This window comes from Polistes dominula, unplaced genomic scaffold (assembly GCF_049000335.1).
Source record: "Polistes dominula isolate Pdom_NZ unplaced genomic scaffold, Pdom_raw_medaka contig_31, whole genome shotgun sequence".
NCBI classification, from domain to species: Eukaryota; Metazoa; Arthropoda; class Insecta; order Hymenoptera; family Vespidae; genus Polistes; species Polistes dominula.
Window position 1 is genome coordinate 1,899,925 of NW_028300925.1, and position 60,948 is coordinate 1,960,872.

Below are 60,948 nucleotides of genomic sequence, written 5' to 3' on the forward strand. Positions count from 1 at the left end.
AGCTTCTAATTTTCAAACACTTTCTACCTAATACCTACGAGACCGCATGCATAACCCGCAACGAAATTTTATCGCTAAAAATAGTCTCACATAATCCTTACCCCAACCGAAATAAGTGTGAAAGATCAGTAGCTAGTTTTCCTAGTCACTTTACTCCAATTTACTTGAATTTATTTAACTATATCATGCTTTATACTTTTTTTTTATTTTACTTTATCTTACGTATTATATTTTTGTATCGTACAAATTTGTATAGAAAAAGTTTGAAAATGTTATCTAAGAAAATTAAAGAAACAAATAAAAAGGATGATCGTGTTGGATAAATCCTACTTTTTATTTTGTACTTGTTGTTATTATTATTTAGTACAATAAGAAGTTGGGGGATCGTAACGTTTGATGATCCGACGAATTCACTACTCGAAATATGCTGCTACCTCCCATAACATTATACGAATAGGGCAAGAAAGTGGCATGAGAGAAAGGGAATTGGTGGAACGCGAGAATCGTCGAGGAAACTTGATACGCATTATCGAAATTGGATCGTTCTCGTAAGATTCTTCGATAGAAAGGCATCCAACAAGGTAACATTGAAGGAGGGTAACTTTCCAATTGCTGTCTCTCTCCCTCTTTATGCCGAACTATAGGGTTGTTAGACCAAAGAGAATGGGGGAGTAGAAGAGATCGACTTCCTCTATATAACGCAGCTTTCGTTGTTTTCATGAATCGCGCTAAGCACGCGGACTGCGAATTCCGTTGGATCCTTGTTGCTAGCTATCCCGAACGATTATGGTCGAGCGTGTATACCCTACGGTGGTTTACTTACGCCACGAATTTGCTACATGTATATTTCCCTTCGGGTGTATACGCGTTTCCATTCTCTCTCTATCTCTGTCTCTTTCTACTCCCACGACTGGTAACATTTGTACAGGCCGATTCATCTAATAATCCAATAAATCTTTTTATATTTCGAACTAATTCAAATATCTTTACATTTTCAATAAAATTAAATATCAAATGTCAACAACAAAATAATCTTCGTATGTGAATTTATTTGTCTAATATGTTTACATTAATTTTAATTATTATATATTTTGACTATTATTTAACTATAATCAGGTACACTATTATCACAATGATACTATTTATAAATAATAATAAAACAAAAAATTTATTTTATCATATATTTCTAGAAGTAATTTTTCAAGTTATTACTGAATCAACCTGTACATACGTACGTGCGTATGCATAAGTATATGTATAGGTACATATAATGGATCGGTTTACGTATGTACTTTGAATGTTGCTACGTATGCACGTTGAAAGAAAGAGAGAGAGAAAGAGAGAGAAGGAAGGAAAGCTATCGCATATTCGAAACGCAATGTAATACACTCTCGTTTGGTAGAGATGACAAAAATAGAAAAATATCTTCGAGAAAAGAAAGAAAAATAAAGAAAATGGCACGTTTTGTCGTGACGACCAACCGTGTCACGTTTTACCTTTACTTCTTCTTCTTCTTCTTCTTTCGTACGAGAACATACGAAAAATGTTGAAATCCAAAGATATACGAATGATCCTTTGAAATATTGCACGTGAAACTATATTTTCTTTACTCAAAAAAAATCCTCTTCCACCTTTTTTTTTCCTCGTATCATAAAAAACCACGTTTTTGGTTACCTCAGATTTCAAATTGTTCGTAGGTAACTGTTGAAACGCACATAAATTGGAATTTTGTATCTATGTGTTTTTATTATTATTATTATTTAATTCACGTGGAAAAAGTTTATTCATTTTTTCCATGTAAAAATAAAAAAAAAACAATAAAAACTCAACTTAGTATTCAGTTTTTTTTTTTTTTTTCCAAACAATTTCAAAATGTTTAATTTCTCATCGATTTCGTCGATTGTGCCGATTGATCTCATCGATCTTGTTCAAACTTTTTATCCACGATTTTAGTCAATTTTTTTCCCCCTACGATTGATCGACCAAAGCAATATCCAAATATTTAGATTGAATACACCTGAATCAGCTTTATGTCACGCGTATCGCCGACACATTACATCATATCCAGCAATATCATAGAAACTTTTTTTTGTTTTTTTTTTTCACTTGCCTACCTGTGCACAGGAAAAATACGAAAGCTCATTTTCTTTTCCACGGGAATCAATTTTTTTTCTTTAACAAAAATCAATTCTATTCATTTTGTAAGATCTTTTATTTTCAAAGAAGACAGAACAAAAGTAGAGAAGAGGGGTAAAGGGAGAAGTATGATTAAGTGCAAGTGAGTGACGTGTTTGAGATGGGAAGCATGGATTAAAAGTTTCCTTCGTGTGGAATCAAGAAACTTGAACGTTCACTACGAGAACTTTAACTAGATTCAGAATATGGAAAGCGAATCGAATAATAGATATGTGTATGTTCTATATGTGTATGTGCGTGTGTGTGTGTGTGTGTATTAGTTGACAAGAACGCGTTAAGAAATTCAAGCGAGATTGAACAGAAGTGTATAATAGTCACAGAAAATCCCCCATAGCTATAGGTTACTGTATAATACGTGTGTGTATATATGTTTTTGTGTGTATGTGTGTATGTATTATCGTTAATATTTGTCGGTTCACGAGTCCGGGCCATTAGCGTTCTCACACGTGTATCGTTTTACGATGTAATTAGGAGTATTATCGGTGAATCTAGTAACCTGTGCACGACGTATCATTTCTCTGATCGATAATGAGCCTCGACACGTTTCGTAATTAGGTCGGAATACTATTTTCATTAAATGTCCTAACTGATGATCTTCGTTTAATGAGCAATAAGCGTGAAACATGTTTCAATTGTAAAATTACTAACCAATTTCATTTGTTGAATAAAATAATACGGTATAAAATGAAGAAAATAAAAAAGTCAACCCGCATGAATAAGTTTTAATTTAAAATTTGCAAAACCAATTTTCCGTTTTTTTTTTTTTTTTTTTTTTTTTTTAATAAAATAGAACAACACTGCGAAGAGGCAAATAAACGATACAACAATTACAAAATTAATTTTAATTAATACGAATAATAATGTTTAATAAAATGAGATTAACAATTTATAAATGTGTACATCAATAACTAATCAAATAAATATTACTAATTTTCACATATTTGTTATAGTTATATAGTTATACGTTATATATTTTACATGTATATTAAAAATATATATATACAAATAACGTATAACATTTTAACTTGTTTTTGTTCCATTAAAAACCAACAAAAATGAAATTCTTATGAAAAAAAAAAAACAAAAACAAATTTTTATAATTTATCTAAAAACAATTAAGTATTTATATTATGTATATAAATATATATATATATATATATATATATATATATGGACCATTAAGTTAGCCACCATCTTTCGAATTTAATTACAAAAATCGAAGCGAGTTTGGTACACTTACCGACCATTAATGCCGTCACTTGCGCGGCTTCAGCCATTAATTCTGCTAAAGCTGAAGGTCCCGGTTACGAGCCAGTTAAAACGTGGCGACCGTCTGTTTCTCTCTCTCTCTCTCTCTCTCTCTCTCTCTCTCTCTCTCTCTCTCTCTCATTTACTCACCCACTCTCACTCACTCACTCACTCACTCTCGCTTATCTCGTTTCATCCTCCCTTCGTGATCTCCGAAAACCCTCGGAGCTCAAGCTGCGTTCTCCGCAATTTGTTACCAAATTTATTATACTCATGAAGGAAGAGAAGAGTCAAGAGAACATGGAAGAATGAATAAGGGGTACGGGGGAGAGTAGGAGAATGTTAGAAATAAAAAAAAAAAACAAGAAGAAAGAAAAGAAAGAAACAAAAAATTAGACGAAAGATCGAAAAACGGAAAACAACAGGATTACGAATGACGTATCGTTTCGACGATACATTTCTTTCTTTCTATTCTTTTATACTCACCCCTACACCCCACCCCCTCCTTCTATCACCACCTCAAATCCACCCCCTTTTTTCTTTCTCTTAAACTTCTCTACTTCTTCTTCTTCTTCTTCTTTTTCTTCTTCTTCTTCTTCATTTTACCACGTTTCTCTTCGCTTATTGCCGGAACATCCGACTACTAGTAACATTTACTCGTATCTACCGATATCTTAAACTGAAATTCTTTCTCCCCTTTTACTTTTACTTCATTTCTTCCTTCCTTCCTTCCTTTCTTCCTTTCTTTCTCCAAACGAGTTCATTTATCTTCAGAAACAACAACTAACGACGACCGGGGCCTTTAGCTTTTCACTTTTAACAATTTCAACGATAGTAAGAAAGAGATAGAGAGAGAGAGAACGAATATACTCGTGCAAGATCCTTTTACTTGAACATTTTTTTTTTATTTTTTTATTTTTTTTTTTTATTTCCTTGAATACACCTTCCGTTCGATCGAGTATAGCTTGTTGTTTCGTGCAAAGCGTTTCTAACTCACCTAAGTTCTCTTTCTCTCTCTAACTCTCTTGTTCTACCTCGTTCGTTCTATCTCTCTCATTCTCTCTCGTTTTATCGTAGGATCGTTCTCTCTCTCTTTCTCTCTCTCTCTATCCGTTTCTCATTCCATCCTTCTCCTCCTCCTCCTGTTCTTTCTTCCTCACCCTTACCCGGGTGCATTTATCTGCAGCATCCGTGCGGAATACTCTCTAATCCGCTCATTACCGCCAAGCTTCCGCCTTCCCGTTCGGAAAGTCGTCGTTTATCGTGGCAGTGGATTAAATGGAAACTTTACGTCTATTAAGAGCTTAATTATCAACGTCATCGTTGACTCGAGATTGTTTCCTTCTTCATCGAGAGAAGAACGCCTACTTCACATTTATCCCTCTCTCTCTCTCTCTCTCTCTCTTTCTCTTTCTATCTTTACCTTTACCTTTTACTTAAGGATTATCTAACGATTCTTAGTTGTTCATTTAACTAAATAAGTAAGAGAAGAAAATCTCTCTCTCTCTCTCTCTCTCTCTCTCTTTCTCTTTTTAAAGTTTAAAACTAATTCGTAAGGAAAGATAATATAATAAGATTAAAATTGTAAATAAGGGTAATTTAATTAAAATCAGTCATTTTTATCGATATATGTGTAATTATTATTAATATTTAAATTGTTATGATAATGATAATAAATACAACGATACTATTAACCCTTATAGGTCGTCAATTTTTTATATTCTCATATGATTTTCATTATAAGTTATAAGTGGTTTCGTTAAATATTGTTCAACACACAAATAAGTAATATTATTCAGTATTATAAAAATAACTAATATTATTTATTAGAAATTATTTATTTTTTTTTTTTAAAGAGTACTAGAAATATATGAAATTATTAATTATTTAATTATATTTTATTATAATTATTTATTTAATATTTAATTATAATGTTTATTTATAATTATATTAATATAATTCTGTATTAATAATATACGACATATTTAATTAAATAATTAATAATTTCTTTTCATGTATTATCTAATAATGAATATTAATTATTTTTAACATATTTTTATTACTTGTAAGTTACTTATCATGTAACTTACAACCGACAAGAGTTAATTACTCATTTATTATCAAAACAATCATGCAAAGTATTTTTCTTTAACTAATTCGTACAAAAGAGAAAGAAATATGATAATTAATGAGAGAGAGAATGATTTTATAATGTATTATAAATAATAATCATAATAATAATAATAAAATGAAGGAACAGTCTAAACTCGTATAACGTCATTAACGTTGGTGCATTTGGTCAATACGAAGATTCATCGCGTATTACAGACTATTACAGTATAACCCACCACGTAGTGTACTATTCATCAATTACGAAGCTCTAATTGGAAGCGTCTAATTGACATAGTGCAACGGATGCATGGTCACTAACTATCGAGTATATCCTCACAATGAGACTCGTAGGATCGCCTAACGTCCAAATACATTTACAAATTAATCAAATAATTAATCATTCTCACGTTATGTTGCACGTACTTTTCAAACCGTGAATGAATATCATTTTGTGGAATTGTTATTACTTTTACTATTACCTATGATATTTTCATTGATATCTCATTCGTAATATAAACTCGTTATTACGTTAATAACTTCAAACAAAAATAATATTATATTACGATATCAAATATAATGATCTAATCGATATATTTATTACCTGATATAATGTTCGTGTTGATTTGTATAAAAAAAAAATTGTGCCGATGGAAATCATGGATTGTCGTTGTTTCTTCCAGTATATCAAATGATTCTAGAGACCCATTTTGAAAAAAAAGAAATATTCTAGAAGCTAGAAGGGATTCGTAGTTTCTCTTTCTCTTTCTCTCTCTCTCTCTCTGGGTTCTCATTTTCTTCTCTCCACCGGTTTCCTCCTTGTTCGCTTCGGGGCATTGTTAACTCGTACACGCTACTACTGCGTTCGTATTCAGCATTCTTTTATCGCGAGAGGAGTAGTCGCAAAAGAGGCTCTAGCCATTTTTTTTTTCTTCTCTTCTTTTTTTTTTTTTTTTTTTACTTCTTTCCCTTGCTCTTTATTCCTATACCTCGTGCAACAAACAACACAACGACGAGGAGAACCACCTTCCTGCATCTACCCGTTGTTTCCGCGAACGTTATTAGTGAAACGGGAGAACACCGAGAGCATTTTTTTGCATTCGATTTCCATTTCCGTTTGGCCTCTAGTCCAAGTAAAAAGGATTGTGTCTAATTTCTTTTATTTTTTTTTTTTTTTTTTTTTTTTGTTACTTTAGAATCAAACGCAAAAATCTTTATATAAAAGTATTATTTTGTTATAATAATAATAATAATATGATATTCCGTTTAGCAGTCATGAATAGAACTTATTTTTATAATCCTCCTATTAACAATATAACAAATTTTTTATTTTCTTATTCAGACACATAATGAAAATAATTTTGAAATATTAATTAAATAAAATTGTAAAAAAATTCATCTTTGTAGTATTATTTTTGATAAAATAATTGAAAGAATATCATGGATAAAATGTTGAAATGTATCATATAGGAAAATTGAATGATATATTTTTACAAAAGAGATTTATACACACGTGTGCATCTACACGCATTCATAGAAACTCTGAAATATATTGTATAATTATTATAAAGAAGAAGCAAAAAAAAAAAAGTTGACAGGTATAGAAAAATTTTAGTTTCATTTAACGCGAAAACGCCAGGTACAAAAAAAAGAAAATATTTCAATCGTAGAAATAGTAATAGTAGTAGTAGTATTAAGAATAATTCTTTCACAAAATGTCAGTAGTATGGCAGCCCTTCGAAAGGATTTATCTTTGCGAGCGTGTTATTATGAACGGTTAAAGGATAATAGTAGAGTACATAAGATGTCTTGCGATCTTGCCTTCCAAAAGGATTTTATTCCCGTATCTTCTTCGTTCCGGGTCCTTAAAAACGTCAAAAGAAAGAAAATAGGTAGACAGACAGTTAGACAGACAAACAGACAGACATAGAAACGAGGATGAGTTTTCTTTCAAAAGGGGAACGATGAACCCTACCGACTCCGCAGGTGGTTTGAAAACCCTTCATTGTCCAAGGATAACTACGACATTTTCTTTTTCTTTTTTTTTTGATACTAATCGCGAGATATTTTTCTTCTTTCTTTCGATTTGATTTTTCAAAGATAAATCATATTACACCACGTGTAAAGGGTTGCTTCATCTTCGTTTTATTTTTCTTATTTTTTTTTGTTAGATGAAACTTATCTGTAGTTACAATCAATTAAAATTGTTTAAGTTAGCTGGGTAATTATTCGAGTTATAAAAAGAAAAGCAACGTATTCTTATTTAGTTATGAATTCGAGTAACATAAATCATGAAAATGGTAGCAAAAGCAAAAAGTCAAAATAAGAGTGTCTAGGATACGGCCGCTTGTTTCTACTCGTCATCATAGTAGTAGTAGTAGTAGTAGTAGTAGTAGTAGTTGTGTTGTAATAGTAGAGACGGGATTACAAAGCAGCAAAGCAGCATCGACTGCCGGAGATTGTAGCTTGTTTTCAGTCCTCTGAGAGATGAGAGAAAGAGAGAGAGAGAGAGAAAACTTTGTATCGTCCTGCGGTATAGAAAAATGAAACGCACTTCATACATTATTCAATACCCTCTTATACCAAAGCTCCTACTACTACTACTACTACTACTACTACTACATACAACTCACTGCTACCACCACCACCACCACCATCACACAATCCTCCCTTTTCGCGTCCAAAGATAATATGCACTTCGCGAAACAGTCTCTCTGTGTTGTTATGCAACTGCTATTTATTTTTATGTTTATTTCAATCTCCATTTATCCATCTCTAACTACTACTAGTCAGAACAAAAAAAAAAACATATTGTCTGTCAAGTTAATTCTTTTCTTTTTACACAAGTCTTCGATTATTAATTTTTCTATAAACTACAATTTTTGTACAATTTTGAAATGAATTGATTTTAACGATAACATTTTGATGTTTGATTTTTATTTATTTTATATTATCAAATGCAACTCTGTTTAAGTTCATTCTCTCATACACATATTTATTAACAATGCAACTCTACCAGAACAATGTGAATTTATTTTGGTAATTAATTTATATTTTGTACGAATGATTTTTATAAATATTCCGTCGAGAGAAAAAGAATTTCAAACATTTTTATTTTAACAGACCGATTTAATCAAATTAAACGAATTACGAAAAGTGATTCTCCTATTTTCAAAGAAATATAATATTTTTTCCAACCTTTTCATTTGATAACACGTGATATTTTTCGAGCGTACTTTTTGACGTATTAAATAAAAAAAATTTGTTAATCCTTTCTTTTATAATTTGGCATATCATTTTGCCATGAAAATTTCATTCGAATTGTATTATACATCATTACGAATACTTCTTTGTACTTTCTCATACAAGTGTATATTTTTCTATTTTTTTTTTGAAAATTAATTCAAACGAACGACACAAAGTGTAACAGATAGGATATTTTATATTATAATAGGGGAACCCCATAAAGATATATGTGATAGCCACTGAACATGCTAACCGACATTCTTTTAACATGAGCAATGGACATTATTAAGTTTAACGTGTCTGACTCATCAACGTCCGACCGAACTAATTTGAAGATGGTACGAGATCTCTAACATAATTCTAAAATAAAACATTCTGTGGTTTTGTTTTTTATTTTTATTATTTTTTACGGTCAGTCACGTATACCACAGAAGAAGACGCGTAAGGAAAAAAAGGGAATTAAAAGAAAAAAAAAAAAAGAAACAAAATGCCATTACTCGCGTATCCGGGAAATATTTCAACGTCTACATTTTTTTACACTTGAAAATGTTCGACTACCATAACACAAGGATTAGGGTCATTAGAAAGGAACCACAATTACCACCATCATCACCACCATCGAATGATGCCACGAAATTAATTAAGAAGAACGCGAACAGTGTTCTATTTCTATCCTCTTGAACTATTTTACGTTCATTTTTTCCGTCTTACCTTCCTCTTCTTCTTCTTCTTAATATATTAATGTACTTAAATTTTTAAATAGGTATTTTTCTTTTTCTTTTTTACTAGAGCACCAACGTCCAGACACCGGTATTATCTGTTCGCATGAAAATTTTCCTTATAAAGTAAGTCTCGTTGTTTACTTTACGAGTTATTTAAGATTTAACACAAAATGCTTTCATCCACTTACCATTAGATTCGCGATAATATATGGGAAGATTAAAATACGCAAACCAAACAAAAAAATTAAACTTTCTTTTTTATTTTAGCTATAGTATTACGTAAAATAAGAATTAATGTTACTCTCTCGGTTGTGTTGTAACTAATAACATATATACGAGTTGAGATAAATCATTTTATTCTAAATTCTGATCTACAAAGAAGAAGAAGAAGAAGAAAAAAAAGAAAATTATAATGTGACATACATATATATGTAAAAAAAAAAAAAAGTATGATAATAAAAAATTGAGATTATAATTTAAATATCACGAAACGTGTAATTTAAAGATACGTAATCTTAAAACCTTCCGAATGAATGTTTAAAAAAAAAAAGAAGAGAAAACCATATGTCAGATGATGTCAAATGATGTCATCTGTCCTAACAACAATAAAACTACTTTCTATCTCTTTCTCTCTCTCTCTCTTTCTCTTTTTATCTTTCCTACCTGAACACAATTATCTACACATAGATTGTGAAACATAGAAAGAGAGAGAGAGAGAGAGAGAGAGAGAGAGAGAGATAGAAGATCTGTAGATATATCCGTGCAAACGGTTAGTTTGACGATGGTGTCCCCATGATAAAACCCCTACACGTCCCTTTAAGCCCTTCTAAGACTAATCAGATGAGATCTAATCGTCGATAAGTTCCTGCCCGATATATTTGTGCCAGCTTTATACTAGACCGTCGTCATCGTCATCCTTTTCTTTTCAACCGAATTGAAAAGGTGTTCTCTTCGATCGTAAGAAAGAAAGAAATAAAAAGAAAGAAGAACGAATAAATGTAAGAAGGAAAGAAAATGAAAAAAGAAGAAAACAAGTATGTATGTATGTGTATGCATGTGTATATATATGGGTACCCAGGAAAGAGGATCGTGAGAGGAGAATCTAAAGGAAAAAGAAAACGAAAAGATGGACAAAGAGATATACAGATAGGGCTGTAAGGTAGGTAGATAGGTAGGTAGGTAGGTAAGTTGGGTTGGGTGGAGAAGAAGAAGAAGAAGAAGAGGTAGAGGGGGATGAAGGGCGGAGAGGGGGGAGAAAAGGTAGGATTAGAGCTTAACTCGCCGACAATGTCACATAGCTTGGTTGCTTGCTTCTGTTGGTGGTGGTAGTAGAACGGGGTAAAAGATATAAAGATAGAAAGAGAAAGAGAGAAAGAGTAGCATGGGTTGGTTCTTCTCCCTTAGTCTGAAGATTTCTTTGGCTTATTTAATAGACCGTAGTAGGACGCTCCTGAATCGCCATTGTGACGAACACGGGCTTATATACGCTCGTGTATTCCTCTCTAGAGAAAAACACAGAAGAAGAAGAAGAAGAAGAAGAAGAATCGGATAGGACGCGAAAAGAGTTCAAGTTAGATAAAGACGGAAAGTAAAGAAAAAAGGGGTAGTGAGGGGGTTGCTTGAAATCGTGCCACATTCTTATACAAGTCCTACACACCCTTCTTACAGACAGTCTCTCTATCTTTTTCTCGGGAAAGTAAAAGAGAAATCATCAAAATCGCTTTTGTGTTTCATTTTTTCAAATCACCCCTATTCTTAAAAGAAGTTTTCACATAAAAAATAGAAAAGAAAAACTAGACACTAGGAGAATAAGAGAAAATGTAGCAGAGACAAAAAAGAGATGAGAGATTTGTTTGGAATTATATGAGCATGTAGACGACACACACGTTGCTAAGTTAAGTAGTGTATGAGTGTGTGTGTGTGTGTGCATGTGTGTGTAAGCAGATCGATCCCAACATAGGGCCTGGAGCAGCCCTTTAGCTAAAGAATGCGACAGATAAAATCGTGCAACCGCTGCATTAGCGATCCCTCGACGGAGGGTCCGGACGCGTTGCTTTTGTCGCGTCCGTCCACGAGTTAGTTCGTAGATTTATTTGTGTGTGTGTGTGTGTTCATATATATATATATATGGGTTAAGAATGAACATGATAGTTATACATGCAAAAGAGGTAAAAGGGAGAACGAAGGGTGATCGTACTTGTATAATACTTAGCAAAGAGTCGTGCAAACACACACGCACTTCTATGCGAACTTTTGGGGAACGTTTTCTCCTCTTATTCTCTGACGTGTTTTCCATCTCTCTTTTCTTTTTTCCTCTACAACCTTCCTTCTTACATTTGAAAAACTCGTGCAAGCGAGTATGCAAGCGTGGCAAGAACGCTTTTACGGCTATCTGCATCTTTTTCTACTTGCATGGAGATGACACTCCGCGTCATTTGCAAAATATCTTTCAACGTTGTCTGCCTTAACAACACACAAGGGAAAAAAAAAATGTCTAAACGTACGCGTGTCACACTGTGTAAATATATATTTTGATTTGTGTGTATGTGTATGTATGTATGTATGTACGTGTCAATACACAAGGATGAAATACACACGCACCCACACATACTAAGATTTTAGTGCTATAGTACTTTTTAAACTCCGACTAAACGTTCTAACTTCTCTTTTTCACTTTCTCTTTGATAAAAATCTTTAGATTCATATTTATTTTTTTTTTTTCGTCGATAAATATCTATTATCTTTTATTAGTATTTTATAATCTTACAACAAGAGAGTTCAACGTTAAAACATTTAATGTATACTTATCTGTTACTCAATTATTTTCATTTGGATGATACTAATATATCATAGTATGCTATTTTCATGATTTTGAAGAATTATGAATGTATATTGTACGTGCAATATTCGAATTATTCACAAATAGAATCGTTCATGGTTTAAAAAAAAAAAAAAGATTCATTACATACTTTTTGCATTTTCTATACTCGTTATTATTTACATTGCGTCAAAAATATGCTAATTATGCGAAATGTATTTTTTTTTTGTAAAAAAAAAAAAAAATAGTTCAAAAAGACTCTACTACAAATAAGATAATATTTTTGTTCTTATTTTGTTTTCGTCATTTTTATTAAGATAAAAAATAAAAATAGATCACAGTGCATATATGCACACGTAGGTAGGTAGTAGACTGTTGCGTTTAGAAATCCGTTTTATGAATATCGTTTCTTGATATGGAATCAAATATTTGCTAAAGAATCATCGTCACAGAAATGTACACACTAGCGGACCAATATCCTCTTTCATTCTTTTAGTTTCCGGCACTCGTTTATAGTATGAAAGATTAAAAAGACTTTTAGCTAGGATTTTGAAAAAAAAAAAAATAAATAAAAGAAAAAAAAATATTTCGCTCCCAAAAAAGCTTTCCATAGGTACATATATATATATATCTGTGCATACATATGATAGATCGAGAAAAAATTTTCTTCGTATTTTAATTCAAAAATGAAAAAAAAAACTAGTTTATTTTTCATATTTTCTATTCAACCCTTATTGAAAATATATTCTAATTATTTTTATATGCACACGATCTTTAATTTCTAAATTTTTTAATATTTCAAACATTCAAATCAATTTTTTGAGATTAATTTGAATGATTATAAATAATCGTAATAATTGAATTAAAAATGAATAAAAATTTGTATTGAGATATAATTCATAATTTTGTTTATTAAAGTAATGTATCATCTTTATTCAATTGTAAATCATCCTATACCGATAATTCAATCGATATCGTTAGTAAGTAATAATCGATATCGCATAAACTGTGAAGAACTAACACGATTTTGTTGGAATCTATCGTAACTTCCATATACCATAAGAGCTATCATCATGCTGTATTGAACATGCGTTTCATATCGGAAACTCTAGGATCTCCCGGTTGGTTATTGATATAGCCTCCAAAACCGAGGACACGTTTCACGTTTACGTTTACGATTATTTCACGATATCTGTTAATGCGATTGTGTCCTACTAATCGTACGATAGCACTTAATGCACTAATTGTACTTTGAAGTATTTGAGTGTTCGCGAACCGATAACAAGCATTTATTATTCTCAACTTCATTACATAAATCTTACAATTTCGCTTATGAATAACGTCACGATAATTTTCTCCTACGTCAATCAAATGAAACTAGATATAAATATATATATATATATATATATTTGTAAGTAAAAAAAATTATTTATTCGAAAGCTAATTTATTCTAAAAAGAAAAAAAATAAACAAGATTCGAAATAAAATATTGGGTACTTACGTAATAAATTGTTGCGACAAATCATAGAATAAAAAACTTTATTTAAAATCAAAACACTTTCAAAATTGAAACCATTTTATTTATAAAAAGTAGTCACACAATCGGATTTCGGTGGAAAATGGGCCAATATAGAATTTAACATAGATTCAAAACAATCTCTATTTTCTTTCACCTGATGCTGTCGCCATAACCCTGACGCAACACTGACGAAACCCTGAAGATTGGCGCATTAGCGAAATTTTTGCTGCGGTAGCGTTAATACGTAAACACCAAATATTGTATAATATTGATATTAAAATAAAATAATATTCAAATAAAATATTATCATTTAGCACGAATAAAAAATAATCATTATGGAAGATTAATATTGTAAATATTAAATAACACGTTTAGTTCACCTTATTAAATTTCCATTGGAAAAATGTCTTCTTTCTTGGATAATGCAGTTCAAGAGTCTGGAAAATTCGTCCATCTATCGAACGTCACTTTGACGTATTTTTCCTTCGTTTATTTGGATTAAACTATGTCGTCAATGTCTTTGTTCTATGTAGTTGATAAAAGATCACGAAATATCTTACGGAAACAACAGGTACATATATAATAGCAATATTCAATTTGCCTTCAACGATTTATCCCAATTTCCTGTCTAATGCTTGGGTGTGCATTAACACCAACATGGAACTAACTGGATTCGAATATCTCTAAATGCATTGGCTGCATGTGTTGTAATTCGATGTGATTAACAGCGCCACGTGTTGGTAACTGTACGAGCAAGTTGGCAATATTACCCATCTGGCCAGTTTAATCCCTCTCACTTTACTCGAGATATCATGGGATATTACGGGCAATGCGCATTGAGAAATTTAATAAAGGACGAAACTTGATTTTCATCCAGAAAGAGATCCTCCTCGATCGTCGCGTATCGATCCCTATTGTCTAACCACACCTGCATATTTCCACCTATCAATACAAATTCTCTTGGAAACCAACTATTAATATAACACAAGCGTTTTCCTATCAACTGATATCATTAGATTTTAAAATGGTTTTAAAACACGTGCAAAATGATATATCACACACATGAGCTTTAGCAATGAATGATTAAACAAAAGTGTACGATATTTCAGTTGTCCGATTAACTCGTACTATAATTTATCAATTTATTTATATTATATATGAACAAGAAAAATATAAAAATTATTTCTACGGTTAGATCGAACACAACAACAAAAAATTGTTCGATCAAACTCGCGAACGATTTTGTTCATCCAACAAAATTGACAAAAACTTTTTCGAGCACACCCCGATAGTTTAGGGATATATATATATATATATATATATATATATATATATATATATATATATATATATTTTTTTTTGTTGATAGATTTCGAATTGTGTACATTTTACCGAATGGAATTCGTCAACGAACCGTGTATATATATCTTCCATACTAGCCCTTTTCTTTCCTTTTCAATTTATGTATACTTAATATAGTAGAAATGTAGGTAACATTATCTCTGTCATTTTATTTCTCTTCTCTTCTATTTCTCTTCTCTATCTTTATTTTGATGGAAGACGAAGGAAACATTTCAACGTCGATCTTGATAGAACAAGTTGAGAGCGCATCTCGAAATAAATAAAAAGAAATTCACAAGAAAGAAAACTCCGAAATATCATCGTTATAAAATATTAGCTATCCTCCTACCAACCAAATAAGAACACACAGTCTATTTGAAATATCTAGAGCGTGAATTCAACACTCTAGTAGTTTCTTTTTCCTCTTTTTTTTTTTCTTCTTTTTCCATTTCTCCCTCTCTTTCTTTTTCTTATTCTTCATCTTCTTTTTTCTCATAATTACAATGTATACTGCATAATATAAAATACAACGTATAACCAAAGGTTGTACGAAAGTTTGCACTAATAAAAAAAGAAAAAAATCTTTTAAAAAATTAATTCCAAATAAAAAGCAATTAATAATCAAAATACCTCCCAAATAAAAATAAAAAAAAAAGAAGAAGAAAATAAAAAAGACTCTATAAAAAATCAATTTGGTTCGACGAACGTTTAATGCAGTGTTATTAATTTTTGCCTATAGGAACAAATAAATTACAGTATAAAAAGAAAAAGAAAAAGAGAAAGGAAAAAAGATAGATCAATGTGAATTTATTTTATACATCGTTTGTAAAATTCGAACAAAATTTATTTCCTCTAATTTACGATCCATTTTCTTTCTCTCTCTTTCTCATTTTACATCCCATAGTCATTCAACGAACATACGTAAGAATATATATATATATATAGTTCAAACGTAGGTAGGAAAACGGTGTATGCTTTAATATACCTCGACGATTGTTTTCAACCCCCTCGTAAAATCGTCCAACCCCTTCACAGGGGGTTTAAAACAAGCATACTACATTTACCTCTGAATTTTCTTTCTCTCTCATTCGTTGGTTCTTTCTATACATACAAGTATACAAGTATACGTGCATATCTATATATATATATATATATATATATATATATATCGTTTATTGTTTATACATCGTACAATCGGTCGTTTGTATACCGAACGAATTTACGAGACCTCGTTGGAAACGGTTTATTCTGGACGCCTACACGTTTTCTCTGGTCATCTCATTGATGCCCAAGGCACGTTAATACCAACAGCAGCACGCTTGTTGCAGGGGCAACAACTTTACGGTAATGTTGTCGATAAGCCGCGGATTTACAGATCGTCGAGAAACTTGCCATACCGGAATACCGATGAACTATTTCTATACGACTTAGATCTAACATCGGCGTGTGCCGATTTATTTTATTCCCCATACGTTTTTTTATTCCAATAAAAATCACCAAATCGAAACCTCTTTACCTCCTCAACCCCCTTACTCCCACGTTAATACTCCTATCCTTCTACGAAATTCTAATAATAAGCTTATCTTAGTCTTTTGACCAAAGCTGCGATAAATGAACAACATGACTCGTATTATTTACGAGATTTGATATCTTTGAAGAAAAAAAAAAAAAAAAAAAAAAAGAAAAATAAGAATGAGAATGAGGTCTTCTTCTTTTACTTCTCTTTCTCTTTCTCTTTTTACTTTTTATTTTTTTTCTTTTTTTTACCTTGCAAGGTCTATTTCATTTAATCAAGAAAAAGATGAGAGTAGAAACAAACGCGACACATATATGACATATATTGTAAGATAAATATCAAAGATAATTCAGTACGCGTGAGTTAGTGTGTGCAATCTAATTGAACGTTCAATTATTTGATATTAACGAGATACCAAAGTTTGATTAATTATTAAGAGATATATTATTTTTCTATTGTAGTCGATTAGAATAATCTTGTTACTAAGTAACGAAATATGTGACTTAATGTATGATTAAATTCCTTTTACTTTAATTTTTTTAAAAAGACATAAAGATGTTGATCTTAAAATGTTGTGTTACTCGATCTAACATAAGAGAAAATACGGAAGGAAATAAAAGAGAAAGAGGAATAAATAGTTTGGTATGCGTTACCACCTTTCATTCCTGACTCATGGTCACACACACACATTTACACATATACATACAGTCTATAGATTGGAATTTTTTTTAATTTCCCAAGAGAATATAAGGAAAGGAATATAGGAAAAAGGGAATATGAGATCTCCTTGTGTATAACCAATCGAAATAATAAGAAAAAAACGTTCTTCTTTAGTATCGGTTCAATTCGAATAAATCGAACGGATCATTTAGATTCGACCAACAAAATTCATTCATATTTTCATGTTACAGTTGGATAAAATTTATGGTCAAGTTATATCGATATTATTAAATATTCAAGAATATCGGCTGGTACGTGATATTTTTCCCCGAACAATTTTCATTTTACATGGAAAAAAATATGAGAATGAATTAAAAATGTTGTTCAACTTCGACAAAGTGAAAAAAAAAAAAAAAAAAAGAAAACGAGTTAGGTTCAATATTTTTTAAACACGATCATTTATTTTCCTAACTCGTGCGACTTCTAATTTCATCAATATCTCGTCAAAATGATAAAAAAAAAAAATAATTCCAAAAATTAAACAATATCATTTGCAATTTCCTTTAGAATTGTAAAAATAGAAAAATAATGAAATTGTTTTATTTATCATTGAAAAGAATAAAATATTACATTTCTCATAAAGTAACAATATTTTTGTTGAAATTTTTATAATAATTATAGAAATAATACAAAACACATATATATATATATATATATAAGTTAATAGAACACAGATCAATGTATTGAATAAATTCTATAAAAATTCTTTTTCACGATTGGACACAAATGTGTTCGATTATTTTCTCATTGTATTTGTTCTCTCTCTCTCTCTCTTTCTCTTTTTCAGTCTTTCACTCTCTTATTCGTCGATAAAAAAAAAAAAATTTTCTCGTTAGCGGAAAGCCGATAAATCCGCGAGCGTATCCGTAGGGCACTCGAATCGTATCTCTACTATATAATACATATATATATATATATATATATATATATATAAACCTTATTTCTTTTCAACGTTCTCAACCGAGAACCTTTGGTTAGATACACGGGACGACGTTCGTCTCGTCCTCGAAATCTGTTCGTGAACAAGTAGATGTATATGAAAGAGTGAGTACTAAATCGGGAAAGGTTTTGATCGATCGATCTACAACCCTGTTGGGTTTCTACCTTCGAAAGAGCCACTGATATATAACTAAAAACTTCTATATACATATATATATATATATACATATACAAGAAAGCAAGAAGAACAAGAAAAGATAAAAAAAATAACAAAAGAGAAAAAGAGAAAAAGAGAGAGAGAGAGAAGCCCTTTTCCCTTTCGGGTTAGTTTGTCATCGGTACCAGGGAATCGGTGTCACGATGGTAATTTATAAAGAAGCCCACGCTCCTGCGTGCTGTGATCATCCGTGAGACGATTGCAAAGAAACAAAAGAGAAAGAAAAGCAACCTTATAGTAGTAGTAGTAGTAGTAGTAGTGAAAGAAAAATAAGAAAAATAAGAAGAATAAGAAGAAGAAGAAGAAGAAGAAGAAGAAGGAGAAGAAGAAAAAAAAGGGAGAGCAACAGAAACGTTTACCAATAGCATGTTTCACGAGGCGGTAATGATACCATGAATATGTATACCCAGAACGGGCTGGGATAAGGCCGAGAACGAGCTCTCCTTCTACACGGTGTTCCTTTTTTACTCACCACAAGTAGTCTCATCTAAAGAGAGAAAGAAAGAGAGAGAGAGAGAGAGAGAGAGAGAAGGGTTCTCGTTGAACCACTTGCTCGAGAAGAAGCTTGTCTTCTCGAGCAAGGTCGTTCGATAATTCTCTTTCTCTCTCTCTCTCTCCTTCTCTTTCTTATTCGCTATCAAACGATGACTGAAATCAAAGAGAAAAGTTCAAATAATCGATAAACTAAAATTAACATGAACAACGCCTACATATACAAAGAAACACACATAGATAAATAAATAAATAAATGGACAGAAAAGAGAATAAAATCCATGATTTGGTCATTTATATTTAACAAGCTATTAACGCGTAGACAAAAAAGGGGGACAAAGAGTATGTTGATGATGATGAGTAAAAAAAAAAAAACAAAAAAAAACAAAGAGTAGAGAAAGAATAATAATAATAAGTAATATATAGGGAGAGATCAAAAGTAGCAGTCTCTTTCGGTATGGTAGAACCAAAAGAGGATGACGGCAAGATGGGCGTGTCCTTTCTACACTGTAAAACAAACAAGACTTGTTAATGATGCTAGGCTGCTAGTTAGAAGAAGGGACCAACGGCATCTTTCTCTGTTCTTCTTTTTCTTCTTGTACGTTTTTACTCTTCTATCCCCTCATCATGCTTTGCATAGGAATTCGTTTCACGTCATTCACGTTGCATTCTTTATACCACCGCCCGTGGCTGCTAAGGGTGCTTACCATCTCTCTCTTTCTCCTTTTATATTCAAGTCCTCGAAACTTCTCCTTCTCCTTGTCGTCGTACGACACGACACGACGAAGATGAAGAAGAAGAAGAAGAAGAAGAAAAAGAAGAGGAAGACAACGAAGAACCAACAGACGACGATGTATTTCGTAGTCTGCTTGCACGACGCGACCAAACTCATCCTTCTTTTTCCATCAGCTCCAAAACTCATTTATTATATGAACGAAGAGAAGAAGAAGAAGGAGACGAAGAAGGAGACGAAGAGTGAACCTTTGGAACTAGACCATCGAACTAATCGTCCCGTCAAAAATAACCGAACCAAATCCAGCCCTGGACCGCATCCTTCCGAGAAATCGCGTTAATTTTCGTGAACCATAGTGGATGCCGATAATTTCGATGCTAATGGTAACGACGCGATCCCACCAACCAACCTTCCAACCGACCGACCGACCGACCGACCTTTTCTAGAGACAAAAAGAACACGATGCCCAAGAGAACGAACAGAAATAGGAAGAGAGAAAAAAAAGGTAGGAGGAGGGTTGGTTGACTAGCCTAAAACCTGAGGAAGAAGGTGTATTTGGTATGGCTGCTGCCTCTAGTAGAAAAGACCCCCCTCCCTTCCCCCCTATCCCCCCGTACCCTTCCGACTAGCATGGTGAAAATAACGTCGTAGAAAACGGCTCATTGTCCGTGTTAACTCATTTACCTTCGGTACGCTTAAATGAATTTCGAGGCAAGAACCAAGAGAGTAGGTTGCTTCGTTACTATACTTTTAGTCTATATACACTAACAGCTAAAAGTTACAAATTCGTCAATGATTTTCACATTAAAATCAATTTTTATAATAATTTATCGTTGTTATTTGAAAAATAATTTGAATTACATTATTACTTTGGTAATAAAAACAAATAAACCCAATGTAAGATTGAATGCATCAAAATGACGTCTTTGACAACCATAGGAAAAAATATTCAATTAAAAATACTCAGGAAAATTGATAGCTAACGAACCTATTACATTTATTTTTTTTGGATGAAACAACCATTTGTAGAAATATACTTGTTCTTTGATAAAAAGAAGTAATAAAAAAGAATAAAATATATATATATTTTTTTTTTTTCATTAAAAAATATCCTTAAATTTGCCTAACGATTCGGAACTTTTGACTGGTAGTGTAGAAACGGAATGTAAGTTCAGGTACAGGTATAGGGTACACCAGGCTGGCAGGCAATCTACTCGATCGAAAACACACCTACGTTCGTGGCGTTTAAACTAATTCAAGACTCTCTTCTCTCTCTCTCACTCTCACTCATGTTCCTACTCAAACTCATACACCCATACCATACGTTCACTCTTGCTATTTCGTTAAATACGGAACTCTAATGAACACTCGTTCTCAAGTGCTTTCATAAGAGAATCTCGTACGAAAATTGTTGAATAATGTTCTACCACCTGGTCGTGTGGAATAAAGCGAATGGTCGGTGGGTCAATGAATATCACTACCAACTCAACCACGAATTTCATTTAAATCATTTTTCCCGTATATTCCCATTTTTTGGGGCTTTTTTCTGGATTTATTTCTTTTTGTTTTTTTTTCTTTTGTGAGGATTCTACTCTCATTCCTTCCTACCTTCCTTCGTCGAGCAAACCGGAGATACAGTTTATCCACCTTTCAATGGACAACCCTGCATGAGCATTGGTATAATATGTGATGGAAGGGGGAAAAGGGGGAAGAACCGTGTGCCTGTACGGCCGAGTGTATTCATGGGGTGGGTTATATTAATGAAAACGTAGAAAACTCGTCGACGATCGGCGAAAAAAATGAAAAATTAAAAAGAAAAAGTGCCAGGCACAGACGAAACGAAATAAAAACGTGGCCGAAAAAGGGTAAAAAAAGAAATGGAAAAAAAATGGACAGCAGTTTTAGCAATATTAGGTGAGTAAACAACCGTTGGCGTGTCGAAACGTAAAACGAAATGGATTTGGATATTTCGAATACGATTTTACGATGGTTTTGTGAATGTTTTATTTTCATAATACCGCAATGGGAAAATTCTTCACCCTACCAGCCCTTATTTCATCCTTCTTTTTTATTTCTTTTTATTTTTCATTTTTCTTTTCGTTTTCTTCCTCGCGGTGCCTTTATATTTACAATAAATGCATATATGTACATATGTATATGTATTTGTATATTTGCAGGACACAAACATTGAAACGTTCGTTCGTATTATTAGATAAAACGAAAACAAGGGGCTAAAGAAAAAAATGTATTGTGTGTCCACAAAATAAAAATAGAAAAAAACATTCGAAGAAAAATCTAATCAATTTTCATGGAAAATCTTAACAATAATATGATATCCAATACGAGTATTGTAAAATTTAATATATCAAACGAAGAAACGAAGATAAGAGGAACACGTATTGATGATAAAGTCGCCATTGAGCAAACTAGATACATAGATAGAATAGATAGATAGAAAAAGATAGAAATAGAGAAAAAAATTCACGGAAGGAAAACATCTTGAACGCATTTTCCTTACTTGGAAATTCTCTATCGTGTTCTTTTTCAGCGTGGAAACATCTTTTGCGAATAAATGAATCATAGTAAGCGGCACACGAGTTGCACGATACTATGTGATGCAATGATGTTGGTTGGTGTTTGTCGGCCAAGAAGAAAGTCGCAAGAGATACGAAATACGCTAGTTTGTGTACCTTTCTCATTCCCTTAACCACCCATCCACCCTCCACCACCCCCCTTCCTCCTGTTCCTCCTTCCCCACGACTTGTTTTTCTTCCTACTCTTCCTTCTTTGCGTGTAAGCGCGATAAACAAAAAAAAGAAAAAAAAAATTCCTTCGTGCTTGCTCACTTGTGCCATTCGTGTCTTATTTATGGCCCTACGAAAGTATTTCTTATTTCCCCTTTTTTTTCTCCCTTTTTTCTCTATCTATCTTCTTTCTAGTTTCTAGAAATGAAAAAATATAAGAAGAAACTCTATCATTGATTGGATCGGCTGACAAAATATTTGTCTCGATCAAGAAATTGTATCCTACTGAAACGCGATATGAAAAATGGTTTTAAATCGTTAATGAAAGTAAAAAAGAAAGAAAAAATAAATGGTAGAATTAACAGGGATGTGATTAACTGTAGCGATCAAACTGAGATACGAGATTGGAATAATAAATTGAGGGTATGAAGCCTCCTCCTCTTCCGTTCAAATCGATCTTCGATGATCAGTAATTACTCGAGACATTGATAGAATAAGAAAGTAAGAAGTAGAGACAGAGAGAAAAAGATGGAGAGAATGAAATAAACGTTCATCAAAGAAGGTAAAGGGGAATAGGTAGTTCAATATAACATTAAATTGAAGAATGGTGTCTCGACTGTGGTCGCGAATCAAATTAAGACTCATTAGTAACAGATCGGAAAGTAGATGATTAGAACGGTAATTGTCTTGTCAGATATCTTCCTTCTATCTTGGGGCCGGATCTACAAATGTACCAAGAGAATGAGAGAGATGAGAGAAGATTGTTAGTTCTGGGCAACCTCGGTCAGAGAAATTTATGGAACAAAGGGCTACGGAGTATGGTGTGTTCGTAATCTGAGCTATGAGTTTCGTTTGGCTACTATCTTGTAAATTCGACGAACTGGGTTGCCCACCACCACCACCACGAGGAAGAGTAGTCATGGTTAGTCGATCGTTATTGCAATTTCCGAAAATCTGATCTATCCATTTGTCCTACGATAGCATTAGAATTCTACATCAATTGTGTCTATATGTAGAGACTTGCATACACATATATACATTCACACACATGGATATAGATACACCAGCCCAGGGGCAAATTTGTGTATACGTATTTGTAAGAGAAACAGAGAAACAATGAAAGAGAGAAAGATAGATAGAGAGAGAGAGATCAAGTGTGACCCAAATCGATATTGGTTAAGCCAATAAGTCAAGCGTCTCGTTAATGGAACGCAAGATTTAATTGAAAACTAATTAATCGGTGATCGATCGTATGCCGATTTCCATTAGTCTACCTCGGATCCTTTATATAATTTATATATGCTTCTCAAAATGAATTCGAAAGGAGATCGAATTACACTTTCTTCCTTTCTTCCTTCTCTACTCTCGTTCTCTCTCTTTCTTTCTTTTTCATTTCTGAATCAAGTGTCGAGGAACGAAAGATTTTCTACTAATCGGAATAAAAGTATCTATTTCTATTCGTAAAGTTGAATAAATGCTTTTGGCATAATTAAATAAGCAACTAGACAAATTAAGTTCGCATGTTAGTAAAAATATAAAAAAAAAAAAAGAGAGAGAGATAAGAAAACAACACAGAGTTATTTTTTCTATTAAAAGATACAAGGTTTGTTAATTCGTGTACAGTACTGGCATATGGGACCAACCAACTTTAACCGTACATTTAATAAAAATAATATAAGCGTACTAATTAACCGAAGGGCATAAAAATAAGAAAAAGAAGATAGAAGAAAAGTCCCCCTTAAAAATTCCATAAAGTAAAAGGGAAAAAATCCCATGTAAAAGAAAAATGTTCCACACACGTGTCCGAATTACACCTGGTTGATATTAATTATTACCATTTGCATAAAAAAAGAAACCCCTGAGAAGGAAGTCAAATTAGTTCCTCTCTTTCTCTTTCGTTACACCAAAAAAGAAAATGACATAAGGCAACTACTATAAAAACTACTTGAGGGGTAAAAATAGTGAAAGAGGAAAGGGAAAGTATTGATGGTAGTGGTGGTGAGTAAAAGTCAAGCCTTGAGATGGGTCAAAGGTGGAACCGAGAGTGCACAGATGGTCGTTAATACTTGAAGGGAAGGAAGAATCAGTGTGTTACACATCTCACCGTCTATTCGAAGCTCACCTCAGTCTCGTTTGTTACGCGTGTGTTACTAGAAAGACCGCGAAAAATTACGGTTCAGTTTGCTTCTTATTCGTCTTCTTCTTCTTCTTCTTCTTCTTTTGGTCGTCCTGTCGGAAATAATCGACGGAGAAATCGATTTATCGAAAATACAAGAAAACCGTTCAATAAAAGACTCCCTCTTACCTTCTTTCTTTTATTCGGTTAGAATTCGACGCTATTTAACCGAACGCCTTTTCTCATTTATCACGATTGATAGAAATGTTCCATTCTTTTTTCTTTTTCTTCTTTTTCTATTCTCCCTCTCTCTCTCTCTCTCTCTCTCTCTCTTTCTTAAAAAATTAAATTTTCTTTTTTATTTCGATATATGGTAAAATTTACGCTTATAATATTTCGTAACATTTATTCGGTTGTAAAATTTAGTTGGACGGAATTTGGTATTTACTCGAAATTCAATATTTTCTAATATCATTTCCAATTCTCTCTATCTCTCTCTCTCTCTCTTTCTTTTTTATTCAGTAAACGACGAAGTCCCACAATAATCTTCTCTCTTTCTTTTCATTCCCTACGAACTATCGTGGAAAATAGAGATTGCATCGTCCTGAGGGGTTTGTTTAAGCGAATCTACTTTCGATACGAGCTTACTTTTTTATTTCTTCGTCTAGTAACAATACTCTCTCTCTCTCTCTCTATCTCTCTCTCTCTCTCTCTCTCTCTCTTTCTCTTTCTTTCATTCTTCTTTATCCGAGTTTTTTTCTCCGTTGCACTCGTGTTTTCTCAATCGAGTTGAAGCCGTGCTAAGGTAGACGCTAGGGAAAAGTTTTACATCGGTCGGCTTGGAATTCACGACAATTTGCTTTGAAAGTTTCGTAGCCGACTTGTCAACAGCCTGGCCCGCAAACCATTTTCATTATCTAGTCTTTCATGGTAGCGCACATGCGCCGTTTAAAGCCTGATGAGGATCGATGTCGATGTGTACGCACGTTCGCCCGTTACTTTACCAGAGACCCGTTTTGCCAAACTTTCGGAGCCATTAATCGTTAAAAGGGACGATTGTTCCTTCCCTACGACAATTCGTATTAAATTTCACCTGCCCTTTTAGATCTTACTCGCTTAATCAAACTTCCCACACAATTTATATACATAAATAATATATATATATATATGTATATTTTCTCGAAACTTTGCTTTATTAATCATCATACTTCATGGTTTTAAATAATTACTCTTTAATTGTCACTAATGAGAAAATTATTTACACGTATTTTCTTCGTATTTTAATAACCAAGTTAAAAATAAATTGTCTTTTATATATTATAATTATCCAACCTTTTCCAATTGATTTCAAATTCAAAATATTATGACTGCTAATATGCGAGGGTCTCGTTCAACTTTTTTTGTCATCATTTCAATTAATTTTTCCAGCAGTTGGTCCAGCGTTTAGATTGAGGTGCATACACACGTAATTATTTTTGATCGGATGAACGAATATCACAAGTTTTTTTTTAAATTATTCTCCTATTTAAATGCACTCGAGTATTGCTAAATTCAATTATTATTATTGCAGTAATAATCCTATAAATACGAAGGAACTTTATACCCAACCCTAGTAGCACAAAATATTGAAAAATATTGAATACATGTGTATTTAATATTAAAAAGAGATTCAATGTCATTTTAATATTAAATTAAATTATTTTAATTATTAAAAATTATAATAATTTTAATTATAAAATTATTTTCAAGTTTATATAATGTTATTTCAATTTATTTTTATTTCTTAGTTTTAAGTATTAGTAATTTTAGTAGGTATGTACCACACAGCCTATGTACAGGTAACTATGTTTACCTCTTGTAGGATTTATTACGTATTAATCTTGTTATTACTATGTAAATTATTGTTTTCTGATATAATAAATAAATAAATAAATAAATACAAATTTTAATATAATTAAATATTTGTCAATATTTTGTGCTACTACAAAATATATATATATATAAAATATACGTGTGTTTCACATTATCGAATTATATTATTTTGACAATACATTATATTTATAAAGTTTGCATAATATTGTCTCTTATCCTCATTTACATATCCTTCCATCTCTCTTTTTTTCATTTCTTTATAATAATACTTAAAGCTTCTAATTTCTCTCTGTAAAATACATTAAAAAACAAAGCTTCAAAAGTTCATACACTTTTTTGTTCTTTTTTAATTTCACTAATGGATTATTTTTTTTTTTTTTTTTTTTTCAAAGGAAAACTAAACGTACTCTCTATTATATTATCACTAGATTCGAACTTACGTATTTAATGTTTTCAACATTAATGAGATAGAAACTCACCACGTGCCCTACGGTAAGTTGACCAAGGTGTGAGAAAGAGTGAAAGGATATATAAAAAAAAAAAAAAAGAGATGTCGAGTAATGATAATAAACAAAATGAATATAAAATATTCTAACAACATCTGCACATACATTTAACAACTACTACTTTGTTAAAAAGCTAACGAAGCTTTACTTCTCACACCCTCGTAATTATCTTTTTCACTTGTTAAACTGTTTAATTAGTAGGCATGTATGTGTATTATATATGTAATATACATTTAAACGCGTCATGTATAATACAGTTAATGTTGATCCATGTACATAAGTTGACTTTCAAATTCAAGCATCGTGTAGCAGAGAGATATGCGCGTTGAGCATAACACGTTCCCATTTTACATATATAATATCTCATAAACTCTTACGGTTTGGAACTATCAAAACACACACATACACACAATCACGATAATACAAATACATAACAAGAAATGAGCTTGTTTATTAGATGCTAACATTATTGCACGACTATAATATTTCTCTTATTTATTTTTTTTTTTTTTTTTTAATAATAAATTCCCCACATGGGGTATGATGTCTTTTTATTTCGTTTTTTTTTCTTTATATATGAAACAACCAAACGAATTCCCAGCTTAATCTTACCGTTTCATACTTCGAAACCCCCGTACGAGTTTACCTTACTTTTCATTTATATACATACACATGTACATATATATATGTACAGATATGTGCGTGTGTGTGTGTAAGTATGTATATACGTTTACTTTATGGCAACAGAATTTATGATCATTATCGGTACACTGAACTCATTAAGTTTCGATCTTTTCATAATAGTTAATAAAGACGATAAAGACTCATTTAATATAAAGTTCGATAACATAATTAAATTAAAATATTAAAATATCGACTTAAATAAGGGGGAAATTAATAAAAAAAAAGTAGAAAAATATTAAAAGAAGTAAGGGGAAAGAAGATAAAGAATGAGTGAGTAAGCAAGAAAGATAATGACGAGGCAAAGGGCTGAAATAAAACAACTTAAAAGGAAGAGTAGAGAGAGAGAGAGTAAAAGAGAGAAAGAGAAGAGGAATAAAACGGGGGGAGGAAGCGCAGATTAGTCGGCGTTAAGCGTCGCGTCCGGTGCAAGTTTCCTTCTTTTTCCCGAGGGAAGGCCCCCCCTGGAGTAAAAGGGAACAATCGATATTAGCGCAACAGGAAATTGTGAAAAAAAAAAAGAAGAAAAAATAAAAATAAAATGAGAAAAAGAAGTTGAAAAAAGAAAAACAAAAAGAAAATGAAAAAAAGGGTTCATGCAAAGGTTCACGTAAAATGAACGTATGAACGTACGTAGGTAGGTAGAAGAATGAACATTTCCCACGTGTAAAATACATGGTTGAGTGTAACCGTGTTGGGAAAATTTGGCAATGTGTTTGGGGTACTTTCTCGTTTCTGTTCTCGTACGCATAAACGTGACAAAGAGAGAAAGAAAGAGAGTGAGAGAGAGAGAGAGAGAGAGTGAAAAATAAATGAAGACAGAAAGAGATAGAGAGAGATAGAAAGTACATATATCGATGCAATATATATCACGAAACGTATCACGAGGGAATTTAACTGGAACGAGTCTCTTTCGCACGTGTATGGAGAACGTCGAGGCTCGAGGGATCCGTCGTAGTTAGATTGTAAATAGCCAAGAGCTTTGCGGGATGATCGCAGAGAGGGTGAAACTCCGTCGTAAAGCTGAGCTACGCGATTACGTTCTATCTACGAATGGTCGCTAGCACTCCCTTTCTCTCTCTCTCTCTCTCTCTCTGTCTTTCTCTACCTCTATCTCGCTTATGCTTCAATCAAAACTCAAACGCGGAAAGGGTTAGTTTGGATTAGTCAACGTTTAGTTGACGAATTTATACGAAAATAATATGAAACATAGAACTCTCGAATATTATATTATACATTTCATAATCTTCTTCAATTTCTTAAATGTATATATATATATATTTATCAATTATTTGTTTGATTTATAGTATAAAACTATTTAGATTAATTTGTGTTCAATCAATTTATAAATCAGTTGTATAACGAGTATAAGAGATTACTTATTTTTATTTCTTTAGGATTTGTTATTTGAAATGTTATGTAATAAATTATGTAATATTTATTTCCACATAAATATGTATATTTATAAATTATGTAATAATTATTAAGCCCAACGTCATTATAATTTATAAGCACAAATTATTTTTTAGTTTAATAATTTAATTATATATATTATATTTATTTATTTATTTTAAGACTTGTTATGTTAATGAATATCAATATACGAGAAAATGAAATTGGCAGCAATGAAACGTGCGTAACGCGCGTTTTGCTTTGATCGATAGATTCTAAAACGTGTATGGAGAATCAGTAGTAAAGGCACGTGCATGATCGGACGTTACAGGGTGAATATCGATCGTTAGAACATTTGTACTAAGTAAAATTAGAGCAAACTCCAGCTGTATAAGCCAGCTGTCGTCAAGCTCGTAGCTTGTTTTAACTGCGGAAGCATGTTAGATAAGGTCGTCAAATTACGGGTGGTGTGTTTTAGAGTCATGCAACTTCGAATAGGTGGAAACTCTATGTGTAAAACGACGGTTATACCTTTTTTTTTTTTTTTTTCGTTGCCACCCCTCTCTTTTCCCTTTACCTTTCCTATCCATTTTTATCTTTTCTTTCCTTTTTTTTTTTCCATTCGTTCTCATTCGTACGAGTGCACACACCAGCCACAAGGAAGTATTGCTTTTCCGTACGAACTCGAAAGCGTATTGCACGATAAAATATGCATTGCGTGTGGTCGAGGCCGGGTAGAGAGAAACTGCACCAGGAATTCTAAACCCCCTTCCCACCCCAACACCACCACCACTACCACCATCAATTCCTATGGGAATAAAGTAGATATTTCATAGAGACGCGAACTAAATTAAGCCAGTAAATCGAACCGAGTACTACGGCCTAATAGCCAAATATTCACTGTGACAACCCTATCTGGTTTAGCTAACTCTCCCTTTACTGTCCCTCTCTCTCTCTCTCTCTCTTTCTCTCTCTCTCTCTCCCTTTATATTTGGTCCTTTTCCTAACTCCCCAGAGCATAGCACCCAACCAAGTTTCCATAGGAGTTTAGAGCGACGTATCGATCTCCTGGTTCTGTAGGAAGGCGCGTCTTCAAAAATCTCGGCTAGCCGCGGTTTCGTTGGAACCACAAGCGGCAAAGGGGTGCACCCAAACCACCCTTGATATCCGGCTCGAGTTCCTCGACCTTTCTCACTCGGCTAACGTCCCGTCGTCTCGCTAATCCCTCCTGGCTAAGCTTACCCAGGATAGTATGACGTGTATCAACCTGAGAAAAAGGTTCATATTTAAATTCAAATATAATATACATATATATTCTTCTGGATTATTATTACTTACCCATTTTTTTTTATCAGCGAAACGTACCCTACAATAGTAACTTTTTCAAAGTTATTTTAGAGTATTTTAGATAATAAATTCATTTGACATATGAAATTATAATCAATTTACTTTTTAGTTAAGTACATACTTTAAAAATCATGATTATAATACAGAGGGTAAGGGTTTGTGTAAAATCCATGAATGAAGTACGCGGAAAACAGGTCGACGCGGTAAGAAAACTTTGATCTAAGACCGAGAGAGCATTCAAATTGAGCTACTCTTTTTTCCTTGGTTATACAAACCCCTTTTTGATGTGTAAGAAAAGCAAAAGAACACGTGTCCGCGCGTGCGGTAAAAGATGTAAAAAGAAATCAAAAAGAAAAAATTGTAGAAAAAGATGACGGTGACGTTAGATCTAACATCTCGTAGAATATCTTTTGATGATATTTCTTCACTTGAAACTAGGTGAAATTGGAGAAAGTAGAGTGAAATTCTACTTTTCATAGACTCAACATAATTTTGGTTGTTCGGTATGGTTAGTGGGTCCCGGACAAAAGGACCATGCTCTATGTTTTCATTGGTGTACATATACCTACCTCGGCATAAAAGCAAAAAAGTCAGAGTGAGTGAATGAGTGAATGAGAGAGAGAGAGAGAGAGAGAGAGAGAGAGAGAGAAAGATGGCAGACGTTCCAACGCGTATTCCAAGTCGTCGAGTAGTTTTGCTTTCCTTGTCGAGAGTTCTCTTTCTGACTTTTCAGAATTGCCAGGAGGCTGTGAGGGTCGTTAACTAAAGTGGGTAATCATACCCACCGGTTTCACGCCGCAACCAAACAGCCGCTGAGAAGGATCGTATATAGGGTAGCCGAATTAGACGCACTACTTGCAAAAACCTAATTTTATCTTATTTCATTTTCAATAGTAAGTATCTGCAAAAGTATTGAAGATACATATACACATACATGCATACGTACATATTTAAACTTTGATTGAAAATTTTGTGTGATTCTTTCGATGTTTCCAAAAACTATTTTCTAATATTTTATAATTGGGGTAATATCTTTCTATTTCTATTTCACATTTACTTCATTTTCTTTTATTTTATTTCCTTTATTTTTTTTTTTTTGTTTTTTTTTTTTGTTTTTTTTTTTTTTACTTTAAAGCATTGCGTGAGAGTAGAAAGAAATTAACTACTCGCGTGCCAATAATGATTCGAGACTTCAAATTTTCACAAATTACTGCTATCCACCATTTCACATTACACTGAAATTTGTTGATATTTTTTTTTTCTGAGAAACGATGCATTAAGCGTTAAAAGACGACGACTTGAGGAATAACGCACTTATTAACATCCAAAATCGTTCTTTCGTTCGTTCGTTCGTTCGTTCGTTCGTTGAGTAAAAAGAATGGAAAAAGAGTACTTTCGAGTATCTCACATTTATGCTCTTTCGAGCCTGTCCTTCAGGAAACAAAAGCTACTACCAAGGGCTTCAAGGTATTGGTATAAAACACTCGTATATATGGAAAGTACGAATCTGTTCTTCTCAACCCTATTGCATGAGTATTGAGGATTGATATACATATATATATATATATATTTGTTACAAGAGAAAGAAACTCGAATGCGAATGGCATGCAAATGGTTCTGATATGATGTAAATATCGTAATACTCACAGTTACAAACGATATGAATGTGTTAACTCATGTGTGTGTTTGTGTGTACGCACGTGTTTCGTAAAAATGTAGTACAAGCAAAATGACTAATATATTTTATTATCAAACATTTGATATATCTACGTTACATAATCGAAAATCAAGGAACAATGTTCAAAAGTTCGCTAACACCGTTTTATAATATTTTTTCTTCCTACCTTTCAATTTGATAAAAATATAAATGTATTTTATATACGTGTACATAGAAAAGGAAATAATGTATAATACAAGCTAGTATCACGCAAAATGGATAAACATATATATATATATATATGTTAACGATAAAAACGATGATATAATCTAAAACCGGTGGACTACGTACGTAAGTGATCGTTATCAGCAAACTCGAGCTTGTTAAAATTGAATTATAAAACTACAAAATTTGTGAATGTATTCCCAAATATTCCGTTGTTTTAGAATTTCATCAGAATTATAAAATAATTTACATATATATATATGCTATTTTTTTTTGACTTTTTATTTGTGTAAAATACTCGAGAACACTTCACCCAATTAAAATGAATTAAATTTATATCTAAACCTGAAAAACTTGACGTTCTATCACATACGTTAGATATCTTGAAATGTTTCCAATCAATTTTCAGATAAAATATCAAGAAATGGAAACTTTTCTCGATGCAAATCTAATAAAATATTAAACAATAATATAATACGAATTGTATAAAACCACCCAGTATATAAATTTGTTCGCTTGATTTTGGGCCATGCAAACACGCAAGGAGAAAGGCAGGCAGACATATATAATTATATATCTCAAGTCGGCACCTCGAAAATGCCGCCTTGTTAGCAAATCCCACGGAGTAAGAGCACACACCTGCCTGATTGTCAATAATTTGCTGAGCTAGAGTTAGTATCTCGTTGTATACAAGTCAGTGGTCCTTACGAGATCCTAGCTTGGTATATGAGAAATGTATCTGTAGAAGTAGGATCCGATCTGATCGAATCTTCCTGATGAAATTTCAACGATAACTTGATTTTAACGAAAGAAGGGGAGAAGATAGCATTTTTTTTCTCTTCATTTTCTTCAATTTCTTTTTTTTTTTGGTCTTTTTATTCTTTTATTTTTTTCACAGGTTTTATTCCAAACGTATGATCGTATTAAAAAACGAGCTTTGACTTTTAAAAAATATAAAATTAAAATATATGTATATGCTTTTATAGGATTTATTATGTGCAACATTTAACATGCACTGGTATGCATATAAACGTTTACATGTACATATGTGTACGTTATTACAAAAGCTAAAGTGTCACGAATTTTCAGTCGAACGATAAAAGTCACGAAACATTACGAGAATACTCGTTACAACGAGTTTCGTTTTAACGATAACGATCTTGCTCGAAAATTTGCTAACCCGTACTTTGTCCTACCATCGAATAATGTTATCTCGAGTATATTTCTTTTCTAGAAAATGATTAAAAAAAAAAAAAAAAAATTTGACCAAACATAGAAATAATAAAAAAAAAAAATGAAGAGTAATATTAAAAGTCATTCTTATGAAGATTTCTAAAAACTAATCAAACTTCAAGTCTTTCCTACTTATCTATTATCTATCTTACTGTCTATCTATCTATCTATTTCTCGATCTTTTTGTCTTTTCTCTATCAAAGAGACACAAAAAAAAAAAAGAAGACATATGTAAGTTATTAAAAACATTTTATAAAGAAATATTTCAAATTGTTCCCTTATTTTTATTACTGTTAAATGTGCTGATAAGATTTAACATAGAAAAATAAATTAAAATATCTAGTATTTTAAATATCTAGCAAATATCTATTAATTACTCTCTCTCTCTCTCTCTCTAAATTATTAAATATTATATATTATAATAGTATAATAGTATAATGTATTATATTATTAATACATTTACAATACATTAATTAATATATATATATATATTATATATTATACTATTATTAAATATCTATTTATTATTAAAATATCATAGCAAAAAGTCATATTTTTTTAATTTGTAATTTTTATTACTGTACCAATTGTCAAATCCTCCAAAGAAGAACGATGGACAAAATTGAACATAGTAAATTTCTTGATCATCAACTTCCTCTTGTTATTCTCATCATTTTCTTCATTTTCTTCTTCTATTTCTATGTCTATTAACCAACCACGGGGCTTGCGTTTTCTCTTATCGTGTCTGTATTTATATAGCAGAACGGATCGAGCGTACACGCAAACTCGTAAACGTCTTCAGCAAACATACCATTGGCTAGAAGAGATTCCCCACAGAGTGTACACAGAAACGTGAACTCAATAGAAACCTGTGACGTGTTTCGCTACCACCGGGAGAAGACTTGCAACTTTCCTGACCTACGACGATTCCCGTTCCTTTCCAGAAGACGAAGAAGAAGACGAAGAAGAAGAAGAGAACTTCTATTGACAGCTCGATCGTCTTCCTTCCTTCCTTCCTTCTTTACTTCACCGCAACCACTGTTTACTGACCATTCCTATATAAATGGACTCACCAATCCTTCTCTATACAAAACAATAATAAAATAATAATACCTTACGTTTGCTTTACCAATATGTTTTCATTATTTGTTATTTTTATTATTTTAAATTTGTAATTTGTAATATGACAATAGTATTTTTATAATAATATAATTGGTTATAGTATAATTTGTTATATTGTACAAAGTTATTTATAATTTGTACATTTATTTTTTTTTATATTATATTATTATATTATTATTATTATTATTATTTGCAAATATATTTTATGGTTAATTATAATTTAATTTTATTTTATGAAATTATTTGGAAGTTATTTATAATTTGTAAATGTATTTTTATATTATATTATTATTTTATCATTAATACTATCAGATGTATTGTTATCATGTTATTTTTAATTATAAATACTGATTCAATAAATATTACAAACCATTACCCTTACAAAAAAGGCTTTTTTTTTATTAAAATAAGAAAACAAATATCTTGATATTAAAATATAAAATATAAAAAGATATAATAAATTTTAAATGTTAAAAATGATGGCAAATTTAATTTCACAAGTTTTCTTTAACCTGGGGAAATCATCGATGAAATAAAATTAAAAAAAAAAAAAGAGGGTTCAACGAAATAAGAAAAAAAAATATATAAGACAAACAAACAAACAAAAAAAAACGAGAGAAAGAAAATTTTGTGTTTAAAAAATAAAGAAAGTATTCTCTGGAGGTGTTCGGTAGAGATGGATTGACCGACTACTCGAGTTGACTGCTTCTCGTTCTCGCGTGTCGGCCAACTTTTGACCAACTTTTTCCTCTTTCCTTTCTCAATCTAACGGGTTGAACTATTTTAGACAGACAGACAGGCAGACAGACAGACAGATAGAACGAACGAACGAACGAACGAACCCCTCTTACATCGAATAACTTCGGATGGTCCATTCGCGTCCATCTGGAAAAAAAAAAAAAAAACTTGAAATAAGTTTTTAAGTTGGCTTTGCTGTTTGCTTTTTTTTTTTATTCTTTTCTTTTTTTTTTTTTTTAAATTCTGTAACAAGTTTCACGTTAAATTTACGAAATGGTATGACGTGTCTTTTTTTTATTTTTTTTTTTTTTATTCCTTATTTTTATTTCAATCAAACCGTGCGTGTACCATTTTGTTTTTGTTTCTGTTCATATAAATTCAAAAATTTAATCTCTACTCCTTTGTTTTTTTTTTTTTTTTATTAAAAAACAAGATTATATTCCAAGTATTATTATTATTATTAAAATATTATGACAAAGTTGAAATAAATTTCACGTTTAAAAATATATCATGAAATTATTGTTAGTTGAGAAAAATATATTACATTTTAATGGAAAATATAAAGGAATCGTAGTTGAAATTTTTTCATGTCAATTTTTTTACTGACTTTACATTAAATTTTCTGGTTCTTTGAAAAGCACAAAGGGTACGGCTCAAAAAACAAAACAAAAAAAAAAAAGAGAGATTTTTTGAATCGTAACGTTTGGGTTCGAACGTTACAAAGCTTCTCTCTCTCTCTCTCTCTCTCTCTCTCTCTCTCTCTCTCTCTCTCTCTCTCTCTCTCTCTCTCTCTTTCTTTCTATCCATCTTTCTCGTTCCCTTTGATTGCACGTAATTAAAACGTCCTTTGGTAAAGAAACACAACGAAAACGGAAATTATCCATCCCGTGTTAGGTTTTTTTTCTTTTTTTTTTTTAATTTCTCTTTTTTTTTTTTTATTTCGAGATCGATTTGAAAATCTAATAGGATTATACGAATCGTTAGAAGGAGTGAATGAAAACAAAACAAAAAAAAAAGATAGAAAAAAAAATAGTAAAAGAAATTAAGAACACAGAAAAGGTTGTACACCCTCTTTATATTTATTAATATAAATATAATTTAATATTAATATTTAAAAAAAAAAAATATATATATATATAATTTAATTTTAATATTAAAAAATATATATATATATATTATTTATTATTATTTATAAATACAAAAAAATAATTTAAAATATAAATTAATAAAATTAAAACAAAACTTTTTTCGTAATAAGTTCCATCTCTCTCTCTCTCTCTCTCTCTCTCTCTCTCTCTCTCCCTATTTTTAATTTCATTTCAGATAAGTTACATTCCTCAAAATAACAAAGTAAAAAAAAAAAAAAAAACAAATTGAACAAATAAAAGATAATAACTATCAAACTAAACAAAAAAAAAACAAAAAAGAGAGAAAGTGAGGATAAAATTGTGGAGGTGGAGGGGAACTGAGTAGAAAAATAAAATTAAAAAAAAAAAAAAATTGAAAATATAAAAAAAAAAAAAAAAAGAAAAGATACATTCTCGATGCTCGGTCAGAACTTTACTTTCAGAGAAGCGCGTACACCGTGTGTTTATGATTTTTGCAGACACGAGGCTGGCTGGCTTGCTGGCTGGCTGGCTGGGCTGACTGGCTGGTTGGTTGGTTGGTTGGCTGGGCCGGCTCATTGAGGTGCCTTGTTCAACGGACTTTCACAAGTGCCGAGGTGTAAATAAGCAGTCGCTGAGATTGCACTTGATTACAGGGAATTCGTTGCATTCGCTCGTCTTATTGCAGGTCACGTAGTTACGCGAGTACTACATAGCCGAGGCGTAAACCTTTGTCCAAATTTAATAATTCACATTTACGAGCTACACCAAGTCCGCCAATCACAAAGGCGTTAACGTCTCGAGGCGTTTTCCTTTCTTCATCTTCTCCACCTCCGCCACCCCCTCCTCTCCTCTTCTTCTTCCTCTTTTTTTCTATCCTTTCTTATTTCTCTCTTTTTTCCCTTCTTCCAAGGGCTGTGAGAAAAAAGAAAACTACGCATATACATCGTACATAAAAAAAAAAAAAAAAGAAAAAGGTAGAAAATAAAGGTAAGAGAAAAATAAAAAGAAGAACTAACAACCACGAGAGAATGGTTGCATTATGATAAAGATTCTTCTTCTTCTTCTTCTTCTTCTTCTCTTCTAAAAGAAAAAGAGAGCGAGAGAGAAAGAAATATAAAAGAAAAACAAACTCCTTTATATCTCCCGTATCATTTACTTCCCAATTCCATCTCTCCTCTTATGGTTCGTGATAACTTTGATGAAAATGAAATTTAAAAATGTGTCGATCTTTTTAATATTTACTGATAACCATACATAAACACATATACAAACAGATATATAGACATTATTTTCTGCGACAGTGTCTAAAATTACAGACCATATATTTGTTTAAGTACTTTTATCTAATATACTATACCCTACAATATCCTATACCGATGGAAAAATGAACTCCGGAATTTGTTATACAAGAAGCGTACCTATAAAACTCGTTGCTATCGAATGTAAGAGGGGAGGCAGCAGAAAATATAGGAACTTTCCTATGGGTAGTAACACATCGGTGTCTCCATGGGTAGTTACCTGACCTTGCACTTCTTCTATTACTTTCTGTGGGGTCCTATAAAAGAGATCATCTATCAAAGAGGCATCCTCTTTCCCCCTAACCACCCATACACCACCCTCTTCTCCAACTTCACCTTTCTATCCTATACTGATACGAATAGGATGGAAAGGGGAGAAGGGGGAAGAGGTGGACGGCATCGTGTAACGTTAAGAATTACTGCGGCTGTTGGACAGATCGAAAGAGAGTCATTGTCTTCAAGAGTCCCGCCAACCGGTTTGAATTTTAATTAAGAATTTCTCGAGAGTTACGATCGAGAATACTAACGAGATTCTTCATCTCTTTTACTTCTTTCTTTTTTATATATATACATATATTTTTTTTAATTTATATATATATAACGCAAATTAAACGAAACTTTGGACGAAATGGAAAAGTCAGCATCGAATCGAGAACGATCGAGTTTGAAACGGCTCTTTGATACTTCGATATTGCTTTATCAAATGTTCGTTCGTTCAACCTCCTCGCCCCCCCCCCTCACCCTCATCTTCCCAAAGCACCCTTTTCTCGAATATGTCTAACGTTAGGTATTATAACACACAATATTATGCATACAGAAAAATTTAATCGTATGATGAAATAATCATTCGATTATATCGTTTATTTATAACATTCTCCCCCCCCCACCCGATGACGACGCGTTATTGACAATGGAGAAGTAAAAATAATATTCAACTTTATTTATGACGTAGCAATTAAATCGCATTTTAGTCCGCTTTAACGTTTTTCCCCCATATCCTCCTCCTCCTCCTCCTCTTCCTCCTCATCCTATTCCTCTTCCTCATCCTCCACGTTCTCGTTCACTACCACCAGCTCTCCTATCAGTCCGAAATTAAACGCACCGTGTTCCAATCATGGCATATTTCATTTTATCATTGTATACGACTTCGCGCGTACGAACGCGCGAAAAAGAAAGAGAGAGAAGGAATGAGAAAGAGAGAAAGAGAAAAAGAGAAAGAGAGAGAGAGAAAGATTCGACGGTAATAATTAAAATCTTTCGGTTCGACGATTCGTGCATTGAACCGAGACGACGCGATGAAAACGTACATTACAAGGGGGTGAAAGTGGGGGGTGGGGGTAACAGGTAGATGGTGATAGTGGGGAACTGTGCGTGTGTTTCGATATAAAACATTTTTTTGGGGAAATTTTTTCTCTTTTGTAATTTCCCCCCTATCTTCCTTCGTACGATTTTCACATTGACATTTTTCCCATATTCCATATAGGAACGGGGGGGAGGGGGAGAGAGGGAAACTCGGCGTTTTTTATCACTCCTGTCGAGATCTGTCATTGTTCGAAACGTGTTAATTATTTAACTCATTGTATAGAAAAGTAAGAATTACTTTTTGACGAGTCCGATTATTAAGTCTCGCAAAGTTTGACTGTAAAAATTGATTTCAATTTTTTTTTTTTTTTAGGTTATTTCGATCGAACAAGAAACAATAATTTTGGTGGAATTTTTTTGTAATTTTTTTTTTTTTTTTTTTTTGTAATGAGAAACTAACTAAAGAATATAAAACATAATAAACAAATCATTTTCAAGAAAAAAAAAACAGACTGAAAATGAAAAGAAGTAATGTTACGAATGTTTTCAGAAAAATTTGAGGAAAAACGTAACAATTTATTTGTTTCATGATATGTACGATACATATATATATGTATACTTTTTGCATACGACATGTTTAAAAAGTAGCTTTAGTGCTAAGTAAAGGTTTCTCTATTTCTACATATATATATATATATATATATATGTTATATATTATATAATATATCTTATATAATATATAGAATTAAATTTTACACAGAGAATATCAAATTAATTATCTTTTTCGTAATAAAAGATAAAACACGTTTTTTTCACAAGGTTTATTTATGCGCACATATATTTTTTTTTATTTTAATTTTGTTTTTCTACCATTTTGGATTGTTTTTTAAGTTTCATTACTGAAACGTTTCGAATAGAAAGAAATGATAAAAAATTTTCGCTGTTTTATAAATTCGTTTTTCATGACTGATGCGAGAGACGAAGTAATATAAGTTAATGCTTAAAATAATGAAATAAGAAATATATATATATATGTATATATATATATATATCATTTTTCGACATAAAAATATATTTTTTAATGTAGATAATATGTAACAGGAATATGCGTCTTAATGGAAATTTGATACTATTATGTAAATGTATACACATTTGTCTATAATATCAAGACTAAAACAAGATAAAATTGACTTACATATATAGAAATAGAATTCGTTTTATCGTTATACAAAAAAAATATTTATGGAACCACATCTGTAATGGAATATGTATTTGCATATATATATAAAAATATATACATATTAAATTATACAATAATTAATCTATGAACACATAATAAGGAAATCAGAACTTTTTACACCTTATTTCTTGTCATTATATTTCTTTCATATCATGTTTTATCTAATTTTAAAATTGCTTAAAATACTAACAACACTACAGTACTTTTACGATTTAAGTCGTTAATGGGGATTTTCCATTACCGCTTTATACAGAGATTAATTTTTGGGTTATATGATTATTCAGAAGATTGGCTAGACTCCTCGCTACCTGATCCTTCCGTTGGTGCACTGCTGCTTGGTCCTTCAGTTGCTGGTTCACTGCTACTTGGTCCTTCAGTTGGTGGTTCACTGCTACTTGGTACGACAGGTGATGGTTCACTGCTGCTTGGTGCATCAGTTGGTGGTTCACTGCTACTTGGTACGACAGGTGATGGTTCACTGCTGCTTGGTGCATCAGTTGGTGGTTCACTGCTGCTTGGTGCGTCAGTTGGTGGTTCACTGCTGCTTGGTGCGTCAGTTGGTGGTTCACTGCTGCTTGGTGCATCAGTTGGTGGTTCACTGCTGCTTGGTGCATCAGTTGGTGGTTCACTGCTGCTTGGTACATCAGTTGGTGGTTCACTGCTGCTTGGTACATCAGTTGGTGGTTCACTGCTTGGTACTTCAGTTGGTGCTGCAGTGCTTGGTACTTCAGTTGGTGCTGCAGTGCTTGGTGCATCAGTTGGTGGTTCACTGCTGCTTGGTCCTTCGGTAGGAGCACTACTGCTTGGTCCTTCGGTAGGAGCACTACTGCTTGGTACAACAGGGGATGCACTGCTACTTGGTCTTTCAGAAGATGCATTGCTTGCTGGTTCTCCAGATTCACTGCTACTTGGTACATCAGTAGGTAGTACACTGGTTCTTGGTGTATCAGTAGATGGTTCGCTGGGAGTGGTGGTACTTGGCTCAGTCGTAGTAGTAGTACTTGGTTCAGTCGTAGTAGTAGTACTTGGTTCAGTCGTAGTAATAGTACTTGGTTCAGTCGTAGTAATAGTACTTGGTTCAGTCGTAGTAATAGTACTTGGTTCAGTCGTAGTAGTAGTACTTGGTTCAGTCGTAGTAGTAGTACTTGGTTCAGTCGTAGTAGTAGTTTGTTCAGTCGTAGTAGTAGTTGGTTCGGTTGTAGTAGTAGTAGGTTCCTCAGTCGTAGTAGAAGGTTCCTCAGTTGTAGTAGTTTCTACCCGATCCGATGCATAAACTTCAAAACGTACAAGTAATCCTTTGCCTATTTCTCCAGTGACTAAGTAAAGAATTCTACGTGAACCTAATCCTCCAATTATTGGATAAACTTTTGATTCCGACACACCCACATCTTTTATTCGAATATAAGTTATATTTGCCGTTGAATGAGCTCCAACTCTGGCAGTCATTATTTTACCTGGAATTCGTGGCTAAAAAAAAAGTAAAAATAAATTTTAAAAAATAGAACAACGTTTCGTTAATTTGTCAGAGTTCAAGTGAATTTTTTTTTATTATTATATTTTTTGATTAATATTAATATTTATATACCTTGACAATAATTCTGTCAGTTACGAGAAAATCTCCCTCTTCGCGTCTACCCAATAGGAAATCATTTCCCGCAACAAAAGTTGCCACAGTTAGACAAAATAGACAAATTAGTATCCCTCGCATATTGAACGAGATTTTATTGACTCGCGATCTCTTCAATAAATTTATTTTACTCGAGTATCAAAGTCTAACTGAATTAACGACGTATCGCGTTAGTATTTATACCTTCTTGTTATCAATATTCCCGGTACATGTTACTCGGAAGGTTTGTAAATGGCATTAACTCGAAGATTTCAATCACTCAAACGATATAAACAAGTTATATAAGATTCTTTGAGCCTATTTATTTTAGAATTTCCTTGTTTCGGTGTTAAATCATATATTCAATAATTAAAAATGAAAATTACATCATATCGTTGAAATAAATTAAAAATATAAACGACGTAGATCGTAAATTTGAAATAACAAATAAATCATAAATTTATCAAAGTTGATGAAACATAAAAAATATCATCAAAGAAACTACAAAATGCACGTGTCCAATATTTTATACAATAACATTTAACATCATTTTTATAAATAAAAATAATGAACAAATTTGGTTTAATCGTACTAAACAAGTATGAATACAACTAATAATAAAAAAAAAATAAAAATTACCAAATAATTACAATTCAAATGTTGATAACATGATGCAATAAATTAAATCATCTAATGCAATAATGATATGATTAATAAAAAAAAAACGAACATCGAAAATATCAATCGTACACAAGTTGTTTTTGTTCATCTCTGTCATGTGACATTTATCGCTATTCCTGCATTTGTATTACAGGTATGTGCATAAACACGATGCAGTCTTATATTCGTTGGGGGTCTGATAACGGTGAAAGATATGATTGATAAAACAACTCATCGTTCTTAAAGATATTAATTAATCAACGTATTTACAATGAAATGAAGTAAAATCCGAACGTTCATTGAACGCAAATCGCCTTATCTTATTTTGAATCGTTTGAAGAAAAAAAATCACTTGTAAAATAAAATAATTCCATGGAATATTTTAAATAGGATGGAATATTTTCATTTTTTTTTTTTAATCGTGATATCAATTGTTTTTTTTTTTTTTTTTTTAACAAATCATATGACTGTATAAATTATATCCTCATTTTTATGACAATTTTCAAATACCAAAAAGAATAAATAAAAATTGATGAAGAATGAAAGTAAAAAAAAAACAGAAAGACATATGGTGATAAAAAAAGAAACAAAGAAAATAAAATGAATATTTGTAGAAATTATTCATTATATTATGAATAAGAAAAGAAAAAAAATAAATAACAAATGTAAAAAATAATATATGTGACATAAGTAAACATAGATATGAAATTAAGTTTTACGATTAACATTAATCAAGATACGATTATACACCGGTATGTTTGCGTACACGTTTAATGACCTCCCACGAGTTTATTGGTTTCTGCTGGGGAGAAATATTCCTCACTAAGGTACGTATATATGTATATATGTATATACTATAGCCTATATCTATATACACAGTCTCTCATTTACATAGTAGTGTACCAAGGCAACGCAGGGGTAAAACCTTCTTAAGATATAATCCTAAGGGTAAATTTAGAATTGAAATATTCAAAGAGAGAAGAGAGATAAATCTACCAATGAAAATGAATGTATCAAAGAATTATTTGAACCGTACTTTTTGTTCCCTCATTATTTATCTCAATTAATTAATTAATTAATTAATTAATTAATTTTTTAAATCACAAAAAAATGTCCACATACATTGCAATTGGAAAATATTTTCTTTTCATTAATTTCCATAGTAAGATGAAAATGTAAAAAACATTTTCTTCAATAAATAATTTTGCTGAAACATTGACAAAAGATTGGATAAATTCCAACTATCTATCGATTCAAACAATGTTGTTGATCTTTTTCTGCTTTTTTTCTATTTTTCTTTTTCCCTCCTTTTTTCCTTTTATGCAACGGGATGGGTACACACATATTGCATCGAACGGAAACGATCACCGTTTAAAATGAAATATCTTCTTCCTTCTTCTTCTTCTTCTTCTTCTTTTCTTCAGGTTTGCTTCGAGAAAATGGCACGCCAAAAGCAGACGACCACTTTCCTCTTGCATTTCTCTCAGCTTTTCTCTATTGCTGTCTTCTTTTAAGAAAATAAGAACAGCAGGATCTCGATCGAGATCTTGGTGAATAAAAGAAACAACGAAACTAAATGAATAATCAAAAAATAAAATAATAAAATCAATGTTAAGAGTAGCACTAAGATGTCATGTTAAAAAAAAAAAAAAAAAGAAAAAAATTGAAAAATTGTAAATTATTATCATTATCGTTAGATGGGTAAGAACAATCAAATAATTCAATGGAAAATGAAGAATTAATCCGCAATAACGAGAACACTATTGACGTAAATCCAAATTGATAAGATCCTGATAATGTAATTGAAAATAAAATCTATTACACGCGTATGATCCTTATCTTTACGTTGGAGTATAGTACTTTAAGTTAAAGTAATCATGAGTAGTAGATATTGGTATGTAAGTCTTTATCTAACAATATTTTATTGCAAACGATCTAACATTTCTGTATATATAGGTACCCACATGCATGTAAATGTATTATACATAAACAATTCAATATTACTCGCAATGCTTATCAAGAAATTCATAGAATAATGAAATTAAAAAAAAAAAATAAATAAATAAAAAAAGAATAAAAGAGATAGCAATGATACAAAGGTAGGTAAGTGCAAGTAAAGTGTTAAATAAATAAATAAATATCAATTGAGAACAATGATGATAAGAATTCATACTTCTAACGAAATCTAAAAAGTAATAAAGAAATAAATAAATGTGGAGATAGATAAACGTGAGATATATCTTGAACGAAAGAAGGAATCACATTCTTGAAATGATAAAAAAAAAAAAAAAAGAAAAGAAAAAATCAATGATTACGTATAATAGAATAAAAAAAAAAAAAATATATATATATATATATATATATATAATTAACCAACCTAAAAAAAAAAGTATACACACATATAAGACAAGTGACAATAAGAAAATGTACTTCAATTCGTATTAGTATCAAAGTACTTATGACAAACGAGTGGCACTGATGCACTGAGGAGCAACCTAACGTTAGGAATTAATTCGATTTCTTCGATTTGCCGTCACGATGACGACTTAATTACATTTAAAACTCGCAATAGACATTCGCGAGCACTCAAGAACTAGGAGAGGGAGGTAGTAGTTGAGATCGAGGATCAGGGATGACGATAGAAAGGGTCTTCATAAGGTGGTGGTGGTGGTGGTGGTGGTGGTGATGGTGGTGTATAAGGGGATACAGATATGGATGGTGGTATGAGAAAAGGTAAATGGGGGGTTGGGTTTTAGGGGGTGGTAATAGCGACGACAGTGGTGTTCGCTTCCTCTGGATATAGAATCTACATTTGGGGAGTTCCTTCGAAACGCTTCGTCGGTCTATGAAAAGCCGCAGGCGTAATCCGACCACAAATTCCAGCGCCTCGCTAAATGCTATTTGATCGAGATTCGAAACTTGCAGCTGCGGCGGTTATGCTTTATGGAAATGCACTCACAGTGTGGTACACGCATCTACGCACACGTACAAATCTATATATATATATATTTTCTATCTCATTCTATTTTGATTCTATTTCTCTCTCTCTCTCTCTCTCTCTCTCTCACTTGTATGAACATCGATATGTATATAGAACGATCTTAACCTACCCCCATCCCCCGTTTACCAGCCGTTCTAATGAGTTCCGTTCTCGTTTCAACTAAACGCGACCTCCACCGACTTCTTGCTTGTTCCTAAGTATCCATATCGATCCTCAAAGTCTAAGAAAGAGAGAGAGAGGTCACTGGGATATAACCGAGTTCATTAACTTCCCCTTTCAATTTATATCGATATTATTATTGAGAACAAAAAAAGGTCTGATTAAATGAAACAAGATGATATATATTATATTTCCAAAGTGTTACAAAAATCTATTATCTAATTGAAATGAAAACTTATTTAGAATGAGGAATGATCTGAAAAAAAAATGAAACACGGTCGGTCAGGAAACGGAGCTATGAAACGGCTGCTATACTAAATAATGAGAGAAAAAGAGACAAACATATAGGATGAAGCCTGCGAGAGAATGAGACGGAATATAGCTATACAGTTTTTCCTATTCTCGGTCGCCTCTTTATGCTATGCTTCGTAGTTATCACTCCTGATTGTATATGTGTGTGTTTGTGTGCATCTCCATACTACGAAAAGTGGACACATATTATTTCGATACTCAAACTGTTTGTAGGTAGGAGCGATAGGAGGGTAAAAGGATAAACAGAGATAAGAACGTAGGTATGCGAAAAAAAAAATTAACTTGTCTTATTTCTTTGAATTGAGAACTTGCCTAGTGTGTAATATGTTATGTATTAAATGTTAGTAAATGTAACATTATTTTTAAAATTGGTAACAGTATTATAATATTAATATTATAAAAAATTAACCCTACAATTATCTTACACCTGATATTCTGCTTTCGTCTCATTCTCTTGAAACTTAGTTTTTTGAAGGTTTTACTTCTAACATTTGTGATCTGCCCACATGATATTTTTTTTCTTTCTTCATCATCGTTAAAAATATAAAAAAGAAATGGTCCATGCTTAAACTAAATTTAATCTTTTGAAATTCGTTTTATACAATCTGAACAAGAATTGAAATTTCTCTTTAAAAATATTTAAATAATTTTCTTAAAATATCTACATTGAAAATAGTTACCACGAATTAAACTAATTCACATATAAGATAAATCAACTTAAGAAAAAAAAATGACTAATAAGATACGAGAAAAATAGAACAAACTGGAATGAAGGTGGGCTTCATTTCCTAAGAAATAAAAATGTCATTTGATTCGAGGACTCGCTCGAGTAATAAAATAAAATAAATATACAGTATGACGCAAGAAGAAAAAGGATTTTCGTGGTCCTGTCGACTATTACTACTTCTACCATTTGCTACTGATACTGGTACTAGTACTAATGGTGGGTTGTGCTGGTACAGGTTATGCTTTGAAGAGCACATCTCTCTCTCTCTCTCTCTCTCTCTCTCTCTCTCTGTCTCTCTCTTTCTCTTTCAGTAGCAAAAGCCGGCCGCTTTCAGCGGCTTCACGTCCCGGAGGATTCGCAGACCGAGCATATTCTTACGGTAGCAACGACGTCGGTGGTTTTGGTGGCTAATTAACGAAGCCGCGGCTGGAGATTTCCAGGTCGACGACGACGCCCAGTAGCTGGCACGGTGAAATAGAAAGAGAAAGATAGAATGAGAGGAGAGTGAAGAGAGAAAGGTAGAGAGAGGTAATAGTAGTAGTAGTAGTAGTAGTAGTAGTAATAGTAGTAGTAGTAGTAGTCTTCTACGCTATCAAAGTGCTCCTCCTCTTCTTCTATCTCTATCTTTCTCCATACTTGTCTCACTCACTCACTCAGTCATTCGGTTGCTTGCTTGCTTGCTTGCTTGCTTGCTAGCTCGCTCCATATTCTCTTCTAAGATGAACGTTAAGCACAACCTACCATGAATACAGATACGTATGTCGGTGCCGTAAATGGGAGATCGTCGAGAGAATTCACAAGAGAGAGAGAGAAAGAGAGATAGAGAAATACAGCCGGTCGAGAATGTTAGTGAGATGCAAGTTCTACTAGGAAGAAGACAACATAGACGCGTCGTCGAGAGTAAACCGTCGCAGCCGCGATGTTTAACAACGAGTATAACCACCCAGTGCACGATGCGAATATGATTGTAGTTGAGAGAATGACGATATAAGCGCCTAGAAGCCTTCTACTATCCTTCTCCTCCTCCTCCTCCTCCTCCTGCACTCAGCCCCTTTATCCTTCTCTTATACATAATGCCGCCTAAACTTCCTATTATTGCTCACGTCGCAACCGCATGCTCGATATAAATCGTATGAACAAAATATGAGAGAGAAAAAAAAATAGACAAAAAGAAAAGAAGAAGCAAAAATAAAAAAACATGTGTGCAGATCACACAAGTTAGAAGTGAAAGCTTCAGAAAAAGCAACTTTCGAGAGAATGAGACAAATGCATAATATCAGAAGTAAGATAATATATTATATAATATTATTATAATATTAATTTTACTCTTTTGTTGTAATTATTTATTTAATAATTATAAAAATGCGCGCCTGTAGACATGCAACCCTCCAGACACACTTTAAAAATGTTGCTTGCGAGCGCCATCTGTTGGAACAGACTTTTTGCAACCAAAACTGTTTACACAAGCTTGTATTACGGGTTGCCTATCTTGCGAGCAGAAAAAAATTCCGTCCCTGTAGATGGCGCTCGCAAGCAACATTTTCAAGTGTGTCTGGCGGGTTGCATCGTCACAGGCGTAATGTTTTTATAAATAATGATAAAAATTTAAATATTTAGTATCTTACATGAAAAATAAATTTGTAAAGATTGAAATTATTCAATGATCGTCGTAAAAATAATAAATAATTAAAAAATTGTTCATAATTTTATTGGAGAATGATTAATGACTGAAAATCATACATGTTTTATGTATATGTTCTCACGATAATTAATAAATAATGTGGCATGAAAATGGTTTTCAGCTTTGTATTTTCCGTGACGAACTTTGATAAATACCAAGATTTAACGAGGGTTGAAAAAGAAGAAAATGAAGATGAAGATGAAGAAGAATAAGAGGCCACAGCCGGAATTGGAAGGAAATATTTTCCGGTTGAAAGCAATTAAATCGAATAGGGGATGAAAAAGAAAGAGAGAAAATGAGATACCCTTTTCTATTTTTCTCTTTCTATTTATCTGTCTCACACTTTAGTTACGATCGATCTCTCTTCTTAACACAATCCGTCAGAGTCCGTCCGTTTCTCCCGTTCGTCCGTTCGTCCTTCCGTCCTTCCGTCCTTCCTTCCGTTCATCCAGCATCCTCGTGCTTTCCGGAACGAAGGAAGGAAGGAAGGAAGGATTCGACGAGGGGTGTCAGAGTGAAACGACGCGAAACGACGCTCCAGTGATTTAGCCGTAATTTCGTTCAGCCCTGATTGCCGTTTGGATCCCAGAAACACAGTTTCTCTCGAGTGACGGATGCGATTTCTCTCGCGCGTATTAACGCTCAAGTATTCGATCAAAGGAAGAAAGGATGGATAAAAGTTAAAGAAGAATATAAGTAAGAAGGAAAAAAACCTAATCCAAATTGAACTCAATTCTAAAATAAAATAAAAAATAAAACAATTACGAACAAATTTGAAAAAACATAGATGAACGTAAAAAAGAAAATCTATTGGGATCTCTAGCACTTGAATACGCAATCTGGTGGCTAAATTCAAAATTACAGTAGATAGGTCGAATTGCTATACCACGTGGGATCTTTAGTACTTGAATACGCTATCTGGTGACTAAATTCAAAATTAGAGTAGATAGATCGAGTTACTACGCCACGCCCCTGCCAGAGATCCCAATTATTTAATGATAGATATAATTTATTATTTAAAAACAAAAGAGAGACCTTTAATTTGTTCAAATAATAAAAAAAAAAAAGATGTTAAAGTAAAGCTTTTTGACTATAAAGTCCCTTTGATTTTTCACGAAGGTTCTAATCCATACCTTTTCCAATCTCCAAAGACGTAGATACTAATTAAACGGTGTGGCGTTTACAAAGGAGTTAGCGAACGGATAAGAGGAATGGTAAAGAGAGAGAGAGAGAGAAACAAAGAGAGAGAGAGAGAGAGAGAGAGAGAAGGAACAGAGAAAGGATCAATCTGTGCGATTCGGAAGGACGAACAAAGAAAGGAGGAGTAGGAGAGTGAGGATACCAAAGGGAGAAGAGAAGCTGCTTGCTTCGCATGGGATTTTGTCCTCTATCTCTATCTATCTCTCTCTCACACACTTGCATTTACCATCCTATTCTCTTCTTTCGGTGCTCCCCAAACGCAATGGAATCAACCAATCTTAAAAGGGAATACAAAAGGGCCAAACCATTCGCGATATCTCGCGCCGTTAACTTATCAATCGTCTGACGAATCGCGTTCCGCGTGCTTGTACCCGATTAAATTCGTTTGATATGGTATTTGGGAGAATTCGTGAATCTCTAACGTGTAACACCCTATCACCACTCCTTTCCAGCTACCTCAGAATACCACCATTGTTCTTTTCAAAGACTCCAACGAATAATCTTTTCGAAGTATCTTGGTTTTTATTTTTCTTTTCTTTTATCTTCGTTATTTTCTCTTCTTCTTCTTCCTATCCCTATACAGTTTAATCTTATATCAATGTATCAACATATACATATGCGTGGCGTATACGTTTGTTTAACCTTGCCTTCATATGAATTTCACGTGAGAAAAAATTGTTCAAACTGATTAAAGCGAGAACATAACCGAGCATGTTTTCTTTATACCATCTAACAAGGTTGAAAATTCTTCTTCTTCTTCTTTTTCTTCTTTAAAAAAAATTATTCTTTTAAAAAGGATGCATTACCGAGAAATGCAATGAAACGTTCTCGTTAAATAAAGAATAAACAGTGCAGGGAAAAGAAAAAAGAAAAAGAAAAAAGCTGAAAAATGTAAAGGCAACATGCACAGATTAATTATTTCTGTATAAATAAAATAATAATAATATACTCTCTCTCTCTTATTTTAAGTAGACTAGGTATGTATGCGTGGGAACGTTATTTAAATTATATTATCTACGTTTGGATGTTAACAGGAGGAGGTGGAAGAGGAGGAGTTTAAAACTAAGGAACCTAAGGAACATTTCTAGAACGTTCATTGAAATCTTATTACTCTTTAATTAAGATTCGCCCATGTATTCCATCCCTTCGCCTTATTCACTCTTCCTCTTCTTCTTCTTCTTCTCCTTCTTCTTCTTCATCTTCCTCATCATCAGTTTGTATATTTACATTATACGAAAGAGAAATTCACGCCCGGAATAACTTTTACGCGATCCAGCAATTTCCGACTCATTGTTTGTTACCTTACCCGGAAATACAATATTTGATTACAGCAAGGTGAAAAGTCGGTCTTTACGCTCGATTCAAGAAGTTGTCGCTCTTGGAAAACGAGCTACGTTTCTCTCTCTTTTCTCTCTTTCTCTTTTCTTCTTCTTGTTCGTGTCCTTCTTCTTCTTCTTCTTCTTCTTCTTGGTACGGTAGGTTTCCTTAGAAATAACTCAGTTCAGGGCGATTCTTAAGAACAAATTAGACGTCTGGTAATTCCAACGAGTTCTTTGAGCCTCTCTTTCCTCTTTGACGATTTGTAGAAAATAACGTGTCCTTTGACGCGACCAACAACTAGGGACTTTACTCCTTCAACCTTGGATATTCCTATTTCCGTCGTGAATTTTTTTCTTTTTCTTTTTTTTTTTTCTACATTTTACAGAAGTATTTGTATAACGGTTTGATTCAAGAAGAAGATTTTTTACGATGAAGTTTTCAAATCTTCTTTGTATAAAACAAAATAAAATGAAAGACATTTTTACATTATAATGCGATCAAAAAATTGTCTGCTTTCTCTCTCACTCTCTCTCTTTTTTATTTTATTAAACAAATCTTGAGATTACATACCATTCATTAACGCATTGACTGTAAACTACGAGATATCTCGTACAGTGTGTGCTGCAATTTTAGATTAATTACAAATGGTTATTAAAAAGGTTGAATAAAATATATATATATATAATGTAAAAAAATATTAATTATTGTAAATACAATTACAATATTATATCAGTAACTTAATATTAATATATTTTTCAAAATTGAGGACAAGGCATTCTAAATACATCTAGAAGTCAATGGGTTAATAAGTTAATTAATTAATTAATTAATTAATTATTTATTATCATCACATAATAATAGGATTTAGTAATTAAGCATCAGACAAATTTCTTGCTGAAAATCTCAAAGTAAGTTATCGAGATGTGAAAGCACAAAAGCTTTATTAAAAACCGTCAGTGTATTTTCTCGCTAGTTTAGAATTTCTTCCGGATTAATAATGCGGAAGAGAAAAAGAGATAAAAAGAGAGAAAGAGAGAGAGAGAGAGAGAGACTGAAAGACGCCTAGAACGCAACGGTAGATGAAAAACTTAGTACTCCTAGTGAGCAAGTGAAAGAGAAAGATAAAGAAAAAGAGAAATAAGAGAGAAAGAGAGATAGAGAAAAGTGCTACACGTTACATCAGTAAATAATGAAACTTTATGGCGGCGCGAGATGCTCGCGGTGTTTTCATTGCGTGAAGTGGAACTGTCTAGACGCATTCAGCTCTTTGGAACACGGCGAACGCCTTTATGGGACCCTTCAGCTATTTCCCCACAACGCAACTTTCTTCCTATTTTTTTCTTTTTTTTTTTACTTCTTCTTCTTCTTCTTCTTCTACTTTTTCTTCTTCTTTTTCTTTTCTTTCCACCAACGTTTCTTTCTCTATGGTATATATGTGTGTGCATGTGCATATATCTCTTGTTCCTTCCTTCCTTTCATCCTTCCTTCCTTCCTTCCTTCCATTTTGGAGACGCATTCATCTCACCCTCATGCATTTTCCCTCTTAGGGCTCGTTGCGCTTGAAAATGGTTACAGTCTCGGTACTTTGGACTACCACAAAAGCGAGGCGCGAAAACGCATCGTTCGATCGTGTTAAGGTACATGAGGTATTCGCAAATCCTTCTTCTTCTTCTTCTTCTTCTTCTCACCCTCTTATCAAAAACACATACATCTACATACATATATGCACAGATATATTCTATATAAACCTATAGAAAAGATCATAGAAATATATCAAAGGTTACGTATGAATGAAACTTAATATATCTCTCTACAAATTTATAGAATAATAGTTCCCTATACATATATACACACATATATATATATATATATATATATATATATATATATATATATATGTATATAAAACATATATTATACCTAGCCAAACATCAAAGCAAAAAAAGAAAAAAAAAACGACAGAGAAAGAGAGTTCTTTCTCTAAAGACGAAAAGAATGCAGACTCTTTTAATGCACCTGATGGAGCGAAGCTTAGGGTGGTTAAAAGCCTAAGACCCTAAACGTAGCCCTTCTCTTGGATAGACAGTATACTGCATGGGTGGTGCGTGCACACGACGTTACTGTAAAATGCCCTGAGGCAAGCCATTAGACGGCGACAATGCGCACCCTTTTTCCACGACTTTTATACTTATTTCCGCCATTACTGCTCGCATTCTAGGTTGCAATAAATTCTTTCTCCGACGCATTAAAATTCTTGAAGGGCATTTCTGAATACTTCCTATTTTTTCTTTTTTTTTTTTCTTTTTTTTTTTTTTTTTTATCACGCGAGGCCTCGGCAATATCGATGTCCCGTTACGGTGAACAAAACGGTTACGTTTTGGCTTAACACTACCACCATCAACACCGTCATCATCATCATCATCATCAGACACCCCTATTTCTATCAATTCTCAACCCTACCCCCATCCTACCAACTTTTTGTCTATTCGACAAAGAATATATTGTTCTATTCTTTTCTCAAACCAATTTCGAATGTTAAATTGCATCTGTATGACTTTTACAATCATCGATGAGTGACTGTTAAGATTAAAATTAAAATACCTGCAATATTTGATTACTTTCTTAAAAAATTGATCTAAAATAATTTGAAGTTTGTTTAAGGTAATAAAGATGAATATTATTTTAAGACTACTTTGAAAAATATATAAAAATTTCATGTATAATCTGTTCAATGTGCATTACGATTCTATGCAATTTTAATTAACTTCGTTTAATAATTTGATTTATTATTATACGAAAATTGGGATAATTATTAAAATTTCAAAAATCTTCAACACGTGTACGTAGTGTCCTCTAAATGCAACTGCAGTTATTTGATTTGCAGTTTTAGTTTTAACTGTCGGTATTGAAGAGTTCTATAGAGAGAACATTTTTATCGATAAAAGTAGTTTATCAAGAAAAATCTTAACAGTCCCTTATCATTCGTTGTAAAAGGTACTCGCTACTAACAAATCTATAAAAAAGAGTCATAATTAATATATTGTTAAAACATTTACAAATTAGTTTATAAATCTGCGATAAATAAAAACAAAAATTGTAAGTAAAATAATAATCATATGATGTAAATTACATTAATAAAAAATACGCGAATGAAACATCTTTTTTATAATTATTTATTTATTAATTATAAAAATGCGCGCCTGTAGGGATGCAACTCTCCAGACAAATTTGAAAATGTTGCTTGCAAGCGTCATCTGTTAGGACGGAATTTTTTTACTGCCTGAAAGATAGGCAACCCGTACAACACACGTGTATGAACAGTTTTAACTGCAAAAAAATTCTGTCCCAACAGATGTCACTCGCAAGCAACATTTTCAAGTGTGTTTGGAGGGTTGCATCTCCACAGGCGTAAAACTTTATTAAATAATGATAAAAATTTAACTTCAATTTTGTAATTAATTATAAACATTTATAGAATTACATTTAATTTTAAAATCATCTCAATTCTAAAGAAATTTTATTTTCAAAAACATTATATTGTAATTAGTTTCTATAAATGAAATAGATAAAAGTAACCAAGAAAAGGAATAAAAATATGACAATAATTAGGAAATGAAATAAGAAACTAATTACAATTATAGTGTTTATAATAAGCGGTCTTTAGCTAGATTTCACTTACCATGGAATGTATAGCATATCAAAATATGATAAACATTACACGGAAAGTAATATCCATTGCCCGGGTCTAACCACGTGGAGGTAACCGCTTCTGAAGACCCACGAGGGATGTGCATCCTGAAGATGCTCGCATCCGAATATAATTCAAAAGAATGAACCTAACTCTTAGGCCCCACCATAAGAGTACCATCCGAAAAATCGTTAAAATTATTATCGAAATTACCAGAGAAAAATTTAAATACCAAAAAATACAAAATGATAAATAAGGAGTGTAACCTGAAAAGAAATTCAATAGAATCATCGATGATACTTAAAACTAACACACCCTAGAATAACTTCAACTTATAGAAATACAATCTATATATACATTTATTTACATAATTTTCAATCTCCATAAAATAAAGTATAATAATTAAAAAGAGTATACAATTATGAGTTGTTTTATGAAACCTATAAATAAAGAAAATATATTAAAAATAATGATCAAACATGTGTGATGCTATAAAAAAAAATTATATAAAGATACAAATTTTCATTTTATTTATATAAATAATTATTTTATACTATTCTACATTACCAAGTGGACTTCTTGTTCCTTTATGGTCCTCCTTTGGTCCATCTGTGGTCGTTTTCTTACAATAGTCCAATCTGCAACAGAAAACAAAGGGATAAAAAAGAGTTAAAAAAGAAAAGGGATAGGAAAAAAGGGGGGATGGGTATAACTTTTAAAGCGGAACTTTTCACGATTTTTTTTTTTAAGTGGTTTCCCCCCGATTGGACTAGTCCACTGACTCTAAATTTAGGAGAAACCTACACTAAATGTTCAGTCCAACACCGTATACTATTGCGAACTTACAGAAATGAATCCTTGGGTCCGTCTAACAATTAGCGGAAGATGTTTTCCCTTACAATGAAGCTTCAGTTTCTCATGCTAAATGCATATCTATCTATGCATATCAAAAAGCCAAAAAAGAAAAAAAAGAAAAAAAAAAGACGGTAGCTCCAGCTTAAAAGTCAAATGAACATGATTCTATCCTTGGGAGTAAAATAGAATCATGGCTCGCGTGGGCAGGGTCGCATACCTGAAGTAAATTCTTTATTCGTAAATGGTACCAGCCTTTACGAATAAAAAATTTACCCGCTACCCATTAAACCACTTCTGAAACAGAAATTTTAATGAATATTAATACAATTTTATTTGCAATGTAAGTAAAAAGCGGTCTTTAGCTGGATTTTACTTGCTATGGAATGTAAAACATATAAAAATATGTTAAACATTACATGGAAAGTAAAATACCATTGCCCGGGTCTAACCACGAGGAGGTAACCGCTTCTGAAGACCCAGGAGGGATGTGCATCCTAAAGATGCTCACATCCGAATATAATTCAAAGGAATAAACCTAACTCTTAGGCCCCTCCATAAGAGTACCACCATAAAAAATCTTTAGAATTATTTTTATTATTTTTTAAATATCAAAAAATACAAAATGATAAAAAAGGAGTGTAACCTAAAAAGAAATTTAAGAAAATCATCGATGTTACCTAAAAGTAACACACTCTAGAATAATTTCAATATATGCACATAAGAAAATTACAAGTTACGAGTATTCTATATTGAATAATTTTTAATCTATAAAAAATATAATATAATAAAAATAAATATATATAATATTAGATGGTACCTGTAGAAAAGAAAAAGATATTAGATAATACCTGTAGAAAAGAAAAAGATATTAGATAATACCTGTAGAAAAGAAAAAGATAATAGATAATACCTGTAGAAAATAAAAGAAAATACATTAAAAATAACTTTCATACATACACGATGCTAGAAAGAAATTAAAATTCTTTAGTTATTTTTGCAAGTAATTATTTTATATTACCCTTTACTATAATTATAGTCCTCTTCTTATTTGCTTCCTATTATTCTTGGATGGAATATCGCATCGTCTTTATAATTCATCCTGTGAATCAAAAACTAATAAATAAATTAAAATACAACCCGTTTACCATAACTCAGTCCTCTTTTGATCCATTAACCCTCTCATCTTGAATACTCCACTATTATAAGAAACCTAGAACAAGAAGAAACCTAAAACAAAAAGAGAAAAAAAAAAAGTAGGAAAGGAGTGATGGTTGGTGGGATGAAATTCAAGGTAAAGGACATGATTTCTCCCACTTATTGGAGGTAGGAGAAAATCATGGCTCGCGTAGGGCAGGGTCGCATCCCTGTAGTAGATCTTTCTTTGCGAAGAAACCAAAGAAAGATCTACCCGCTACCCTTTAAAAAAAGACAGTCGAAACGAACCGGAAAAAGAAAAAGAAAAGATTATTTTGGGGGTCTGAAAAGATGCAATGAATGCATCGAAGGGAAAATTCTCAACGAAAAACCTCATGCACTTACAAGTGCATTAGAATTAATCATATCCTGAAACAAAATAAAATGAAAATTATATTCCTAATACCTAGAAAGAAAAAAAGATATATTAAAAAATATTATAAAATAATTAGTTTCTACGAATGAAATGAAGAATGAAAAATGAAAGGTGTGGGGTAATTGAAAATTAAAAAATGATATGATATTAAAGTGAGGAGGTATTCTAAATGGGATTGTACTCTATAAAATTAAATTTATCAAATACTCGATTTATTTTTGGTAATAAAAATCTCTGATAGAATTGGTGGTGGTAATTCCAACGATGTTCACCTATGACAGAAAGAAAACTATATTAATTACTTCCATTCTTAAAAAACCACTATAAATTATTGACGAGCAAAATAATAAAACAATCAAAATATCAAATGACCAACGAGCTATTCGCAAAAATTCAACCATGCTGTTGAATTTGCAAATAACTCATTGAGTCCATAGTTGCCCTCTTGAGCCACAATTAAGTGGGGGCCTCTTCGGCATTTTGCCTCTTCTTTCTTGATGCCTACTGTCGGACATTCCCTACGTGCGAGCATGAAAAGAATCATTGACCAAAAACGTCAATCATTCCCAAAAAGTATTCTCATAATTTAGCATGTTACAACGATCAATGATATAGAATCAGAATCGTCCCTGATTCTAAATTATAAAATGAATAAAAAACCCGACCTAACCAACCCTAACACAACCCTGAAAATAAAAATGTGATTAGTAAAACATCCTGAACTCTTTTTACATAGAAAATAATTATTACCTTTTGATCGAGAGAGATATCTCTTCGTCGAAAGGAATATTATAAACTATGTAAAATATCGATTCTATTCTAATACCATACCGTTGTAACATGCCAAATTATGGTCCTACAATTTAGAAACGACTTCAAGACATTTTCACCCAATTACTCTCAACTGCTTATAACACTAATATAAATGAAATACATTTCATATTACAATACCTATGAAATAATTTCATTTATTTTTCTACCATACATACCATTTTGCAAAATAATTCCGATGTTCGTTATAACTCTGTTAAATAATTATTACAAAATAAATTCGCGTTTACCGTTAGCTATCCTAGCTCGTGGACAATCAACGAACTTAAAGTTCATCGACTGTGCACATGTTACACGAGCACATTTAATCGAATGTCCGAACAGTTAATTAAGCTAATCCATGACACTTCGCACTTTTTACTATCAAGTAATAAAAACGAATTGAAAAAAAAAATAATACTAAAAATGCAATGCACCTCTTTGCAATATATTTTTATTTAATTTATATTGAATTATATCAAACATTTCAAAGACAAAATCGCGATAGTGCGAAGTGTTAAACCTGTTATACTTAAAACTAAGTATCAAATTCATCAAAGATTTTGCGAATTTAATTTCGATTATATCTCGTTCGAGATAGAATCGAAGTAAAAATAAATCTTTCAAATGGTTGCAAATACCTTTGAATCATGATACATATTAAAAATGATAGAATTGTCACAAAATAAATTTACTAGGTAAGCATGATAGAATAAAAAAATAAAATTTTGTGACAATTCTATATAAAAAACCCGGAGATGGAACTTGCACTATTAAAGTGCAAGTGTACCATGTGCCTTTCCGGGGTCCTATATACTTAAAATTAAAGTTTCACATTCACTCAGTAAAAAAACACATGCATGCCCACCCACTCACTCCACGGTTCTCACACATACCACCAGGGTGCAAAAGCCTACACTAGAGAGTATGCCCCGGGGCACCTCCGTCACCCTAGTTCAACCACGTTTTCTAAACTTACATGCTAATAGGTTACGTACCAGTTGCTGTAATCGTCTGCCAAGGCTAGTGATTATTGCAAATAAGACTACTGCAAAAATACAAGTATACACTAGTATATATATGCATACTAGTTATATACGTGTATATTTCCACAAATAAATGTGGGTGACTCTACTATGCAAAACGGTTATTAAAAAAAAAGAAATTCGTATCGTACGCGTGACTCTACAAGTTATTTTTATTTTAATAACTTTTTCAAAAATGCGCGGTATTACACGTATCCCGAACGATGTACAATGCACCACCTACCACGCACACACAGGTGCAATGTACACCGTGCAATCACTAGCACAATGACAGCCGCCAAAGGAAAACTTAAAAACTAATAACCCATGCAATCTTTTTCTCACCCATACGTGTAACACCTGGGTAACACGCATAGATGAGAACGAAGCGTGCATAGGGGGGAGAAAAGGGGGTATTAGTATATTAAATGCTGAAAATCCTAATCTAAAAATTGATTAATATAATAAAATATATATTCTCAAATAAATCTAAGCGGACTATGACTCTACAAGTCTTTAAGACTTTCAAAAAAAAAAAAAAAGATATTAAAAATTGAAAATAATTAAAAAACCTCGGACGACTCCTTTGATTAAGTTGGCTGTTCTTATTAAAGAACTGGGCTTTTTTAGCCGCCACTTAATTGCCAGAGTCTATCCGTTCGCGAAAGGGGTTTGTCTTCTTGCTCAATTATTTATAATATCGAAATGAATCGCGATTAAATAAACTAAATACGAAGCAATGCATGTAAGAAATTTATTACATGCTTTATTGGTACGTAATCGAGTAAATTAATACTCGATTTCACCACTACTAAAACCCGAATCAAACACGTAATAAAAAATAAAAGTGCATTTAAGTAATTTGCACTGTAAATTAAAATGAATTTAACCGATAAGACAAGAAGACCTATCCTAAACTAATGAAACATACATACAATGAAATATACAGTTTCATGAGCCATTCCAAAAAAGGAATAATCCTTTTTTGGAATAAACTCATGTGCTCGTCAATAATTTTTCTTGTAAAAATTACAACCAGTAGCTCGTGCCGATTCGGACCTTTCATCCTCGGCATGATTGAGCACCGGAGGGACTTTAAATAAAAACTCGCGGTTTAAGAAGTTCTGCGATGGCTCCAAAACACTCCTACTTCGTAGAAAATGGTCCCAGCTGCATCCCTCGTCCACCAGGTCCATCGGAGAATTTCTTAATGCACTTTCCTTGCACTCACACACTCACTCGCGTGACTCTAATAACGCGATAAACGAATATAAGAAACTATAGATGAGTTTCTTATCGCGAAACCGAAATTTGTCTGATACGACGAACAACACTGACTCTACATACGCGTATTATTTGAATTTAATTTACGCCCGCCCGGTCACTGACTCTACTTCGCGATCAAAATTGTACTTTTTAATTAATCGAACAAACACTGACTCTACTTTTAAAAAAACTGCATTGCACGCAGTCAAATGCAAACACACGAAAATTTCACTCCCGGTCACTTCACTGACTCTACTTTCGCGAACAGTCTGTACGACTGTTATAAATAAAAAAAACAACTTTAAACGAACAAATACACTATTGTAATTAACTGCATTGCTCGCAGTTATAGATGATTCTAAATCCGTGATATAAAAATAATATAATATAAAAGAACAAACAATGACTCTATTTCGCGATAAAAATTTGATTTTAATTATTCGAACAAACACTGACTCTACTTTTACAACTGTATACCGGACAGTTGAAATATCAAAACCCGACACACGTCTTACCTGTGAACAAAAAAAGAAAAATGAAACGATTAGAATCATTGTTATCATTTAAAAATCATATAAAATTATTGAAGAAATGTTTAATAGAAAAGTTAACTTACCTTTCATCTTTTTAGATGATGCCCGACAGGTATCCCACCTTTAAAGATGACGAT

At 32.3% G+C, this 60,948-nt stretch overlaps 1 protein-coding gene across 1 annotated transcript; it reads right to left on the reverse strand.

Annotated features, from left to right (window-relative positions):
- Positions 1-40,397: 40,397 nt before the first annotated feature.
- LOC149032949 (uncharacterized) lies at positions 40,398-42,272 on the reverse strand. Its single transcript, XM_089171143.1, has 2 exons — positions 41,984-42,272; positions 40,398-41,865 (listed from the first exon to the last, which is right to left on the reverse strand). Exons 1-2 carry the CDS (start codon positions 42,104-42,106, stop codon positions 40,675-40,677), a joined length of 1,314 nt encoding a protein of 437 aa, XP_089027269.1. The 5' UTR covers positions 42,107-42,272; the 3' UTR covers positions 40,398-40,674.
- Between the last annotated feature and the right edge of the window lie 18,676 nt (positions 42,273-60,948).

What these genes read in the sequence shown, in the direction of transcription:
- LOC149032949 (XM_089171143.1), bottom strand. Translation starts at nt 42,106, where the DNA reads ATGCGAGGGATACTAATTTGTCTATTTTGTCTAACTGTGGCAACTTTT. An exon ending in CTGACAGAATTATTGTCAAG is followed by an intron (nt 41,866 to 41,983) that starts GTATATAAATAT and finishes CTTTTTTTTTAG; the next exon opens with CCACGAATTCCAGGTAAAAT.